A 64,913-nucleotide genomic window follows, 5' to 3' on the forward strand; every position below is an offset into this window, starting at 1 on the left:
AATGTGATGTAAGACACCTCACATGTGTAGAAATAATGACGGCAAATGCCTTAAGGAATGTGAGATAAGTGGACATCACAGCACAGATACCAGTTATTTTATTAAATTTAGTGAATCCTGAAGAGGAATATGTATATGGCCCAAATTCCATGTACTTGTATTAGTTCATTTACCTAGGAAAGTGATTTAAATGGCTAAAATATAAACTTACATAAGGCAACAAACCAAAATCTTTTGATTTTGGAAAAAGAATTGTTAAGAAAATAGGATTTTATAATAGGGATGATACTAAGGAAATTGTAGACAAAGCTACTAGGTAAGTTGCTGGGACTTCAATATAAACTGCAGAGACAAATTTTCTGTGTGGATTGAGATAGAGAACTGAGGGATTCTAGAAGAGAGGAGCCAATCTAATTGACTTAGAAAAACACTCATGTTTTTCAGAACAAAGAACTCTCTGAGAGGAATTTTACAAATTCCATTACTGTAAACAAAGTAGCATCAAGAAAAGAAATTCTCAAATTTAAAAAAAAAAATTGATAATTTATTCAATAATGTAGTTTGAGGAGTGTTTTTGAAGTTTTTTTCTATTTCAACTTTTCATTTTAAACTAATTTTAGACTTAAAGAAAAGTTACAGAAATTGGGAGTTGTCATATACCTCTTCCCCAGTTTCTCCTCAAGTGAACATCTTGCATTGTCATAGTCTAATTATGAAAACCAGGAAATTAGGGTCACCTGGATGGCTCAGTGGTTGAGCATCTGCCTTCAACTCAGGTCATGATTCCAAGTTCCCTGGATGGAGTCCTGCCTCGGGCTCCCTGAATGGAGCCTGCTTCTCCCTCTGTCTGTGTCCTGGCCTCTCTCTGTGTATCTCTCATGAATAAATAAGTAAAATCTTCAAAAAAAAAAAAAAAAAAACAACCATGTAATTAATACTGATATATTACCATCAACTAAAGTATGGAGTTTATTTTATGTTTATTTATTGTGAACCTATTTCCCCACTGATGTACTTCTTCTGCTCTAGAATTATGCTCTAGAATCATCTGCAGGATCTGATATTTTGTTTTGCTGCTATTTGCCCTTCATGTCCCCCAGTCTGCAAAGTTACACACTTTTCCCTTTGTTTAAGGACCTTCACATTTTAAAGAATGAGGTGAATTATTTTGTAGAATTTCCCTCCGTTTGGGTTTTTCTGATGCTTCCTCATGACAGAAGTTAATGTATGTATTATTTGGTAAAACTAGAATAAACATGATACTATGTGCCTCTCAGGCCATCATGTAATAGAAGTCATAATGTTACTGTTTCTCAGTACTGGTGATATTAATTTTGCTGATTTGGCTAAAGTGTTGACTGCAGGGTTTCTCCTCTAAAAAGCTACTATTTCTTTTTCCATGTAAACACTTTCTGGTGGCACCAGGGTGGCTCAGTGGTTGAGCAGCTGCCTTCGGCCCAGGGCATGATTCCAGGGTCTTGGGATCAAGTCCCACGTCGGGCACCCCATGGGGAACCTGCTTTCCCTCTGCCTTTGTCTCTGCCTCTCTCTCTCTGTGTCTCTCAAGAAATAATAAATAAATAAATAAATAAATAAATAAATAAAATCTTAAAAAAAAAAAAAACCTTCTGGAGAGATGTCCTTGGCACTATGTAAGGATACTGCTTCTCTTCAAATTTTTACCCTACACTTTTAGCATCAATAGACTGGTTTGCCACAGTCGTTGTGGTGTTTGTCTAATGGTGATTTTCTATTTTCTTCTCACCTCCTGCATTTATTAATTGAAATTCTTCTGTAAGGAAAAAATATTTCTTGTCCTCTATCTAATTATTCAATTAGTTGCTCATGTCAAAATAAACTCTTGGATATTTATTTTATTATGTGGGTTAAAAACCAATATAATTATCTTTTTTTTCTTCTCAAATTATTTCAGTTTTGGCCCTTCAAACTCCTTCCAGATGGCTCCTACATTTGTTTTAAACAAGCTCACATCTTTCATTAAGTACTTCCAAGATCTGGGTTGTAGGTGTGTTCACTGCTTGTGGGTGTCATTAATTATAGTGCTTTTGGCCACAACCAATAGAGGTAGGAATATATGTGTACACTGACATCTGTATTTCTAGATCTATCTATTTGTATAACTGTTAAAACAATGAGTTTATACTGATATCTGATTCCAGTCGAACATCTCAGTGTTTATTTAGCTTTTCCCCTTTCCTTATATTTAATATCTTTTTCCAAAGATGAGAATTCCAGCTCTCATTGCATGCAATCAATATATTTCCTTTTCATTTTTTTCTTTTAGTTCTAGTACACATGTTATATCATTACATAGTTTTGAAATTGTTAACCTATAACCTATAAAAAACACATTTACTAATTAGATAGGATCATTTGTGTAGTGCTCTTTTTTGCCTTTTTTGCCTTATGGTAAGCAATCAAAGTTACAATTATAAGTTATCAGGTTAGCTGTTTTTTCTGTACTATTTCAATATGATTATTTTATTCATTTGTAATTCAGTTTGGTTCACTTGTACATGTTTCCATGTGACATAAGTTTTCCTCACATAGTTTTTTGGGCTAAGTTTTGAGGAGATGAGATATCTATGAAGCATTACTGTACATCTAAGAATCAGAAATATACAAAAAGATATATTCAGGGTAGAGTTACTCTGTCCTTATCCCTGCTCACACTCCCTTCTCCTTTACAACCACTTCTCATCCACTTTCTAGAAATAAACCATGTCTTTACTTTTTGGTAAAAAAAGTATCATTTTTTATGTTTATTTCACACAAATGAGCAAGTATGTGTATATTTTCTCATATCCCCACATTTCTTATATGAAAGATAGTACACTATAGTTTCTTTTCTAATTTGGTTTTCTCATTTAAGAATATATCCTACAAATCACTCCATATTAATTCATACAAATCTTCCTTATTCTTTTGTGCATAGTCCTCCATTGTTTAGACCATATTTTATCTAATCTCTTTCCTGTATATGAGTATTAGTTATTTCCAATAGCTTGAAATTACAAATAATGCTGTAACGAATAACATTGTACACAAATGTATTCTTACTACTGGGGGTGTATCTTTAGTGTATGTTTTTAAATGTTTCTGGATTGAAGAGTAAGTGTGTAGGTAGTTTTGTTAAGTATTACCAGATTTTATCAAAAATGTATTTTACTAATTTTCTTTCCCATTAGCAAAATATGAGAGTTTGTTTCCCCACAGCCTCACTGAAAATTTCAATATTACGTAGTTAATTTTTGTACATTAGATACATGATAAGTAGGATCTCGGCATTTTTAAACTATTATTTCTCTAATTATGATAGAATATTTTAAGAACATTTTTTTCTATTTTTTTGTGATTCTTTTAGTTATTTCTTTTTTTTTTTCTCAGTTTCTATCAGGGTTTTGATCCTTTGTCTCTTTATTTTAAAAAGGACACTTTCCTTTGGTCGGTTTTAAATGTTGCAATTTTTCTCTACAAGTTAAGTCAGTTATATTTTTAAATACTGTTTTTTTTCAACCATTTTTATTTTATGTTGTCAAATGCAACAGTCTTTTCAATTAATGCCTTTGAATTTTATATCACACTCACTATGCCTTCCCTATGCAGAAACTAAAGAGAAATTCATGAATGTTTCTTTGTAGTAGATCCATGGCTTCATTCTTTACATTTAGATACCTAATCCATCCGTAGTAATCTCTTATATGATATGAGACAAATTTAATTTTAGCTTTTTCCATATGGCTACCTAGTTGTCTTATCACTATTTATTAACGAGTCAATCTTTACCCTGGTAAACTGATTTGCCAGTTTATCATATATTAAATTTCTATATGTATTTGCATCTAGTTTTGGACTTTCTATTTTATCTATTCTATCTATTCATCTCTATTTAGTTTTAAATTTTTTTCCTCATGCTGATCTTACACATTTCTTGTGAAATTTATGTCTTTATATTTAGTCTTCTTTGTTGCAATCTTAAATGTATATATGAAGACTGTTGACTTTATATGATAATTTTATATCCTGGTCAACTTACTCAATTCATTAATAGTTGAATTAGTTTTAGTATCGATTCTCTGGCGTTTCTATGTATTTTATCATATTAACTGAACATAGAGATCATTTTACTCCTTAAATTGCCCGTTTTTACAACTCTAACTGATTTCTCTTATTTAATTGTCCTGGCTAAGAATATTTCTACTACATTGCCAAATCATAGAGATATATATGAGATATTTAGTAGAGAAATATAATCATATTAAAAGAATATCTCTCCAGTCCCATTTTCTTTATCATTTTCATCATGAATGTATATTGAATCTGTCTAGAACTTTCTCAGTATTTAAGGAGATAATCATGTGATATTGAATTGAGCTAAGATGAAGGAAGCAATGAATGTAGATTAGTGAAAAGATAGGTTATAGAGGAAAATGGAGGGAAGATTGACAAATAGAAAGTCTGATAGAAACCAGTAAACCTGTGCATTATGTAAGTATGAAATGGTTTGTATCAGCACAAAGGACCCATTCTTAATACAGATAAATCTATAAGTTTTTTTTAAATGAGGATTATTTTTCTTCTGTGAATTTCTGTAAGCATAATGAAACAATATTTTATGATGAACTAAGAACCAGTGAAGCAGAGACATTTTTATTCCTCCTGTTGCCATAGAAACAATGAATACTTAGGAATACTTAGGAACAATTACACATGATAACCAACCTGTCATATAGTTTGTGTGACATTTTAGAAGACTCACAGATGCTATAGATTCTTTACTTTCTAAAATAATATCCTACATATTGTATTATTACAAAAAGAGATGATAAATATGTTGATGTTCAGGTAATTCAAGATCTATCTAGTTTTATCTACCAAAATCTATTAATCTAATTAAATGTTAGAATAAAATGGAATTTGGTTTTAAGTACTACCTTAGGTTTTAGGAAGTTTTTTTTTTTCATTTTTGTTTAACATGTTTGATAGTCTCATTTCTTATTAATCAAAAACTTCATAATCAAGGAGAAGCATTTTAGTCTACTTTTGAGCATGTTCCTTCTAGCTGCAGGATTTAATTTTAATTTCTGCTAAATTTGTCCAATAAACCCCTTTCAAAACAGAAATATATATACTTTCAAGAATTCTAATCTAGATATGACTTTTAATAATCCAAAATAAATTAAGATGTAAAATAGCTAAGAACTAGCTCTCATTAAACTAAAATGTCTATGTTTATCTAATATTTAGTCTTGGGAGTTAAATAGTATCTTATGATAAAATCATTATTCCAGTTTAATAGATTCTGTGAAATGTCATGTATGCCTTTGGATTATAAAAAATATAAGTTCTGAAAAGTTTCTAATAGAATGCCTCAATATAGGAAACTAGAATACAAATACGAAGTAAATTTTTCAAATGGGCTGGTTTAGACCTTCAGTAATAAATCAGTTAATAGTAGTGAAGTCATGAAATATTTAAAATACACACAGGTATTGGTTAATAAGCAGGTAGACTGTAAAATGTGGAATCAAAAATGTGAAATTAAAGTTCCCTTAAAAGGCTAGCCTTCAGATACTGTAATTTTGTTTCTCCAAGAATCATAAATATTAACAACCTTGGAAATAGTATTCAGGACTATTAAAAATAATACAATAACAACCAAAAGAATAAAATGTTACTTTCCTTACCAAATAAGAGTGGTATAAATTAGCTAAAAATTTTTAATCAGCTAAAATTTTGATTAAAATATAAAAAAAAATTATAAGATCAATGACAAATCACAGACTTCAAATACTTTTCTCTTTTTTTCTTAAAGATTGTATTTATTTGAGAGAGAGAGAGAGAGAGAGACAGAGCACAAGCAGAGGGAGCAGGAGACAAAGGCAGAGAGAGAAGTAGGCTCCCCACAGAGCAGGAAGCACAATGTGGGGCTCAATTCTAGGACCCTGAAATCACAATCCGAACCTAAGGCAGACTTAGGTTCTGAGTGCCCCTTGAATAATTTTCTATTATCTCCAACATTTTCTACTTTTGAGAGCTGTAATTTCAAATTTTTAACTTCAACTCTTGGTATTATTATTATTATGTCACCAGGTCAAGATGCTGATAAATGACTAATGCCTTCTGCTGCACATGAAAAGTAATATAATGCAATGACATATCAAAGTAATTTTTTATTCCAAGCTAGAAATTTACAGTAAAAATTAAAGTTAACAATACATTAAAATGTCCAGTTCATTAGAATATATCACAGCCTCCGAATTATCTTTCTATAAAAATGTTTCAAAAAGGTACTATTACCAACCTTGTATCTTTATCTGAAATTTTAATAAAAACAACAAGAAGAAAGACAGGAGGGAAGAAAGGAAAGGAGAAGGAAGAGAAGAGACAGAGAGGAAGGAAAAGGAGAGACAGAAGGAAGGAAGGGAGGAAGGAAGGAAGGAAGGAAAGAAGGAAGGAAGGAATCTAAAGAAAGAAAGAAAAGAATGAAAGAAAGAAAGAATGAAAGAAAGAAAGAAAGAGAAAGAAAGAAAGGAAGAAAGAAGAAAGAAAGAAAGAAAGAAAGAAAGAAAGAAAGAAAGAAAGAAAGAAAAAGAAAAAGAGAAATTGTGTACTTTGACCACAAATAACTAGACCAGATGTCAGCCAGAAGTTGCTGTATCTTCAAATAAACCTAAACATTTGGATCACTTTCACAGCTGATGCAGGGTAAATTCCAGGAAACAGGCATACATCCAAAAGAGTGCTTCCCTCTACATCACACCTCATATAACATTTCAGATATCCCAAACATGGAACTATGGTAGTGGCTAACAATGCTAGAATACTTGGGTAGGAACATTTTTCACCATGATTACCATTTTTTTAGGTAGATGATTCTAAGGTAGATTATTTAGATTAGTATTTCTACTTTCTTTAACATATTCCCATGGGGAAATTAAAAAAACAATGATTCTGGTAATATGTTCACAAATACCTCTATCAGGATGTAGTTACTCTATAATTTTAAATTTTCCAAAATAAATTATGGGAGAGAAATTTCCCCGTGTCATTTCTGGCACAATAATGCATGGGAAATAATTCTGAACCTGTGACAACAGAATTTAAATCTGTGATTAATTTTGTTAATTTAAATAAGTAATAGGTAAACATAAAGTTAAGAATATTTCCATTCTTTTTTTTTCCCAGACTTTTCAATAAGTCTTCCTCTTTGGGTATCCTAAAAGAAGAAATTCAGATGTTTGCTCATTTTTTTTATTCAGAACAAACTTAGTTGGGAAATGTAAAATGTGTCTTAGCATTACAAACCAATTTGGTCACTGATTCCTCTTGAAGAGAGGGTAGGTAGTAGTGATTAAGAATGTGAGCACTGGAATGAGGATGTCTTAACTACTAGCTTGACTCTGCTTGACTCTTAATGAAGTTCATCAAACATCTATTTGAATAGTTCCCCTATTTCTATGATTGGATTATTGGTGTCCAAGGACTACAATGGGTGTAAGATCTGGAATCAGACTGTCCAGCTCTACACTGACCAGTTGTGTAACTTTGAGCAGTCTATGTGTTACATCCTTCATCAGTTAAAAAAAAAAAAAAAAAAAAAAAGGAAAGAGAAAGAGAAAGAAAGAGAAAAAAAGAAAAGAAAGAAAGAAAGAAAGAAAGAAAGAAAGAAAGAAAGAAAGAAAAAAAATGTGTTTTATGTATGTACCTATCTTATAGGACTATTATGAAGACTGAATGAGATAATGTATGTAAATTTAGCACAGTACCTGGCATACTACAGGTATTTGCAACAAATAATTAATTTTATTACTGTTTGTCAAACTGACAATGAAAGATAGCTTTAATAGAAAGCCAAGTTAAGCTGTTAAAGTACTTTATGTAAGGTTGAAATTTAAAACTGCTCACAGAGAAGCTCTAGAAACTTTGGAAAACTCACAAAATAAAGAACCATCTTTATGATCCAGCCTATTTTGATTGAATTATTATTCCCATTGGAAGCCACTAATATCCACCAATGTCTTTGCAAAGTAGAGTAGCAATGGACAATAGTATATGGGCATCTGGCATTGCTCACCCACAGTCTCTAAGGTGGAAAACATTATGAAAAACTGAACTACTACAATAGGTACCTGCTCTGTTATGTGCTTACATTCTTTCTCATCACCACACCTGTATGGCTCTAACTCTATGGAATGGAAAGTTGTTGCCACCAGCATGAACCTTGAGCAGGGTTTTATGTTGCCACCTGACAGCTCCTGGAAATTCATGGGTGAAACTTGCCTTGGGTGAGAGCTTGTATGGTCTTATTAGGATTGTTTCTTTCTTTCTTTCTTTTCTTTTCTTTTTTTTTTTTTTTTTTAGATTTTATTTATTTATGCATGAGAGACACAGAAAGAGAGGCAGAGACCCAGGCAGAGAGAGAAGCAGGCTCCGATGTAGGACTTGTGTAGGACTTGATCCCCAGTCTCCAGGATCAGGCCTGGAGCCTAACGCAGACGCTCAACTGCTGAGCCACCCAGGTGTCCCAAGGATTATGTTTCTTTACAGACAGTCAAAACAAATTCTGCCTTTGTAAGCTAGTCATTGTGTCTGCTCCCCTTTGTCTACTGATTTGGTTGTTTTTCTATTATATATGTGAATGATGCATATATTTTAAGAAGGTATGTTTTTGTGTATTTGATACATGTTTTTTCAAATCTTTTCTTTGATGCCTTCTAATTATTTTTTTTTGTTTTCAACCTCTCATTTTAATATATTCCTCATGATTATTATGATAATTAAAAGAAATAATATATATTATAAATGTAGGAATTATCACATAGAGAGAACTGTCATGTAGGTTGTAATTTTTACAAGAAAAATGAATATACTTGAATATATTAAAATTGCTAACTTATATGTAATTATCAAGTATTTTTATTTGACTAGTGATTATTTGATTATTAGGAATTCTTTGTATATTTAAAAATAGAGGCACATTTATATGCATACGTATTTATGTAGTTAAAGACATAAATTTGGTATATACAAATCTTTGTGTGTATATAAATATTCAAGTTCTCATGTACAGATATATTTTTCATTTTTATATTAGTAATTTTTCACATTCTTTAAAAAAAATTTAAGAGATTTACTTATTTATTTTAGAGAGGAGAGGAAGAGAGACCATGAGCAGGGGGAGGAGCTGAGGGAGAAAGAGAGAGAAAATCCACAAGCAGACTTCCCACTGAGTGTACAGTCCAACACAGGGCTTTATTCCAAGATCCTAAAGTCATGACCTATAGCTGAAATCAGGAGTGAACCACTTAACTGACTGAGCCACTTAACTGAGCCACTTAGGCACCCTGATTTTTCACATGCTTTCTACTGAAGAATAGAAATTTAGAAGTAAAATTTAATATCATGTGTATTTAATCAAGAACCAATATCATATCTATTTAATCAAATTATCCAAATTTGGATACTTTGTTCCTGCTAAATGTTCATATTTAAGTAAAAATGTCTATTAACAGATCATTTCTTCAAAGCAATTATTTCCAACAATAACTTGTTTTTACCCAAACATGTTCAATATAAATGGAGAAATGTAAGAAAGTAATATATGAAGTTTTAGAAACAGAAGCCCATTGACGTTTAATACCATTGCAAAACATTTAAATCCATTATTTAAAGTACTCAAATGTTTTCAGGACTTTAGTGTATTTAGAGAATGAAGGTAAGAATTTTCCCATTGTAACAAGACAATATTATCCCTGTTAAATCATAATAATATATAATTCTGTAAACACCACTAATGAATCAAATATATCAGACAAATAATTTTAATTAATGCATATAAAAAAGCCAGCAACGTTATATACCAACAACCCTAATTCATGTATCTAATCACTTTCATATTGCATTATTAAACCACTACCTATCACATAATGTTTAAGAAGCCAAGTAATATCAATAATTGATTATAACTTTTAAATTACTCTGCTTTTAAAATTATCCATAGAATGGAGGTCAAGTTGAAATTGCTCTTATCCATCACTGGGTGTTGATGGATGCAAAATCTCCATTATATGTAAATTGAACCTAATGGGGCTAGAAGCAAACCTTTGGGTTCTGTTATATCTTGTGCAGGTAGAAATACAGTTGAACTACTTCAAAAAAATCTTAATTTCCTTTAGAGGATAAAATAGAAAACATTTCAAATTTTTTCTGGACAATTATTTCAAAGGGTTTTTAAGTATATATTCTCCCTTGAATATTTTTTCTTTATTTTTTAAAATAGTTTTAGGTTTAAAATAAAATTGGGAAGGAAGTACAGAGATTTCTGTACAGTCTCTGCCCCACATATTCAGAGCTTCCCTGATAGATCATCCCCACTCACAAGAATGGTGCATTTTAACCAACAATGAGCCTACACTAACACATCATAATCATCCAAAGTCCGTGGCTTACCTTAAAGTTCACTCTTAATATATATTCAATGGGTTTGGAAAGATATATAATGACATTTTTCCATCATTGCAATCACTGCCATAAAAATTCTCTCTGCCCTGCTTATTCATCTCTCCCCCAAACACACACCTTGGGCAACCACTAATCTTTTTGTTTCCATAATGTCACCTTTTCCAAAATGTCACATAGTTGGAATCATACAGCATGTAGCCATGACAGATTGGCTTTTCTCACTTAGTAATATACACTTAAGGTTCTCCATGTCTTTTATGCCTTGATAGCTCATTTCTTTTTAGCACTCAGTAATATCACACTGTTGGAATGCACCAGCTTATTTATTCAGTCATCTGCATTTTGGTTGCTTTCAAATTTTGAAAATTACAGATAAAAATGCTATAAACATCCATGTGCAGATATTTTTATGGACAAAATTTTCAACTTTTCTGGGTAAATACCAAGGAGCAAGATTACAGGGTCATATAGTAAGTTCAAACAAGAAATCATCACACTGTTTTCCAAGGTGGCTATATTATTAACATCCCCACCAGTAATTTATGAGAATTCTTGATTCTCCACATCCTCGCCAGTGTTGTCAGTGTTCTGGATTTTGGCCATTCAAATAGATGTGTAATAGTATCTCAGTGTTTTTTTTTTTCTTTAATTTGCAATTCCCTAATAACACACGATATGAAGCATTTTTCCAGATACTTACTTGCCATTACTACTTTTTGTTGTTGCTGTTGTTGCTAAAGTGTCTGTTAAAGTCTTAGGCCATTTTTTAATTGGAATACTTGCTTTCTTATTGTGAGTTTTAAGTGCTTTTCATATATTTTGGGCAATAATTCTTTATTGCATGTGTCTTTTGCAAATATTTTCTCCCAGTCTGTGGTTTGTCTTCTCATTCTCTTGACATTGTCTTTAGCAGATCAGAGGTTTTGATTTAAATAAGTCAAGCTTATCTATTATTTTTTTCATGAACTGTGCCCTTGTTATTATCCACAAAAAGTCATTACCATACCCAATGTCATTTAAGTTTTCTCCTGTGTTATATTTTGGTAGCCTTATAGTTTTACATTTCATATTTCAGTGTGTGATACGTTTTGATTTAACATTTGTGAAGGATGCATGGTATGCAGGTAGATTATTATTATTATTTTGCATCTGGATGTCCAGTTTTCCAGTACTACTATTAAGAAAACTGTCTTTGTTCTATCTTATGACCCTTGCTCCTTTGTCAAAGATTAGTTGACTACATGTACATGGATATACTTCTGGGCTCCCTGTTGTGTTCCATTCACCTTTTTATCTGTTTTTTTTTTTTTTTTTCTCACCAGTACAGTACTGTTTTGATTACTGTGGCTTTATAGTAAATTTTGAAGTCAACTAACATCAGTTCTCCAATTTTGTTCTTGTCTTTCAATATTGTATTGACTCTTCTGGGTCTGAATATTTTTCATAATAATTTCTCACTGTCACTATCTTCCCTGTAAAGTTCTTCACATTTTAAAGTCCTCCTTTTCCTTATTCACTTTCAGGTAAAAGAATAATTGATTTTTAAATATTCTACAGAATCTACCCATGATTCACATTCTAGTTATAAATTAAAATCAATTCTGACAAATAGCTCTGCAAGATCTCATTTCTCCTTAATTTATTTTGAAATGTCAGAGGTTTAATTGATCGACATATTCTACAACACTTTAAGGCTATAATTGTTAACTTTTCATAAGTTATTGTTCTTTTAAAAACTAAACTTTAAGACACCCCAAAAAAGTATACATGTTGACTAATGTCCTGAGAAGAAGCATAATAGAGTTTACAAAACTGAGACATAAGAATTGTTCCTTACTGTATAACAGTTTCTGGCTGGTATTAGTTTCACATACTAAGTAGCACATGACTGAAGTATGTAAGTACAAACATCATTTATAAGACTATATTAATTTCCAGGGCCCCTGTGTTTCAGTTGGTTAAAAGTCCAACCCTTGGTTTCAGCTTAGGTCTTGATCTTGGGTCCTGCGATTGAGCCCCTGTGATGGGCTCTGCACTCAGCATGGAGCCTGCTTGTCCCTCTCCCACTGTTCTCCCTATGTTTTCTCTCTCTCTCAACTAAATAAAGTAATTAAGTTTTTACACACAAAAAAAGGTCTATATTAGTTTCCTGTTGCTTCAGTAACAAATTACCACAAGCCTAGTGGCTTGAAACAACACAAGGAAGTCCAAAATGTGTCTCACTGAGCTAAAATCAAGGTATTGGCAGGATTGTGTTCCTTGTGAGACTTCAAAGAAACTTTACCTCATTGCCTTTTCCCAGCTTCTAAAGGCCCTCCATACTCCTTGGCTCAGGTCCCTTGCTTCATCTTCAAAGTACTCCACTCCAAGCTTTGCCTCTGTCATCCCATCATCTGTCTCTGATTTTGACACCTTTGCCTTCCTTATATCAGGAATCATGATTACAATGGGCACACCGGATAACCCAGAATGATCTCCCTTTCTCAAAATCCTTAACTTAGTCACAAATGTAAACTCTTTTTTTTTTTTTTGTCAAAATAAGGCAATATATTCATAAGTTTTGGGAATTCCTATCTTTTTTTTTTTTTTTTTTTTGTCTTCACAGTGACCATGGGATATATGTACTTGGAGCTAAAAAAATAAAATCTAGGGTTGTTAACACTTTGAAGTTCTTAGTCTGTATGGTCAATCATTAAAGCTATCTTGATGGAGACATAGGGTGAGAAGTAGGGGGAATTTCAGCTTATAAGGTCTGGCAGAGGAGGAAGATCTGATGGAAGACCCAGTCAAAAGACTAGAATAGCATGATCTCAAAAGTCAACCAGATTTCTGGTTTTCCAACAGCCCCACGTGAGACACTGGGCAAGGTACTTAACCTTTCCAGTCATGAATTTCCTCATTCACGTCTTCTCCACAGAGTTGTTGTGAAGACTTCGATGGTATAATGCTGTAGAGCCTTTAGCTCAGTTCCTCAGTGCCTGCTGTCATGGTCATGGTCATTGTCACCACCTCCACGGTCATCCTTAGGGATAAAGTAGGATGCAGTCTTGGAAGTGTGGTTGCAGCACTCAGATCTCTGGCTTTCTTGTGAGGGGAAGAAATTCTCTTTTGCTGCCCAGGCCGTTTGCCCCCCCCCCCCCCCCCCCCCCCCCGTGTCCTTCCTTAGATTACAGGAACTTCTTGTGGGGGAATGATCGGGTATCCTGATTCCAGCTCAGCACCGTATTTATCAGTGACAAAGAGTACGAGAAAACTTCTTGCAATATGTACAAACTCAAAGCTACTTAAATAGCCATGTGGCCAAGTCAAGACTACTGTGTACACAATAATATAAAGATAAGAGATCTGCTCGATATAATTTTTAAACTTTATCTTCCTGTACTTTCCATATGAGTTTCTACTCCAAAAATAATGAGATATAGGGAATGTCCAGTACCAAATAAAAAGATTATGAAGACCACAGAGATGTATTTACCTTCCCTTTTATATGTAACTAATCCATTCAATTGTATGCTTTGAAAGGAGTAAACTGCCTAAAACAATTTATGTCAAAACCAATTTGGATGAAACAACATAAAAACAGAGGCAAATTTTTTCTTTAAAGGTCAGAATGTTTCTGTATTCCTATTCATAAGTATCCTTGATTTGTTGCTAAAAAACCAAAAATTGATAAATGTAGTGATGTAAGATGGATGTATCTTTCTTATGCAAGAAAGATAATAGCAAAGAGGCCAACAAATCAAGCCCTTGACTGAATCAACAGAGGCAAGTTAGCATACATATACACACTTCAATTTTATGAAAAATTATGAAAAAAATGTGCTTTCTACTTTAATTAGATTTTTAAATTAACCGATGACTTTTCTAGCCTGATCTTGTCAAATAATTTGGTCTCTAGGACTCATTACTGGCAAAACTGTAGTGAGGCAGGCAGGCTCATATACTAGTGAGAGAGTATAAACTGAGGAAAGATTTGTAGAAAACAAATTAACCTTTAAAATGTCAGTACATTTTAAACACTTCTAGGAATCTCTTCTAAGGAAATAATTCATTAAAATTTTGGGGAAAAATCTTTATGTAATAATGTTTAAAACTAATATTTTATATATAAAATACTGGAATAAATGATTATGGTGGAGGTCACACACACACACACACAATTATACAGCCACATGACAAAATTTTATGCACCTGTTGAATGTGTAATGGAATAGAAAAAAACTGTCTCTGGGATCCCTGGGTGGCGCAGCGGTTTAGCGCCTGCCTTTGGCCCAGGGCGCGATCCTGGAGACCCGGGATCGAATCCCACATCGGGCTCCCGGTGCATGGAGCCTGCTTCTCCCTCTGCCTGTGTCTCTGCCTCTCTCTCTCACTGTGTGCCTATCATAAATAAATAAAAAAAAATTAAAAAAAAAAAAAAAAAAAAAAAGAAAAAAACTGTCTCAAACAATGTTAAAATGATAGAATAGATCACAACTCTGTATGTACAAAATTATTTCAATAGTGCTTGCTTCTCATATGTCTGGGTGGCTCAGTCAGGTGTCAAACTCTTGGTTTCAGCTCAGGTCATGATCTCAGGGTCATAAGATTAAGCCCCACGTTGGGCTCTGTGCTCAGAGAGAGATTCTCTCTCCCTCTCCCTCCTTGTCAGCCCCTCCCCTCGTTCATGCTCTCTCTCTCTCTCTCTCAAATAAATAAATAAAATCTTTAATAGTGCTCACTTTAGCAACACATAGTAAAATTGGAACAATACAAAGGAGATTAGCATAAACTCTGTGCAAGAATGACGCCCAAATTCATGAAGCATTCCAATTAAAAAAAAAAAGAAAAGAAAATTATTTCAACAAACATAAGAATAAATAGGAAAAACTGCATCAAAATGTAGTATTGGATATCTGATTATTTTCTCCTACTTCTCTTCATAAGTTTTTTGTCTTTTGCAACTTTTATATGTATATATCTTTGAATTAGAAAAGAATTAAAATTTAACAATTGTTTCATAATAAAAAACTGAAAAACATTTATATCTTTATTGAAATGAATAATTAGATATTTTCCTTTTTTTTTCTTTTGAGACAGAGAGAGAACATAACACACAAGGAGAGAAGGGACAGAGTGTGGGAGAGAGAAAATCTTAAGCATACTCCACGCCTAGTGTGGAGCCCAAAGCAGGGCTCTATCTCAGGATCCTGAGGTCATAACCTGAGCTGAAATCATGAGTCAGAAAATTAACCAGCTGAGCCACCCAGCTGCCCCTAATTAGCTATTTCTCTAAATTATAATTTTACATTGAGAAGTTTGGGAGGGAGGCAGAGTTTCTGAAAAGTTATTCTGATTCTCTGTGGGACCTTGTCTTTATAAGCACAGTTAACATGTTCTAGAACAAAAAGAATGTATGTCAAAATATTGTGCCAAGGACAAGTAGTAAAAGTTAAGAACAGAAAAGTAGAATTAAGAGATATTCTAAGAGTTATACTTTCAATAATGAATACCTCAGTGTTCTCTTTTGTAAGATTAGAGATTTTGACTGATTAACCTCTGTGTTCTTTCAGTACCAACAGATTATGCTTTTATAATTTTCTCTCCAAAAATAATAATTTGCATCCAGATTTACCTTTGCACAAATATATCTCCCTTTATTGCTGGGGAGGATGTAAAATTTATATATATATGCATATATATTATATATATAAAGTATATATATATAAAATGATGATCTAATGAACTAATGGATGGATAATATATATATATATACAGGATATATATCCTAATGGATATATATATATATATATATATATATATATATATATATTCTCAGGACCATAACCTATTGCCCTGCCATCCACAGTTTGCTTGCAGATTTCTTGTTCTCAGCTTTCACAGGTTCTCAGTTTTATGGAAAGTGGAATTATTCTTTACAAATCACTTGTTTAGGCTTTGAAAACTTATCCTCTTGACTTCAAACCACATAATCTTATTCTTGCTGTTTTATTTTGTTTTGTTTTCTCTTAGACACTGGAGCATGTTTCCCTCCTTGTTTAAATTGCTTTGCATTAGGGTCATTAATTGGTGAATGTTGAGGGCTCAACATATGCTTCCCATAAAGTTGCCAGCTTCCTCCGGTGTTATATGACAGCCTTCTTGAAAGTTGAAGGACAAGGTGCTTGCATTTCATCTAAAAAAAAGACATAATTTGAACTAATGTAAATTTATAGTAGCCGAGATTACATTATAATAGAGAAGTCTGCAATGGTGGATGTAGGAAGAGTCATAAAGGACAAGTTGCAAGGGTGAAATATATTAATGTCGGTAACAGGATGTGAGAGCACACCATGTATACATCTGGGAAGCTTCAGAAGCCAGGGAGGGAAACCATCAGGAAACAGAGGCTGGTTAAATATCACATTGGTCTCAATAGGCAAATCAGATTAAAAACAATCTTGAAGTTTTGAGTAAAGTAAATAAAATCACACTCTGTAAAGCAAGAAGTGATTTTGTAACTGAGAGAAGCTTCCTGTAACTGCAAGTTTTATGTGAGGTCCCTCAATACTCTTTAGACAATTTTTTTTTCTGGACTTTTTATCAAGGTCTTTTCGGTTTTTGTTTTGTTTTGTTGTGTTTGTTTTGTTTTTTGTTGTTGTTGCTGTTGTTTTAGTAAGCACATGAACCCCAAAGATAGGATTCACAGGGAAGGTTGCAAACAGAAGCGAGGTTTTTTTGTTTTGTTTTGTTTTTTGGGGGTTTATTTATTTATTTATTTATTTATTCATGAGAGCCTCAGAGAGGGGGCAGAGATATACACAGAGAGAGAAGCAGGCTTCATGTAGGGATCTCAATGTGGGACTTGATTCTAGGACCCCAGGGTCACACCCTGGGGCTAAGGCAGACTTTCAACCGCTGAGCCATCCAGGCATCCCAGAAGAGAGGTTTAAAATAAAAGTTACATATACTTAAAAATGAAGTGCCTTTACCTCCTTTCCTTGTTTCTATTAAAACAAAATTTTTCAATGAAAGAATGAAAGCTTGGAAGAGAAAGAAAATAGAACTGCATATGGGCAGGAAGAGATAAATCAAAGATGAAAAGTTAAAGAAGACATCAGGATAAAGAGATGGATATTCCATAGTAAAAGAAATCTGAGGGCTCATCTGGGAAATAATAAAGGGTCCCTGACTACACATAATAATGTTGCTGATTTTTTTCTACTAAATCCAAGAGAGTAGTAGCATAAATATCTATAAAAATAATTTCCATTGCCTAGCTTGTTCAAAAACTTTCATTTCCAAAGAAAAAGAAACAATTTATAGAGTTTGAATATAAGACATAATGAGCTTTTGCAATATATATTTATGTTTTTGTGTTGATGAAGATGATGAAGATATAGTCTTGCAACCCTGTATTAACATACACTACACATATAGGAAGAGTTAAGAACTACACTTTCTGATGGCATCATACAGGATGTTTGTTCAATGTAACAGTTATACTTGAGTAAATTTCAAAGCAAATTAATGATATCACATTTTTAAGCATCATGCAGGAACAATGGTCATTAATAATAAACAATCAAGTGCAAATACAAAATTAACAAATATTCTCCAATGAGGTCAGAAGAACCCACTATTGCATTTGGAAATTAAAATATAATGGGCTTGCCAGTCATAAAGTTCTAGGTTTGGTGAGGAGAGAAAAGTTCTCTTACTAATGAGCTATATGATTTCACAATGGAATATCAGGCAGTAGCTTGGATATGTGGCTAGGTATAGATAAATAGAATTTCCACATTTTTCTTGAGTAACTTGTAAAACTTTCAAAATAGTTGATATTGGCTTTTAGGTGAAAGGCCATTTTATTGATAGATGGTCTGATAATACTGGCAATTAAAATATTTGGGAACTACATAAAAATCCTTTACAAACATCTTTTGGCAACACAAACTACCTTACATATAGCTCTCAAAAATGAAAATGTTCCAATCCAAGGAGAAGATAATTTAAAAAGTCTGGAATACTGAGAAAATGTAAGTTATTGTAACTTTCTTTGTTTTAAAAGATTTTATTTATTTATTCATGAGGACACAGAGAGAGAGGCAGAGACACAGGCAGAGGGAGAAGCAGGCTCCATGCAGGGAGCCCAATGTGGGACTCGATCCCAGGCCTCCAGGATCATGCCCTGAGCTGATGGCAGACTCTCAACCTCTGAGCCACCCAGGAGTCCCAATAAATTACTGTAATTTTCCATCTCAAGTTCCTACTAAGAGATTTATGTAATATAAAGCTTTTTTGGTTCTTTCTTTAATTATAACAATTGCATATCAGTCACATCATTTTATTTGTGATTTGGCAATACGTGCTACTTTTTATTTGCCATGTTATGGCTTTACAAATTTCTTGCAAAATTTTATCTCATTTACTAGAGAAAATGAATCATGGTGTGGAGTAAAGATACCCAATTCATTTGTTAATGAATGAATGAATGGTGAATACATTCATTTTAAAAAATCAAGGAAGAAAAGAAAAGAGGAAGAAAGAAACAGAGAAATGGAGGAAGAAAGAAAGGGATGGGGAAAGGAAGTAAGGAAGGGAGGAAGAGAAAAGAAGAGTTGGCAAACAGAAAGAACAATAAAGAGCAAAGACTGAAGATTCCTGAAGAAGAATTTCTCCTTAAGACTGCAACATTACCTAAATTTCCAGCTTGTTGGCCTGCCCAGATTTTGGATTGTCAGAACCCATATCACATAAGTCAGTTCCTTAAAACAAATCTTTGTCTCTGCATGTGTAAGTGATAATAGATGATAGATAGATATAAAGGTAAGAAAAAAGAAGAGATAACAAATAGATATATAGATATGAATAAATAGAAATAAAAAGAAAGAAGAAAGATGATAGATGATAGATCAATTGATTGATCTCCCATTGATTCTATTATTCTTGAGATCTTGACAATACATATTTTATATTTAAAATAATAATTTAATAGTTTCCATTGAACTGCATATTATAAACTCAAAACTCTTAGAGGAGTCTTAAACCAATCAAGGTTGTTCTGATAACATTGGCCTTTTAATCCTGTTTTAGTGGGTTATACAGACGAACTCCCACCACCAAAATGTTTATTTCTAGGGATCTTCAGGTACCATAAAACTATAAGGATTGTGTGGGTAGAAAGAATGATCAAGTTAATCAGCTATAAGTAAGAAAAAATCAGAAAAACATAGGAGAATATAGAAGAATATCTTTTTATTATAAGTAATCAAATTAGTTTCCTCATTTGTAGCTAACAATCTCAGAGATCTTTGTAAAGAAGGATCTGTTTTAAAATAAGAACTATGGACAAGGTTAGCACCCTTTCAAAATGATCTTGTCTAAGAAAGAAATTTCTTTTATTAGTGTAATTATACCTAGCGAAAAAAGTCTTCTTAATTCCTTAATATTACATCATTGTAATCCTACAAGAGCCTTATAAGTCCTAAAATCTCTCATGAATTTTCCACACCAGTAATTTTTAATATTGGCAATGGCATGTTCCTCATCATAAATTCCCCTGTAGATTAGCTAAAATATTAGAAAATTATTCTTGTTGTAAGGTAATGTTAAAATATGTTTATATCAGAAACAATATAATGGTAATTTGCACATTAAGTGAAAAGTTTGTGTATAGGCATTTAAGTTTCCTGGAAGTCTCATCCTGAAGATCACTGAACTCTTCTATAACCACTAAATGAGCAATGTTCAAATATTTATAGCTATAATCCTAACTTCAGTACCCCAAACAATAGAAAACTAGACTAATCTAAACTCACAGGACTGCCACTGTCTAGTATGGGAAGGATTTTGAATTGGAAGAATGAAAACTTTTGAATCAACTCTATGATTTTGAGTTACCGTCCCAAACTAGCTTTTTCAGCAATGAACATGAAGAGGGCATCTGTGGTTTGAATATTTCCCCCAGGTAATCTGTGATCCAATATATTTGTGAACCGCTAGACTTGAAGCAGAAAGAGTACTCAGAAATATTGCAATAGTCTAAATGAAAAGTGCGAGGCTGAAATAAGTCCTATGGCAACAGGAATATACAAAAATTAGACATGATGGACAATAAAGCTAAGAGAGTGAGGGATACAAGATAGTAAATAATTAAATTTGGAGACAGAGAAATGGGAGGCATCTGGATGATTGTAGAAAGATTAACAAAAATAGGGAAAACAGAAGGTGGAGAAAGTAAACATGGAAAGGTAGTATATTCAGCTTTTATTGCTCATCAAGGAATCTGTGAATGATTAGAGTAAGCTGTATATTAAAGCAGCCAGAAAGATAGGTTAGGAATGCAGAAGAGAGATCTAAACCTGAAATACAGATGAGGGTTACCATTCTAAAGGTAGTGGAAGGAGGAGGAGGAGGAGGAGGAAGAAGTAGCAATAAAGGGAACTTGTAGAAAATATGTAGTCTTGTTTTCAATGGGTATGTTTATTTTTATATAAATATTATTATAATAAATTTATTAGTATGCAATCTGGTCTTTTTCCACTCAGCAAAAGGTTTTGGAGATTGTTCCATGTTGGTACATATATACTGACTTCAACATGAGTAAATATTTAAATGATAATGAAATTTCCAGAAGGATATACAACAAACTGAAAATGATGATTACCTCTAGGTAAGGGAGGTGATTAAGATTACGCATTGCGGTCAAAGAGACATTTAAATATTCTTGTAAATTTTATTTATTTAATATGGAGACTGAATTTGTGTATTGCCAATAAAATCAAGAATTCAGTTTTTTTTTTAAGTGAGGTTAGACTATTTCATTCAGATTTGTCATTCTCTGCTTGCATAATTCGTTGAATTCTCATGATGCTTTGGAAAATTAAATTATGTGCTGAAGTCTCTTGGAAGTCCAAGAAAATGCCAATGTTTTGTCCTAAAATAGCAATTTAATAAGATACATTTATTTCTACTGAATTGGTACTGAAACTGCTAGTGCATATGTATCAAAACCTTAAGTAAGTAATGCAGCTGCAAATGTCTACATTTGTAGATCATCTATCATCTTTATCAGGATATTTCTATCAGTCATTCTGACAAAAACAGCGTGCATTTTTAAAATAGCAAATCATTTAAAATATGTGAAAGTGCTTTCTCGAAATTCACTATCAGAGTACTTGTGAATTCTCTCAACAAAGTGAAAAAAATGAAACGATTATGATACATTTTCCTCCTTTTATCTTGAAGATTGACTCGTTTGTTCTCTACATTTTCCTTTTGGTAATATCCAGACAAACTCCCTCCAACATGTCAGAAGCCCTTTTCTCTCCTTTGTCCATATAACACTTGCAGAGAATTAACTCATTCCCATGACATTAACTTCTTTCCATTAAATGAATGCCACTCAGGTGTGATATCTCAAGTACAAGTGCAGCTGTCATCTCTCTCTCATACTTGACACATTGTAACCTCCCATAAACACCCCAAACACATTTCTTTATCTTTCCTTCCTCCCCCATCTTGCAAATCAGGGTCACTTCCAAAAGGACTTTCTCTTTGGCATCCTTATTTATTGATAGTTCCCCAAGGTCATTAAAGGTAGGAATGTTGAAGCAGAAGCTCCAAATTCAAATATCTGCCATAGCTAGACAGGAAACAGGAAGAAGACTGGATTCAGGCAACATAGAGTGATATTGACCAGTTATTTAAGGGTACACAGCCCAGTAGAGGCAGGAGCCTCTTCTTAAACTAGCATAGCCTATTGCCAACTTAGGGTTACAAATACCTAGTCCTGCCAATTAAAAAAAAATGGGCTCCTGGATGGCTCAGCCTGACTTTTGATTTTTGCTCAAATCATGATCTCAGGGTCCTGAGATTGAGCCCTGCTTCTGGATCTGTAATGGGTGTGAAGCCTGCTTAAGATTCTGTCTCTCCAAAAAAAAAAAAAAAAAAAAAAAGATTCTGTCTCTCCCTCTCTTTCTGTCCCTCCCCCATTCTCACAGGTGCGCACCCATGCTCTCTCTCTCTCAAATAAATATGTCTTTAAAAATCTTATATTAAATGCTGGTAACAAATTTTATACTAAAACGACGGCAAAATAACAACAACAGTAATAAATCCAGAACAGTTGACAGCCTTTTATTATAGAGGATTTTGTCTGATATCTAAGGAAGCAAAGCTGTGCTTCCATTCTTATTAATTGGCTTCTGAGAGCCAGGAATTAGAGCACACACACACACACACACACACACACACGAACAAACAAAAGAACAAAAAACAGGTTCTATCTTGCTTTAGTCTCTGAAGCAAGTGAAATCTTGAATATTACCTGTAAGTCACTGATTCCCTAAAAACAAACAACTCTATCACTGATTTTTACAGTACTGATATCTGAAAATATATCAAAGCCTTTTTGATACCTGAAAGGTCATCTGAGAAAATTGCTGTTTTCCCACCTAGAATAGAAAAACTGTAAGGTCAGTAATTCTGGTAATTGGGTATGCGAGAGTGTGTGTGTGTGTGTGTGTGTGTGTGTGTGTTGTATTTTTTATCTGATAACCCCGTGCTGCTAACACTTGGACTCCTTTATAAATGTTCTATCTGGGACACCCAGGTGGCTCAGTGGTTAAGCATCTGCCTTTAGCTCAGGTTGTAATCCAGGGGTCCTGGGATTAAGTCCTACATCAGGCTCCCAGCGTGGAGCCTGCTTCTCCCTTTGCCTGTGTCTCTGCTTCTCTCTCTCTGTGTTTCTCATGAATAAATAAATAAAGTTCTGAGTAAACTTTACTCTTTTCTAAGTGGCATTATTTCCAACCTAACCTTAACACTTAAGTCGCTATTCCTGCATCTACAATTTGATGTTTCTTCCCTCAAATTGTTTCTTGAACCAGTTTCAATCTTTAATTGTGGCAACTATTTTTACAACTCAGGCTTTAAGCCTCTTGCACTGCATGCACAGTTTCTAATGTTGGGCAAATCCTTTCAACACATCATACATGCAAAGTATAATCAAGTTATAATCAAGTTTATTTCCCTAATAAATTCCTTTCAATAAATCCCACACCAAAAAAAATCAGTTTCAAATTCCTTAGATGGATATTCAGAGATTTCTAAAAACAGGTATCTCTTTACTATCTCAAGTGGAGTAGTTTACAACACAGACTACCTTTTTAAGCCCAACCAGCTCTTCTTTCTCCTTCTCCACAGCAAAAAGTTCTCTCTCAGCTCCTTTGCTCATACTCCTTAGTTTCTTGAATAAGCTTTGCTCTGCACTCCCTTCCTCTGTGCCTTTGCATTTTTAATAAATTATAATTTTTGTTTTCAAATAGTATATATTGGCATGGGAAAAAGCACATGGCATATTGTCAAGTAAAAAATTATGAAGCATTATAAATAATTGGATATTATTTCTTAATGACAGAAGATGGCAAGAGAACAAGAGCACAGGGAGACTGTTTTTCAGATCCTCAAATATTTAGGCAAATTACATTTTATTTTCATTGTTCTTTTTTATTTATTGTAATTTTTGCTTTTTACATTAGTTATTTTATACCCAGAAAAAATAACCATATGCGCTTATATATGGTACCCAACCTTTAGGACCCAGCTCTAATAAATACTTTGCTTTGTCATCTCAGAATTCATCCATCCTCAGAGATTTCTCTTGGAATTCTTCATAGCATTTTCCATAAGAAACATTGATTCATCTTGTTGATAATGCATTAAAACTCAATTTTTTCAGTTCTTTGACCACTAAATTCCAATCCTCCTCCTCCAACTCACCTTTATTTGGACCCAGGATTAAGCGTTCCTTACCCAGAAAAGACTAGGGTATCTTACCCATATCTAATTTAAAATGAACATAATTAATAATAAAACAAAATTTCCAAGCAAATTAGGATTTTATTAGTCTTTTGAAATAAATATTTAAAATATAAAATTATTTCAAATTTAATTATTTGTTAGCTTGCACATTCTTGCCCATAAGTGAATAAGTGGTTGCATGTGGTGTACATATACACATGCTAAGCATGTTTTTAAACTATTGGATAATTCAGTACCAGCTTCCAGCACATATTCTCTTGGTCAGATCCATGACATTGTTATAGCCGTGATTCCTCAGCCACCATCCCAATTTCAAGCATATTTCTCATCCACCATTACTTTAGTTTTTCAATTTAAGTATTCTATCATCCCCACATCAACAATTCTTCAACCAAATTGAGCACTCCAAGCTATTATCCTTATAGTGTTTTCACTAGCCATCACCTACTTCACCACTTTTATTCCTTAACCAGTGCAAATTCCATGGTGTCTCAGGAAGTAGGAAGGCCCGAGGACAGGAACAGAGATGAAGGAACAGCCAGTCAGTGGAGGAGTCAGAACACACACCACATTTATTGATTCAGTTTGTTGTCTTATAAGGGCGTGTTTTATGGTGCGCTAAAACAGTTACAGTAGTGACAACAATGGTTACTGATCACACATTATGATAAGAAGCATTACAATAGTGAAAATACTTGAGATGCTGCAAGAATTACCTAAACTTGACATAAAGACACGAGGTCAGCAAATACTGTTGGAAAAATGGCACCAATAGACCTGCTCAACAGGAGTTGCCACAAATCTTCAATATATAAAAAATTGCAGTACGTGGGAAGCACAATAAAGCAAAGCACCATAACATGAGGTATACCCGTAATCCAGTGCCAGGAATGGATGAGAAAATAAATAGTAACCAAGTAAAATACTAATGTTTCCTATTACTTTGTTTTATTCTTTCAGTTACACGCATGTATAGCTTATCACTTTAGGGGATTTCTTCTTCTCATTAATTTATTCATTCATTCAACAAATATTTAGTAAGAACATATTTTTGTCTCAGAATGTCATTGGATTTTTGTAATACAAAGACAATTAAAACAATTTCTTTGCTCAGTGAACTAATGTAAACTACCCTAAATTTACTAGTGGATTTAATGAAGCCTTGTATACATGGCTGCATATCCAATAATATTTATATTAATTATTCAATTAAAAAGTGAAGAAAATCTTTCATAAGCCTCTAAGTAGATAATTGCGTATGGGGACGTCAGGCGCACGTCACGCACGCACGTCACGCACGCTGGCCGCACGCAGCGCCCCTCCTCGGCGGTGTCCTAGACGTGAGCCGCCGCCTGTCCTGGGTCTCGTCCACACACGAGACGCTCCTGGCGGTCCGGGGGAGAGCGCCCGGGTCTGGGCCGTGGGCCGAAGACGCCAGATCTGGCGGGTCCTCGCGGCGTGTGCGTTCTCCTCAGGGAGGCCGCGCTGCTTGCGTGGGGAGGCCTGGGCAGGCAGAGCACGTGCACCTGCCGGCCGGCTCCATGGCACAGGATGACGGGGCGGGTCCTGGATGTGGGGAGCCTCCTCCAGGGCTTCCAGCCAGATCTCCAGGGGCACCTCCCTGCCGTGACAGGACCGGCTCCCTCCATTGTCCAGGGATGCGCTGCACTGTGGGGTGACTGGGCCCCTAGTCAGACCCTCGACCAGTTGGGGCTGCCTGCCCAGATGCTTGGCCTCCACGACACGTTGGACAACTGACTCCCCGTCGAGCTTCCTCAGCTGGGGATGGGAGTGCTCCAAGGCGGCCGTCTTCACCGGGAACTAGTCAGCTCCCTCCAGGCCTACTACGTTTCTGCAAGGTACGTTCTCAAAGGATCATCATAAGGATGATTCCCGGGCTTGCTTCAGGGGCAGGTTCTCTTCCTTGGCAGGAGTGCGGTCAGGAGTCTGCATCATGATCATTTCATGATATATACAAATATTGAATCATTATGTGTGCACCTGAAAGCAACATGACGTTACATGTCATGGATACCTAAACAAAAAGTGATTTTTTACAAACAAACAAAAAAACCCCCACAAAACAGAGAGAAGGATACAGTAAGGTTTATTACTCACATAATGAAGCCTTCTTAAAAAAAAAAAAACTGTTATCTCACGAGCAGGTCCAAAAGCAGAGCCTGGAGATAACAGATAAAAGAGACCAGTTAGGCTTTTCTTGAAATTAGGGGATCTGCTTGAGTGAATGTTCCCTTGAATGTTCCTGGGATTTGCATGGTTGGAGTTTCCTACTCCTGCCAAAGGAGGGAGCACCCAGCCTTTCTTATCAGCTTAGCCAGTTGTGGGGCAGAAGACACAGGGCTTGAAAACTTTCAGCAGTTAAATGTCAAAGATGAAGTCAGAGTTTGTTAAGATGCCAGAAGAGAATGGCCCTTAAGGGCCTTTGCAACCACTGCTTTCTCTCCGATGAATCATCTTTGATCCAGTGTAACAAAATGTGGGTGGTTTCTTGTATTCTGGACTTATGGTGTAAGCTGACGGGACCTTGTTTTAAGTACTTAACATTCTAAATTCAGAGAACCACCGGAAATTGGAATTGTTGAGAGGTGCCGGTTAGAGAAAGGACACACGTTAACCCTGCTCATTCATCCCTACCAATTACTATAGAATGAACATTGGAAAATAATACTATGGTTGACATGTTGCAGAGATTGCTGTTCATGGAAAGCCTCCCCACTTTGGGGACATGGAAGGGGGCTCTATGAATTTTATTTTGAAAGTTTGGTAAAGGCTTCAAGAAGAGGAAACAGTTTTCATTCTTTGTTTATACATGTGCTTGGAACAAGGATTCCTGAAAATCTCCTGTGCTAAATGAACAGAAGGAAGGAGAATTGGAAAGAGAAATGAAGAGAGGGGGGAGAGAATGTGTGTATCTGTGCGTATGGGTAAGCTGCAGACACGAGAAGGAGCAGAAACACCTTCTCCAAGGATACAGGGGGAGCATTCTGCAGGGTCCCACGGGACCTCGAAGGGCAAATACAATTGGGGGATATAGCCTTGCCATGACACCTACAGATTTGAGGAGTGAAGGGGCAAAAGGGACATTAAACATTAAAGGAATTCATCAGCTAAGGGTCAGCTGAGAGATGGGGCCAAACCCACAAATGTAAAAATGCCTAGGGGAGCTACACACAAATACTTTGTCATGGTTTGTTGGAGCTCATAGACAAGGGATATAATAATTATATCAAGCAAAGAAAAGACTACAATCCCACGCTAGTGAGTAAGAAAATATTGGAGTTCCCTTTCTTAACTCATGCCTCAGTACACAAAAGGAGGGAAGGGAAGTTTGGGAAAGACAGACCATAATTTTCTCTGCTTAACTCCATCTTTCATTAGCTCAAGGTAAGACTAATCTGTGCTACACAGTTGGGAAGGTGAGAGAGGAAATGTTACTGTTGAGTTTGAGAGTAAAGTTTTAAATTGTAGCAAGTCAGCCTTAAATGGGAAAGTGAGGTCCTTCCAGAAACCAAGGGAGATCAGAGAAGCTTTTGAATCTGGTTTCTCATTTTGTTTTGTTTTGTTTTAATGAACCTTTAGCAGGAAATTTTATCAACATAGTACCACATGAAGATAGTTACTAAAAAATAGAACTTCAAGAAATTATTCCAGATACAGTCACATAACTGAATCATTCTGGAGCTTTCGACCTCAGTATAGGTGTTCTATCCCTGTGGGGCTACCTCTGACCATCATTGGTATGTGTTTTGTACCCTTCACTGTGGATGGTTGAGAAAGTACAGTAAACAAGTGGAATTTGAAGGTCACTGTCCTCTGTTGTGTATGTGTGTGCATGTCATTCACATACAGAATTATCCAAATATGTTTATTATGGGAAATATGATCACCCTCCACCATGGGGTGGTTTATACTAAGAATAGTAGGCTATAGAATAAAAATTAAGAACATCAATATTTGTTAAAGAACTGTTCACACAGAAGTGAGAGGAAGCACATTTAAAAGTCGCAGGTGTGACCAGAATAACATGGAGACAAACTCAGAGGAGAAAGGGAAGAGTAAAGAGTGTAAAACCTACCAAAAAAGATTACCCTAAGATAAATACTAAGATGTTGCACTGATGGTAGCATTTCAGATATCCGAGTGTCTTAAGCTATTTCTGTGACATTTATGGAGAAGGAGTTTGAATAATAAATGGCTGTGGAGAAAAGTTGTTGAACACTAGCCATAGGAAAGTGGAAATCCCTATATATATATATATATCCTTTGCAATTGTCTTATAAACATTAACAGAAAACTAAACAAGTGGAAAATATTTCAACTACCTAATTTTAAAAATTATCTCAGCCGGAAAAATGGAAAAAAATGGCTATCTATATAAAAGATAGTTCCTACCTGTTTTGCAATTTATGACATCATTTCATTATGACAACTGTGAGAGCAATAATGCAATGCTATCGGAGCCATTTTCCAGATTTGGGACCTGGGTGACTGACTGTACAACCTATGGAAGACATTTCTCTTTTCTAGATCTTAGTTTATGAATCTAGTCAATTTTGACTAAAGCTCTAGACTTTACACATTTTTATTTTACTCACATGTCCACAAATAATTTCTATTCACACGCAGTGTAGGAAAAATAAACCACCTGTGTTTCCAACACTCTTGTCCCACGTAAAAGCTGTGTAACTTTGGACAATTGACATATGCTCTCAGTGTCTCAGTTTCCTTGTTAAGTAAGTCAAAGTAATAATAATAGTCACTCTGTAATGTAATGAGGACAAATAAGATATTATATACAAAAACTTTCACAGAGTGTCTGGTAAAAGGTGATTTCTTAGTAAATGCTATCCATTATTATAATTGCTTGTAATTCTAAAATGGCCTATGTTACATTTGTGTAAATGTATGTCTATATGAGTTTATATGTGATAGGCATATAGTGTATAAAGAGAGATAAATATATCTATAGTCCTTTTTTAGAGTGTAGGAGCATATATTTCTTTTAATATATTTAACAACTTTGAACTTTATAAAATCATTTCCACAAAATCCATATGCGTAGGGATGAAACTTAAAACATAGAATTTCTAGCTCTCGAGGATTCCCACAAGAGGGGAAAAAGATTCTCTTCATGACTGGAAAAATAGAAGCACTTTGAGACAAACATGTGCTTCAGACTATAATCCACTTTCCTTTCCTACCATGGCACAGACAGCATTATGAACCAGAAAATTGTTTGAGCAGCCACAGATAAGGAATTACAAATCTGGAGGTTCAAGAGTTGTATAAAGCAGATGTAAGGTTAATTTGCATGGTTTAGTTCCCTCCCAGATTTTTTCAATATATTTCAATGGCTTAAAACTCTGAAAAACTGATAGGAAATAAAAAGGTTTCTATAGGCTCTCTGATTTCTTGCTGACTCAGCTGTCTGGAGGCAAAGCCAGTTACTATGGCTTGCATTTTCTTGTGCAGAAACCAGAACATACTCATAGTTAAATAGAGTCATTAAATATTTAGGGGAGGGAGAAAAGTTTTATGAATTGAGATGATGACAACAAAAAACTATGTATGGGTATTTTCCTCTTAAACAACAAGAAAACACTTTTCTGAGAGTAACTTGAAAATCTCAAGCATGAAATATGATTTGATTTAATATCCATTTAATGATTTTTTTATATTTTATTTTTTTATTTTATTTTATTTTATTTTTAATTTTTTTAATTTTTATTTATTTATGATAGTCACAGAGAGAGAGAGAGAGAGAGAGAGAGAGAGGCAGAGACACAGGCAGAGGGAGAAGCAGGCTCCATGCACTGGGAGCCTGATGTGGGATTCGATCCCAGGTCTCCAGGATTGGGCCCTGGGCCAAAGGCAGGCACCAAACCACTGCGCCACGCAGGGATCCCCATTTAATGATTTTTTTAAATGTTGATTTTTTGGTTGGCATGTAAGAAGAAATATCCTCTGATATAAAGCTAAATTTTATCCTTGGCGTAATAAAAAAACCAATATGGTCTTCTGAACAAAGAACTAGCTGAACAATTGGGATTCTATTATTGGCCTCACCAGTGACTTACTTGCTCAGTGACCTCAGACATATGGCTTAAATGGCTTTGTGCCTCAAGGTTCCCAGCTGTAATATAGAGATTATAATGCCTGCACCTACTTCATGGGACTGTAGAACTATTTCAGTTGAGTTTGTTTAAAACCCCAAAGGTTTTTGAAACTATCAGAAATAACAGTTACATTCAAACAAGGTTGTATTTCATTAATTTCTTTTTACTGTTTGATTTGGCTTTCTTGTAGTCTTATATAATCCTTTTTGTACTAAAATAAGTCACTAGGATGAAATTAATAGGTAAAGATTTTCATGGGATATTAAGGAACAATTTTAACAGTGAAGGGAAATTAAGAATACACTTCTGAGATCCACTGATATAACTTCTACTCCTTGGCATATTTAACTCATGATTCAAAAGAGAATTGTAATATGATCATGTAACTTGAAACTTCTCACTAAATCTATAATTGGCAATTTTCTTTTTTTTAATATTTTATTTATTTATTCATGAGAGACACAGAGAGAGAGAGAGAGAGAGAGGCAGAGACACAGGCAGAGGGAGAAGCAGGCTCCCTGCAGGGAGCCCAAGGTGGGACTGGATCCTGGGACTCCAGGACCACGCCCTGGGCCAAAGGCAGGTCCTAAACCAATGAGCCACCCAGGGATCCCCTCAATCGAGATTTTCTCATACTGTCTCTATAAATGCACTGATAATGCATCTTCATTTCTCCAAATCCAGAAGACCTATTAAAGCCCTATTCAAATGCCATGTCCTTCTAGATTCCTTCCCTCTTTGTAACACTATGTGTCATCCTATAAGGAGTTCTGAATAGTAGGAGGACTTGAGTAAGAGAGATAGCTCATTTTTTATATTCCTGACATTTCATGATTTCTTACAATTATAAATACATTTGCATACAAATATATATGTATACATTTATTATTTATTCAAAATTATTCTTGAAAAGAACTTTGAAAAGTTCTTCTCGAACTCCAAACTAGAACTCACTACTCCAACCACAGAAATATCTTATTTGCTCTGTTCTCACAACACTTCTTAGAGTCTTAGACTTTTGCATTTTTACGAAAACTTAGAATCAAGGTACGGTCGACATTTCTCACCTGTAAGTGAAATAGTCTCAACTTAATAATCCTTCCTCCTGCCATATCCCTTAGTCTATTTGGTGTCATACTTTGGTTTTTATTCTTTGTTTTGTTTTTACATATTTAAGCTTTTTATCATTGATTTAGCTTCTTTTGGTCTCCAATATCATGCTGAAGTGCTGTCTAGTGTTCCTATGTGCAAAAGTGTACAATGTGTCTTACAAAGAAAATACATGTGGTAAGCTGCATTCAGACAAGAGTTATAGTGCTATTTGCCATTAATTCAAAGTTAATCAATCAACAATATATATTAAAGAAAGTATTTTTAAAGAGAAACATAAAACAAAGTTATATATTGATCAGTTGATAAAGATGTTGTGATCAGTTCTCAGGAATATATCCCTGCATTATCCTTAGGAAAAGTGGTTCTGTATTTGCTATTTTGGCATGTGTGGTCACTTTATAGAACATAACTACCCACCAATAATAAGAAATGGCTGTGCCTATTTTGTTTGTGTACAAACACTGCCTTCAGCAATATTTTAAAATCTCCCTTCTAATTCCACAGTAGTGCCTGTCTTGTGCACATTTCCAATTTTATGGTCATTTCAATTATAAACAAAAATTTGGCCAACTTTAAAGCTTCAGTTTCATATTCGTTTTAATGCTTGCCTCCTTCTTTCCCACAAAACTAGCCAGATAGCTATCCCAAGAATGAAACTGAGGCATACATCTTTTACTTTTTGTTATCTTGATATTCTGAGCCGCCTTCCGTGCCAAAATGGAATAGGACATGTAGTTACTCATATGAATATTGCTGTAGTTTTCTTTTCTTCACCCTGCTGCTCTTGTTAAGACTAACTGGTCATTGATACTGTTTCTGTGCAGCATCCAAATGCTGGCTCTCTTTTCACATCCAATATTGCACTCTGCACTCTGCATGTGATTATATCATTGTACACCAAAACAAATAGCCACATGTCTTTCTTCCTCAAATCATGTCATTCTTTAGATCTGGTATATGTGATATTCTATTATTTCTTCTTTTAATAGCTACCGTAGTAATCATTAATGTTATTGTAGATTTTTGCTTTCCCTCTTTTTGGGAAAATGATAGTATTATTCTTTGCCACTCCACACATTATATGAAGTCATGTGCTTCTTAGAGTAGAAACCTCTAAGAAGTAGGACATAATTTGCAATGTCCCCTTTCACTACCACAGCAATCTACATCTCACTGCAGACAGTAGAATCGTCACCAAATTATATTCTTGATGGAGTATAATGTTGAGACAAACCTCCCAGTTGATAGTATCAAAAGTAAAGTGGTGCCTTAAAAAATAAAGTATGTGGCATTGGCTTATAAATTCTCCAGATTGTAAAAGACAACGTTAATCAGAAGTTAAAGACTGCATTGGTGAAATATTTGATAAAATTGTTTTTTGAAGTAATTTACAAGGAAGACTGGATAACTAAGAAATGTTTAGATCTAAAGATTGGCATTGGTAGTATGTTTCAGTTTGGGGTGATTTCTTTAAGAAACGTATTTTGAAAAAAAGAGGCAAACTGAAAAAAAGTGGCCAGTTTGCAAGTAGGAATAAAAAATAAAATAGAGATTTCAGAAACTCAGTGATTTCAAATGTTGAAAAAATTTACCGAATTAAGACCCCAATACAAAGAGATAACACTGAGAAAACATTTTGACTCAGAAAGGCAGATCAGTGTTCAGCCCTGGTAATTTTGGTCTAGCAACGACGATGTGATTTAGCTGAATGTGAAGTTCGTAAAAGATACACATGATTGGCTCCTCCAAGTCAATAAGAGCTGGCTCTAGCATCCCCCCTGTCTCTCATCTTCCAATAAGCTATCTTTGGCTTTCTCTCATAGTCATAGAAGGAGTTCCAGAAAATAGGCAGAAGTATTCAATAACACTTGAGGCCTAAATGCATAACTGATCCACTGTGATTTCCCTTATATTTTATTGCGCAGAGCGCATCACAAGGATGTGAAAAATCATGAATGTGGAAAATGATTCCAAATCATAAATGTGGAAAGTGATTCCAAACCATGATACGAGTTTCCATAAAGTCCTATTACAATGCATACACATTTGCTAAATCTAATAAATGTTACTTAAGGCTACTAATAGGAGAGAGAATTAAGAAAGAAATATTAAATGGTAATAGTTCTAGTTTTTATTTTTTGTGATATTTCAATTACAACAATATATATTCCATCTAAGCTGTGAAAGATGAAGAAATTTACAAAATTTCATTTTACCCATTAATCATCTGCCAACCATTAAACTTAGTCTTGTAAAAGTTGTTACATTTTTATTTTTAAAGACTGTTTTTAGATAGATTTGCTTTGGTAACAAATAGCCCCCAAACTTCAGTGGCATAAAACATTACTTTTAGTAATTTTAAGCACATTTACTTTTAATCAGGAGCTATATGTGTGTATGCTTTATATGCCTTTCCATTACGGACTGTGATTAAAGGAACAATCTCTGCTTGGGACATCTCTGTTGGCAAAAAGACAAAGCAAGATAGCTGGTAGAAACTTAGAGTTACCTTTTCTACTCAAGTGTGTTAAGTCATATCTGCTCCCGATTAAATTGACAGCTTGTTCTTGAAAATAGTAACAGTGACAATAATAATACAATAAAAAATGAACTTATTTCCTTAAACTAAAATATTATGGTGAATTTATATCAGATAGTCATAATAAGTAAGTATTTTAGGGAAGAGTAAGAGTGATAAGCTTATAGCAGACAATGGCTCATAGAAATCCTGAAATATTTCTGGAAAACATAAGGGAGGGAATCAATATTGGGGTAGGCCATTTTTTCCTCCTTAGAAATAGCTCTCAGATCTTTTCTTCTTTATCCTTGTCTCCAGTCTCTCGAAAGTCCTTCTTTTTGTACAGTAACCCTAGACGTATCTTAAAAGGACAACAGAAAGCAAGGACCCCGAGTTTACATCCACATAAACCTAAAACTCTTCATACATTTTTCAAACACCATGACACTATATAATCTCACATTACCTAAACTTCATCACTAGGAAATAAGGATTCCATTAATTTGCTATTCTAATTTGTGAAAGAAACATATTCATTCCAACAGGTCTACAACTGAAGTTCCAAATTCAGCTGCAACCTTATGCATCTAAAGACTAAGGGAAGTTTTATTAGTTTCTTAGGGCCACTGTAACAAACTACTAAAAATTGGGTAGCTTAAAACAACAAAAATTTATTTTCTCCTAATTCAGAAGATTGGAAGTTCAAATTAAAGTGTTGACAAGATTGGTGGTGACTGGAGGTTCTCTCCTTGTTCCTGGTGGTTGCTGGCCATTCTTGAAATTACTTGACTTGTAGATATATCACTCCACTCTCTGCCTTTGTCTTTACATGGTGCTCTCCTTTTGGATTTGTTTATGAATCTCTTTCTTCTTATGAGAACACCAGTCATATTGGATTTAAGCTCCACCTTAATCCACTATGTTTTCATCTTAACTTGATTGTATCTACAAAGACACCACTTTCAAATAAAGTCACCTGCATGGGTTCTGAGTGGATATATATTTTGGGAGATTACTATTCAAGCCAGTATAGGAGGCTCAACCAAATCTATTCAGGATAAACTCAAAGACCCACATCAAGACCCATTTTAATCAAACTGCCAAAAGCCAAAACCAGAGAATCTTGTAGGTAACAAAAGAAAAATGACTTATCATATATAAGGGATCTTCACTAAAATTATAAGCAGATTTCTCACCAGAAATTTTGGAGGCCATAAGAAAGTGAGCTGATATATTCCAAGTTCTAAAAGAAGAAAAAGTATAAACCAAGAATAATATATCCAGCAAAATTGTACTTCAAAAATATCATAAATTAAGATTTTTGTCTTATAAAAATCTGAGGGAATTTGTTACCACTACACATGCTCTGCAAGAAATACTAGAGTCTTGAATGTCAAAAGGAAAATATAATAGATGGTAACTGAAAGATGTATGAAGAAACAAGGATTTCAGGAAATATAAATATATAAGCAATTACAAAAGCTATTATTACTGTAACAATAGTTGGTAACTTTACTTTCTGTTTTTTGTAGGAATAAGAAATGAAAACTTTTTAAAATACTATTATTAGTCTAAAAGTATCATTGGAAGTTTGGTTTGTAATTCCACATTTTGTTTTCTACATAATTTAAAAAAACTGGTGAATTAAAAAAATATCAACTTACGGTTTTGGATATACAGCATATAAAGATGTAATTTTGTGACATCAGCACCTGAAAGGAATAGGGATAGAGCTATAAAGGAGCAGAGCTTTCATATAGTATTGACAAATTCAAATTAGCATATTATTATAGTTTCAGGTATAATTTTAAATATAATCCTCATAGTATTCACAAAGAAAATAGCTTTAGAATACACACAAGAGGGGGTTAGACAGGACTTTAAATGTTTCACTAAAAGAATCAACTAAACATGAAAGAATATGGTAATGCAAGAAATTAGGGACAAAAAAGCTATAAGACATATTTGATGTAAATCAAATAGCAAAATGACAGAAGTCTTTATCAGTAATTACATTAAATATAAATTGATTAAATTCTCCAATCCAAACATAGAGAATGGCTGAATGGGTTAAAACATGGTTAAACTATCTGCTGTCTATAAGAGACTCACTTTAGATCCAAGACACGAACGTGTGGAAAGTGAAAAGATGGAAAAAACCCTTGCAAATAGTAACCAAAAGAGGAGAGGGTGGCTATAGTAACACTAGAAAAAATAAACTTTAAATGAAAAAAAGGTAATAAAAGTTAAGGGACATTATATATTAATGTTCATACGGCATGATACAAAATTATAAACATTTATATACCTAATAACAATCAAAATATATAAAGCAAGGTTGTCTTCCCTTGGTAATCTAATCTTTCTTCTTGGAAGAAGCCTTAAAGAAATAGTTTTGCAATAATAGTTTGATGCTTTAATACTTCACTCTCAATAATGATTAGAAAAATCAGAAGAGATTTCTCTGGAGAGGGAAGAAGGAAATAGAGGACTTGAACCACACAACTAAACCAGTTACATCTAACAAACATATATATAGAGTTCTCTACCCAACAACAATCATTCTTTTCAACTGTACATGGGATATTTTCCAGGAAATTGGAACCCTTGTGCACTGTTGATCAGAATGCAAATTTGCACAGCCATTGTAGATAAACAGGGAGGTGTGTGTGTGTGTGTGTATGTGTGTGTGTTTTAAGATTTTATTTATTTATTCATGACAGACACAGAGAGAGAGAGAGTGAGAGAGAGAGAGGCAGAGACACAGGCAGAGGGAGACGCAGGCTCCTTGCAGGGAGCCCGATGCAGGACTTGATCCCAGGACTCCGAGATCTTGCCCTGGACCGAAGGCAGGTACTAAACCACTGAGACACCCAGGGATCCCCTCAAGATGGTCAATTTTAATATATCATGTATATTTTACCACAATTTTAAACTGGAAAAAATGATTATTTACCGTTAAAGCAAAAATAATAACAATGTGGTGTGGAGTTTATAACATATGGGGAAATAAATGTGTGACAACAATAACAAATGGCCATGAGGATAGAAATGGAAGTATACTATTATAAGGTTCTCACACTTCACATGAAATGGTTTAATATTACTTGAAGTGTTGAAAAGTTAAACATATATACCATCAACCTGCAATCACTAAAATAAGTATTTATAGTTAATTGGTGAACAAAAGTGATATGTGAATTCATAAAAATATCCAATTAGTATAAATTAAAGAGAAGAAAAAGGCAACAAAGAACACATGGAAAAATGGAAACAAAAATAGTAAGATTTCAACCTTGAATGGTTAAACATAACACTCCTGTGTTATCTGAGACATATACCTGAGAGGAAAAAAAAAGGCAATACCTATACGAAGATTTATATGCAAATTGTTCATAGTTTTATTCATAATATTCATAATATTATTATTCATAATATCTTAAAACTGAGGGGCACTTGGGTGGCTCAGCGGTTGAGCATCTGTCTTTGGGTGAGGTCATGATCCTGGGTTCTTGGGATCAAGTCCCACATCAGGGTCCCCCCAGGGAATCTGCTTCTCCCTCTGCTCATGTCTCTGCCTCTCTCTCTGTGTGTGTGTCTCTCATGAATAAATAAAATCTTAAAAAAAATAAGACACACACAAAAAAGCATATACTATAGGATCTAACTAAAGAAAATTTTAGAAAATTCAAACCAATAAAAGATGTCAGAAATAAAATCAGTTATTGCCTAGGAAAGGTTGGAGGTAGCTTGGTTGGGAACTGTGATTACCAAGGGAAGACACAAATTTTTGTAGTTTATGGAGATGGGTTCAATATCCTGATTGTATTAATTGTTTCACAGGTTTATATATTGTCACAACTTACCAAATTCTAACTATAAATTAGACTTTATTGTAGTTAATTACATCTCAAAAAATAAAACTAGCATAAAGGCTGAAACAGAGACATTAGCAATCCCATTTTAAACAACAAATATAAAGATTAAAAAATTACCTTTTATTATAAGACATAGTTTACATATGTTTTCTCTAACTAGAATTCCTATATGCAACATTCCAGAGAAGCTGTGTTAAAAGACACTGTGTTAAGAAGTAATGTCTAAAAATTTGTCAGTCTATACCATCTGTACCCATTGTATAAACATCTTTCTGTTAGATAACTTGAAGATTTATTATGGAAGCAGCAAATATAGTGCATGTTCACCAAAAATGTATCACATACTGTAGGAGAAGACACAGGCCATTGTATATCAACTAATTGGTCATGGAAAAACTATATATATTAAAAACAAAAAACTTCAACACATTAAGTCAATCATACTTTTGGAACAAGACACATTATTGGTTTCATTTTAAAATTTAGGAGATCCGTGGGTGTAAAATTCATACAATAGTGTTTCTTGTGATTCCTTTTAAAAATGCAAATATCTCCTAGGCCTGCAAATTTCCTGAAATTCAACACCTTCTGCTCTGTTGAAATACACAGATATGTTCATCTTTAATTAATAGCTCACTACAGACTGAAATTTAGTACCCTTCAATTATTATGGTTTGATTTAGAGAAACAATACTTCATTTATTTTTTTATAGTCAAACTTATGGGCACCTGGGTGGCTCAGTCAGTTAAGCGACCTACTTTTGATCTCAGTTTAGGTTTTGATCTCAGGGTTGTGAGTTCCAGCCCTGTGTTGGGCTCCATGCTGGGTGTGGAGCCTACTTAAAAAGAAATAAAATAAAACAAAAATCAATCAATCAATAAACAGTCAAATGTATTATATTAGTGGTATATGTTATTAAAACTACCTCTCAGAATGCATGGGTTGGAAAGATAATGAAAATGTTTCCCAGTTTGGGAATTACCTCCTTGTCATACGTCAAAAAGTTATTAGAATTAATTATTAATATTAATATTAATCAATTAATATTTACTTCCATCACTTTGTTCATATCTGCATAAGTCCCTATATTGCAGATACCTTATGTAGCCTTAATCTATATCTATACCTGTATGTAACCAAGTGTGCTGGAAATCTGAGACAAAAGAATAGCTTAAAATGGATGAGCATATTTTAGTCTATATGAAATTTACTATCAATTGAGACGATAGGTCTTAATTGATTTTAGTTATGTGTGTATGGGGGAGAGTGTAGGTAAAGGAAACATTAATTGTATCTTTGCCTCAAATTCTGACTCAATAGAAACTTGAATTTTTCATTTTAAATGTTATTTGTTTAACTATGTTAAGTTTATTTTTACCTGAGAAACTTAGGAATCACAGAGACACAAAGATAGTAGTGATCCCATTCTAAATAGTGTGGATATAAAATCTTTTCCTTATGGTGCTAGTTTGTACAGCTCATTTCCATGCCCGGTTACTCACTAATGCTATTATAGTTAAATTGGAATCTTTCTAGTGACAATCACACTACATGAAATGTTTCCTTGTAATTATATTAGAAGAAGATATGTTGTGAAAACTGTTAGCTTGACTAGTTAAAACTTGTAAAATGTATGTTATTCTTGCACTTAGCTACATATTTTTGGAAGAAAAAAAAGTATATACAGTGTTCCTTGGCAGTGGATAAAAATCCAGATTTTATTTTTTCACCAAAACAGATTAAATCATACCTGAAATATATAAATTATTTTCCTGAATATTCCATCCCTGGCCTTTTTTTTTTTTTTTTTTTTTGCCTTAGGACAGTAAAATACCTTCTTTATAAATAAGAAGGTGGTTTTAAAATAGTACCTCCTTTCATCTGATTGAAACAAACATTTTTTCTGACCTCCAGTTTGCATTTTGACTTTGTACTGGAGAAACATTATTCAGGCTTTCAGGAGAGCAGTACTAGTGAACTTAGAAAATATCTTGCCAAGTGGGCAAAACACAACTAGCTCTTCATTCTTCTGGAATGATTTTCAAGTATTAGAGGTCAATCAACAAATTGCAATGCAGAGTGGTCTTTTAGTCATCATTAATTTTCTGGTATTTCTAGAGAATTTCTCCCTCTATTGTTTACTTCATTTAGCAATCCTCCATAGATTTTTGCATTATTAATATTACTGTATTCTCTCATCTATATACAGTACAAAGACAATAAGCAAACAAACACACTTGGAAAAAGTGGGTAACACAAAGGTGTTTGGAGGGAAAGCACATGTTTTTCCAGCTACTAAAAACCTGATATTACATGAAAAATTAAGTTTATAATTGGTATATATTTGACAAAAAGAAGTGACTTTTAAAAACATTGTCGTTACCATTTCTGGTCATAGCATATTCTAGTTGTGTTATCCCAGCAGTGCTCCCAAAGGAAAGATTTAAGTGCAAGTAGTTTATTTGGGAAGTTATTTCAGGAAACATTGCAGGGGTTGGGGGTGGGCAGAAAATGATATAGGGAAGGGAAGGAAGTAAATAGAGCATACAGATATGAGCAGGTCATTGCTATAGGCAACTGGAGCTCAAATCCAACAGTAACTTCTGAAATATGGTGTACAACACAAATTAGGAAATTATAGCCCTCAGGTAAAACCTGCTACATCACCTATTTTGGTACCCCCTGCAGTCAGGGGCACCATTCCAGCAGTCTGGCACTGTGAGCCACAGAAACCAAGTTTAGATGCCCTCCCTATGCTCCCAGCACCTGTCACCCTGGCCAATGGCTGCACCATAGTCCTGCATGGGGTCTGTGCCAGTGGCCACCTTCACATTTGGCACTTCTCCATGTTGACAACTTTTGTTGGACACCTAGCTTTGGAATCTCAGGCTGAGTATCAGGAGCTCTGAATGTCACCTCATCTCTGTCCAACTGCCCAAATTGGGTTTGGAAAACTCTTTAGGAGAAGAGAAGGAAATGCAGGGATTCCTTGGATAGAGAATGAAACTGATGAGGAGATAGCCAGCATTTCCCACTACCAGGTACCCCTCTTGCCCAGTTCTTTTTCCAGAGAATTTTTCCACTTGAGCCAAAACAGGCCCACCATCTGGGATGACTCATCCCAGGAAAATGAGGCAGGACAAGTGTTTTCTATCTTGTTATATAAGTATCTACATAATATACTCAACCTTGCCTCTTGGCAGAAAATGCTAAAAATAATCATCACCTGGCCTATGATGGGCTGAATAATATCCTCCCCAAAGATGCATATGTCCTAATCCCCAGAAATTATGAATATGTTACCTTACCTGGCAAAAGGGGCCTTATAGATATAACTAATTTAAGGATCTTGAGATTATCCTGATTATCCTGTGTACCCAATGTAATTACAAGGGTCCTTATAAGAGAGATGCAGGAAAGTCAAATAAAAGATGGCAATGTAACAAAAGAAATTGTCAGTGAAGGAAATATAATGTCACTACACTTTTTAAAAATTAAATTCAATTAATTTAACATATGGTGTATTATTAATTTCAGATGTAGAATTTAGTGATTCATCAATTGCTCATAACATCTTGTGCTCATTGCATCACATGCCCTCCTTAATGCCCATCACCTAGTTACCCCATTCCCCATATACCTCTCCTTCTGTATCTCTCAGTTTGTTTCCTATAGTTAGGCATCTCATAGTTTGCCTTCCTCTCTGCTTTTATCTTATTTTATTTTTCCTTCCCTTTCCCTATGTTCACCTCTTTTGTTTCTTAAATTCCACATGAGTGAAATCATATGGTATTTGAAAATAGAGAAGGGGACCACATTTCAAGAAAAAACGTATAGCCTCTAAGACTAACAAAGCCAAGGAAATAGATTCTCTTGTAGAGCCTCCAGAAGGAACTAGTCCTACCAACACCTTGACTTTAGCCCAGTGAGACTGATGTTGAGCTTCTGACCTTTCGAACCATAAGATAATAAAATTTAATTGTTTTAAACCACTTTAGTTTGTGATAAATTGGCGAGGCAACATATGTTGGGAGCTGCCTGCCAGGAAGGGGTTAATGGATCGAGCAATGGCTCTCAGTTGACTCTTCCAACCACGGCCCACCTGAGCCACGTGTCAGGAAGGGGTTAATGGATCCAGCAATGGCTCTCAGTTGACTCTTCCAACCTCGGCCCACCTGTCTCACCCTTGTTGTTGAAGGCTTGTGGCTCAAGGACGCATACTGTTGCTGTCTACTGTGAAAGGACATGTCTGGAGAACTAAGCTTAAAATATCCTGCTTGTTAAACAACCCTGCTTTATAAAAGAGTGAATAATACAAATAAAGGTGGCATTGTGGCTGAATCCGGCCATATGTCCCCCTGCTCCCACTCTGTTTATGTCTCTTTTCTTTTCCTCATTCCCTTACTCTCATCCCTGGACGGTTGTCGCCCCCAGCGCGTGTGACACAGAGGGAGAAGCAGGCTCTCTGCAGAGAGCCTGATGTGGGACTCCATCCCTGGACTCCAGGATCATGCCCTGAGCTGAAGGCAGGCGCTTAACCACTGAGCTACCCAGGCATCCCGGTTTGCTTGTGTTTTTTTCTGATTTATGAATTTGTTCATTTTCATCCTTGAAAATTATTTGATCTTTGGAAAAGGTTATTTTAAAAAGGATTGTTTTTTGCCCTTATCAGAAGTCTAGGTTCAGACAAACAAAAAACAAACAAACAAAAAGTCCAGAACCACCACTTTAAAATAGTTGCAATTTTTCTTTGTTTCCCTTTAATCACCTGGTAATGTTATTTTTAATTCCATTTAGTTGTGAGAGCTAGCATGTAGTTATAAATTATCAGAGAAGAAAGTAGATTAAGCCTCCACCACATTTCTGCTCAAAATACATGAACAAAATCACAGTAAAAACTGAAGTTAATGGGTAGCATATTTAATTGTAATTCAATATTAAGTGCATTCTTGATACCACAGGTAAGTACACAGTACTTATGTCAAAACTTACATGAAAATGGGAAGCCAATGATGTAGGTGATCCCTGAAGCTATTCTTTTGTTCAACTGAGAGAGCTTTCACTTTGGTTTGCAGACTTCATTTCATGTTTCTTATAGGACACAAATAAAATGGAAGACCTGCTGACTGTTTGGATCCTCCTGGAAACAGACACGAGGATAACATAACCAACTGTGAAAGATAAATAGGGGAGAGAGTAAGGATAGGGAGAAGGAGCTTCAAACAATGATTTTTGAAAGAAAAAAGAAAGACAATGATTGGATGGGGAAGAGACTTAGGATGAAGTATAGTTCTCAGAAAGTCTTGATCAACCCTACAAAAAGCTCCAAGCAAAGATTTACTGTTAGAAGGGTCCTGCATCAACCAAAATGACTCTCCTCTTTCCTTGTGCTCCATCAACAGCTAAGAGAGCCAGTAAAAACCACAGTCTCCTATGAATGTAATGACTTAGCTGAAGGTATGGCTGCTGGAGGTTATCAAATAAACAAAATCTTCCAGCAAGTTCTTCTGAAGTTAGAGCTGAGCAGGGTTCCTTTATGGTTACTGCATCTAACCATGGTGAAGAGGCTGTGATATAATAGGAAATATATATGTAGTGTCTGTCCCTAGTTCCTGACACAGACTTCCTGAAATCCTTGTAATTTTCTGAGTAATGGGGTGATAGGAATACCTTACACAGTCCTCCTAAATCCCTTGATCTTTCCTATGTGATAAAGTATCTTTTGTTCTAGTGTGGGAACTCTTGGTGGATTCCTGGATAGTTTCAGGATGTGGGCTGGTCACCATAAAGATGAAGTAATGGTTAGAAGCATCAAACTCTCATCCCTATCCTCACATCCTCTGGGGAAGGGAAAGGGAATGGAGACTGAGTTAATGATTAATCATGCCCATGTAATGAAGCCTCCATAAAAATCCCTAAGCTATGGGATTCAGAGAGCCTTCAAAGTTAATGAACACATCCACATGCTGGGAGGGTGGTGCACCCCAGTTCTATAGGGAAAAAGCTCCTCATCTTGGGAGTCTTCTGGAGCTCCCCCTATACACTTCTTTGCTATTCATTTTTATCCTTTATAGTATATTTATAATAAACCGGTAACAGTAAATTAAGTGTTTATCTGAGCTCTGTGAGCCATTATGGTAAACTATCAAACCTGAGGAGGGATAAGAATTCCTGATTTGTAGAGGCTCCTGAGTGGCTCAGTGGGTTAAGTGACCAACTCTTGGTTTTGGCTCAGATCATGATCTCATGGTTGTGAGATGTAGTCCCCATGTCAGGCTGTGTGCTCACTGGGAATCTGCTTCAAGATCCTCTCCCTCTACACCCACCTGTGCGTATGTGTGCTCTCTCTAAAACAAACAAACAAATAAATAAATAAATAAATTATTTTTAAAAAAGAATCTCTGATTTGTAGCCAATTCCAGCAAAAATGTGGGTAACCTGGGGACCCACTACTTGTGATTGGTGTTTGAGGTGGGACAGTCTGAAGCTTTAATCATTGGGGTCTGCATACTGATCCTGGGTAGTTAGTAACGGAATTAAAATAAATTGTAGGACATGTAATTGGTATCTGCAGAAAATTGGAGAATTTCTTGGTGTAGAAAATCTACATATTTGGTGTCTAAAGTGTTGCCAAGAGAGAAACAATTTTCTTTTAAAGTCAAAATATACTCCCATAAACCTGGAATTCCCCAGAAAATACATTGTCTCTATAAGGATGAAATAGGAATTATGCCTCCCCTGCCCCACTATGGAAATGAAAAATGTCTGGATTCTTTATCATTGAGTGAGGGCAGAAAATAATTCTAAAATAAGCAGAACGCACTATATTTATAACCAAGTGCCATTTTACATATATGCAAGTTTGTTTTGGACATAGATATTATTCTTTTTTCATGATGCCATAATGAGGTCATACATTATGGTTGCATATTTGTTTAAAAAGGTTGTAAGCTTCCAGAAGGTGGGGATAGTAACGTTGAATTTCTCTCATTATCTTCCTGCTGCTGGGTCCAGAGCAAATGTGCAATAAATGACTTGGGTGAAGAACATGGATTATTTGTGCCAGAAGGAGCAGTAGTGTTTGGGGGAAAGGTCATGGCCGAATGCCCTTATGGATTTTGCTTATCTTGGGCAAGGGATGTTAGAATAATTGTAAAATATGGAGAAAATCCTTTTCACTCTGGAAATTTCGGTTATTTTGTGTGCAGAGACCGATATCCTGATGGCTGAGTTATAACTAGAAGAAAAACACTGAATGTGGTTGGGGACAGCCATTTCTCTTTCTTTTATGGGAAGAAATTATGGTTATTACCTGAGATTTCATAGCCATGAATAGAGTACTGATAGAAAGATTCTGAAGTATCTCAGATTTTTCTAGGTATTGTTCTAATCCAAAGAATCAAGGGTTCATAGGTAGTATGAATTAGGAAGCATACAGTTATAATGTTAAGGATTAAACAAACACAAAGACAATGACTCTGAATCCAGACTGCCTAGATTCATATACCAACTCAGCATTTTTTAAAGACTTTATTCATTTATTTAATTAATTATTTGACAGAGAGAGAGAGAGAGCACAAGGAGGAGGAGTGGTAGGCAGAGGCAGAAGGAGAGAGAGAGGGAGAAGCAGACTCCCTGCTGAACAAGGAGACTAATGCAGGGTTCCATCCCAACCCTGAGATCATGACCTGGGCTGAAGGCAGACGCTTAACCAGCTGAGCCACTCAGGCACCCCTAGCCACTCAGTTGCCCCCCAACTCAGCTTTAACTAGCTGTATAACTTGGAGATACTATTTCTTTGTCTGTACAATGGGGACACCCACAAATTTCACCTCATACAATCATTGACAATATAAGTGAGTTAATTTAGATAAAGTGTGTTTAGGTCATATCTTGACACAATATTACCATATTAATATTATCTCTCTGCTTTCTTACCTGGACACCAGTATGCTGAGGGGAAGGGAATATACTATTCAACTCTTCATGTTCCACAGCTCTAAAGGCTGCAACATAATAATAACAATAAAAATGATAATAAAATTTATTAACATCTTGTATATCACTGTAGTTTTATATTTATTTCTTTCCCTTATTACAATGAGGATAGTAACATCAATATGTCCATCTTACAAAGAAACTTATCATTAAAGAAACTTATTACCTTGCTTAAAATCAAACAAATAATAAGCAATGATGTTAAATTCTGGCTTAGTCTAACTTCTGAATACTCTTTTATTTATTTTTTAATTTTTTTAAATTTTCATTTATTTATGATAGTCACAGAGAGAGAGAGAGAGAGAGAGAGGGGCAGAGACATAGGCAGAGGGAGAAGCAGCAGGCTCCATGCACCGGGAGCCCAACGTGGGATTCGATCCTGGATCTCCAGGATTGCGCCCTGGGCCAAAGGCAGGCGCCAAACCACTGCGCCACCCAGGGATCCCCTGAGTACTCTTTTAAAACCAGTTATGCCATCTTAAAAGGAGTAGAATTTGATAAAACATGCATTGAATAGATGAAAGAACAAATGAATTTCAAAAAAAAAAAAAAACCATCATCCCTTTTCACAATAAATTTACTTTATGGATATGTTTAGTAATGATAATGACTTCACATTCATTTCAGCACTGGTAAATGTGTTTTTTTCAGTATCTTTTACAGGTACTACAGCAAAGTGGTCTCCATAAGGCAAAATAAAATGTGGTGCCCTGGTATCTGTTTCTTTAATTGAGCTTTTAAAATATATATCATTTGAATGAAATTATAATGATTTCATTAACCTATTTTGCCCTTTCTCAAATATACTGACTATAAATGTGATAGGAAATTACAACTGCCCATTGCTGGAAGAAAGCAATCAAGCTAGATTGACCAATATGATTATTACATGCCTGTCTGGCAACTTCTTCCCCCTAGATACTGAAGCTGAAGTTGGCAGATCATATAAATATCTATTTGTCTATTTATGAAAAAATTAAATCAGGAAAACTCAGGATCAAAATTTTATTAATCAGTTTTTTTTTTTTTTATTAATCAGTTTTACAGAAGGAAGTCTCAAATTTTTAATTCTTAGGGATTTCCATTTTAATAGTAATTATAAAACATTCTGGCTTAGTTTGTTATACAGAGGTGATGGATATACATTCAGTGATTTTCAATGGGAAGCTTAAAATGCATTCCCAAATACCAAAATGTTTTACTGTGAAATAATTTTAAAATTTAGGAGAAAAAGACACTATTAAGCTCTTAAAGGTGTTTAGGTTCATTTGCTAGATACCATATAAGCCAGATGCTATATGAGATATAAGGACTTGCGGATTTAGTAATTTTCTCATCTTTCAAATGTGAAGAAGTGTTGTTAGATATGCCGACATATAGATACCCAGAGGAAAAAAAGAAACAAAAAGCGATGTGGTACTGGAGAGGAGGAAAATAAAATAGCAATCAAATAAAGAACAAAGATGCACTGCATTGTATAGGGGAATGCAACAAAATATTTTCTCTTTCTCCTTCCACCCCTTCTCACTCTCACTCTCTCTCTCTCTCTCTCTCTTTATCTCTGTTTCTGTCTCTGTCATCTCTCTCTCTCTCTCTCTCACACACACACACACACACACACACACAGACACACACATTCACACTTACACTCTGGATTGTGACCTGTAGTTTAAAAAAAAAAAAGAAATCTAAAGTGTTTGGCTGCTGGCACAGAAGCCCCATTTACAGGTGTAGTCTTTTTAGGAATAGAGATTACAGAGAATCATACATCAGAAAATGAAAAATTTTCTTTCCAAAAAATCATTGATCATTTTATTATATATATATATAACTATTTAATTCACCCTACAGGCCATTTTTTCAAATAATTGCTACTTTTGCCCTTGCTTTCCAACATTATTCACTCATTTTATCCGTTTGAGAAAAATCCTCCCCTTAATGAAATATATCTCAAAACAGCTAGCATAAAAGACAAAAGAGTAGTTAGAATATTGAGATTGGCTTATTTTTGTGGGTTGAAAGGATTTTCAACCCACAAAAAAGGGCTTGTTTTCAAATAGGTAGTCTCTACATACATACCTGTGAACAGGATCTAAATACCTCCTATTTAAATAATTTATTATTTGGTTAATGACTGAAAAAGAAATTACTTGTCTTCGTCCAGTAAAAAGTTATGCTCTGAATTAGTATGATGTCTTCTTGTTCAAACCACACATAAATACACAGAGACCTTGATTTTTGCTGAAGATGTGTCCTGAGATTTGATGTATAAACCAATAGTTTGCCCCCCTTTTGGTCTTTCCTGGCACTTGGAGTCCCCATCATATTTTAATATGCTTTATATTCCAATTAGCAGTCCGCTTAAAAATCAGGTTGAAAATTTCTTGTTTATGGGAAGGGACTTTTGTTTTCTCTGTAACACCATTAAGAATTACAACTGCTGTTTGAAATAGCAGGAATAGACAAAAAAATCCATTGATATAATATTGGACGACGTCTTTCCATAGAATGCTTATTACAAATGATAGAGAAACAGGCCTTACCAGGAAGTCCAGGTCATTTAACTTTCTCAAATTATAATTATAATTACCTGTATTTTGAGTGACAGGACCAGGTATCTAGAACCTCAGAGAAGGTGCTGTTTTCTTTCTCTCTCTCTATTTTTTTTTTCCCATACCAACAAATTTAGGGGCAGTTTTGAAATAAGACATGTTAATTCTGGAAACGACAATATCACTCTCCAATTTTCTTACAATGCTGGTGCTTTCCTTCCCAGTGTCCAGTAAATTTCCTCAGATCCCTACACTGGGAATAATTAGAATACATATCTCTGTAATCCACATTCCAAGAAGCAAACTCAGAGCAAATCACAATTTTTCTTTTTGCAGAGTAACTTAGTTTATGTTTGTCAGGGGAAAAAAACAATAAGCATAAACTTACCTGTATCAACACATGATTGATTAATAACCTCAAACTCTTTCTGTTTATTTGTATTGGAAAATTGGGTACACGCTAACCATAATAATTTTTTTCTTGGTGAAATTCCAAACACTACTTTGAGTTATAAATAATTTTATGCAAGCAGATGTAGAACTTTTTTTCTTTCTTTCTTTAGTTAACTCTGAGTCTGGGGAGTTCTGCTCAGGAGTGAATTAGCAATTTTGCTTCCATCAGAACCACTTCTCTGCAGAGGTTTATTCTCCAAATAAACCTTTTTTTCCACTAAAAGGCTCCCTAGCAGCCACAAACCCTGTGGTTTCCCAATTTTGCACCTTCTAAGATTTTTCCACCAGCCTTCCTTTCCACTCTCATCTTCATCCCCCACCTTTCTTTCATGAAATACCTTCCACTTAATTCACCAGACAATTGTAGAAAAGTTTGGTGACCCGGAGTCACTGAAAGCCCAGAAACCAATATGTGGAACAGAGGAACCTAGGACTTCAGAGTAAGGAGCTTAGGTGTTCATCAATGAGGAATAGTGATATAAGAATACATATTAAATATACAGAGACAAAGATAAAAATAGAGGGCAGCCTGGGTGGCTCAGCGGTTTAGCGCCTCCTTCAGCCCAGGGTGTGATCCTGGAGACCCGGGAGGGAGTCGGTGTCAGGCTCCCTGCCTGGAGCCTGCTTCTCCCTCTGCCTGTGTCTCTGCCTCTCTCTCTCTCTCTGTGTGTGTCTCTCATAAATAAATAAATAAAATATTTATTTATTTATTATTTTTTTTTAATCCCCCCCCCCATAAATAAAATATTTAAAAGAGAGAGAGAGAGAATAGAGATATACTATAGAGATTCATGTACTATATATAAAGAAAAAGATATATGTGCCAGTAGGAATTTGTTTGAAAAGTGTAAATGGAAAAAAAAAAAAAAGAAAAGTGTAAATGGGCAAACTCTCCCTTAGTTTTTAAATTTTGTTTTGTTGTTGTTTAAAACAGTTTTAATTGTGCCCATTGTTCACAAGCGCGTGAAGAAATTGACACTCATGTTTAACAGCTGGTTTGAAAAAAAAGTTCAAATTTTTCTGTAGTGTGATTTAGGAATATAAATACCAATGTATATTAGAAACCAGAAAACTGTGCAAAATATCATATGTAACAATTAGACTTCTAGGGACTCCTCACAAGAAGAATTTACAGATATGTTCATGTTCACCTCAAGTATGCTTAATACAACATTTTTATAGTAGTGAAATGTTGACAGTGATGTAAATACCCAACACAGAGAAATTATTAAATTAATAGTACACATGTACACATATACACACATGTACTGGAAAAATATATAGCTATTAAAATGGCATTATAGAAGACTATTAAATGATTAAGAAACTGTTCATGATCTATAAGATGACAAAGGGTCCTTAAATTATATATATATATATATATATATATATATATATATAACCAGATATACACATGTGTGCATATGAACATATGTATATATACAAAATTAAAACTGGATGGAAGCCCACAAAAATGTTAATAATTTATCCCTGAGGTACGATAGTTTGTTTTATTTTGTTTTTGGTGAGAATATTTAAATTCTAATGTCTTAGCAATTTTCAGTTATGTAACAGTGTTGTTGTCTATAGTTACCATGTTTCACATTAGATGCTCAGACTTCTTTTATCTTGTAGCTGAAAGTTTGTACCCTTTAACTAAGTTCTCCCTCTTTTCCCTCTTACCAGAGATGGATCCATCTCTGGCAACTGGTTTTCTACTCTCTGTTTCTATGAGTTTTGTGTTTCTGTGTTTTGGATTTTTTGTTTGTTTTTCTTTTTAGATTTCACACATACATAATATCATGCAGTATTTGTTTTTTTCTGTCTGGCTTATTTCAGTTAGCATAAGCCCTCAAAATCCATATTGTCTTCAATGCCAGAATTTCCTTCTTTCCCATGGCAGAATAATATTTCATCATGTGTTTATATATATATCACATCTTTTTTTTTTTATCCATTTGTCCATTAAGTGACACTTATATTGTTTCCATATCTTGCCTGTTGTAAATAATGCTATTTTCATTTCCTTTGGATATGTACCCCAAAGTAGGATTGCTGGATCATATGATAGTTCTATTTTTAACTTATTATGGAAAGTCCATACTGGTTTCCTTAGTGGCTATAGATAATTGTGTAGATAAATATATAAATTCTTTGTTGAGTGAATGAACGAATACAAAACTAATGGAATAATTTAATGAAAAGTAAATGTTCAGGGTTAATTATAGTTATATTCCCTGATCTGTGCATACCACCCTCTCCCCTTTATTCACTCCTGAATACAAAAGTCTTCTATCACTCCATGTCTCTCATAGTGTTTAACATAATGCCAGAATGGTGTAAGGTGGAAAATCGAAGCCTATTTATAAGGTGGGATTCCCTCTATGTTAAGAAGTTCTGTGTATATGATACCTATGTGTTTTACACCAACAAACATGTTAAAAAGTAACATCTATTATCATAAATTGAATTCACTGCAGTTTTTACCACTTTTCCCTTAATACTCTTCTAATTATTATTTTTTATTTTTATGTTATAATTTCTCTGGTTAGCCCTTCTAGTGAATGATTTTGTCTTCTAGCACAGTATTTTTCTACCTAGTGGTGGTAAAGAAAGTTTTATTTCCTGATTTATCTTCAAATGCAGACCAATAATTACATAAAATACAATAAGAATTTTTAGAAAGAAATGTTAAAAAAAGACATGCCAAATAAAAACCCAAGCTTTTATATTTCATCCTAAATATAGGTATCCACTTCCATAAATAAGGAGTCCATAGGCAAAAGTGATGATAAGGGAGATTAATAACTTTTTTTTCATGGAAATCTTGATAGATCTCTTTGAAACTCAGTGTTTTCACCTGCAACATGGGAATTAAGATAACTAGACTGAAGGATTATTAAAAACATCAAACAACTCACGTAAAATATCATGTAAGCAGGTTATCATGTATGCATGTTTGTGTATGTGACATCATTACGATTATTTATTTTCATTACTTGAGCCGTCTGATTCTCAAGCACTTCATAGTGTGTGTTCCCTGGTCTCCTCCACTCCTGGTTCCCTCAGGCAGAACATTATATATATTTTAACCAGAAGTTTCTTTTCCTTCCAAAAAGACCACTTTATTTTGACTCTGTTCTACTACTTCCTTTAGATGTTTGAAAACTGTTTTTAATATCTTCATCCTCAAGCTCATCAATTTCTGTTTTATACAGAGAGATTTCCTTTGTTATTTCTAAGTAGGATACTTTCCTGGTTTTGCTTTTTTAAGTGGCTTTTTATACTCCTATGCTGTCATATAGAGTACTTCACCATATCCTTTTCAAGATTTCCCTTTTTCTTCCTTCAAAAATTTATCTTCCGGAAAGCATTCCTATCTGCTCATGCTTTCACATGAGTTAGTGAAATGTGAAATTTGTTCCCCAAAGTAATGTTCCAGTTCACTTTGACACAGGAAAATACAACAATAAACTGTAATTGTTCTCCTGTAAACAGGTACGTAACCCTCTGTTAAGCTGCTCCTGTGTGTGCAATGGAACTTGAAGAAGCGTGAGTAACCTGCTTGTGAGGAGACCACATAGAACTAAGACACACACACACAAATGATCCCTGGAAGCTCTTTGTTCAGCCTTGCTCTACTTTCTAATAGTGGATTTTGCCTTCATTTCATTTGCTTTTCTTTTCCATGTTTTGTTTTGCACCACAGTCCTCTCTACAGAGTGCAAGCCAATAGTTCTCCTTGAGTCAGTCTCTCTGCATGGTCACATTCCACAGTGCCACTTTTGCATCTGGTAGCACATTTATGGTTTTGCTAATTGATCTGCTTAATTGTACTTCCTACTGTTCTCTAGAGAACTCTCTTCATATCTGTCTACAACCTGTGCTCCTCCTGTAAAAAGCAATGTCAGCTGCATTAAATAAAATTCATTTTTGAGTGTATATTAGAGTCCCAGTTTCACTTGTGTATTTTACTTTCCTGGAAGTACCTGAGAATCTCCTTGTAAAAGAGTCTCCAGGCCATACAGACAGACAGAAGCTATAAAAGCAGGCTTGTCTCATTTCTCTGGCACCTTGCACTATACACCCTTCACACACAATCCCCCACCACTGCGTATGGGCTGCTGATGGGGTTGCTGGGAAATGTCTTCACATATTTCATCAGTGTTCAGACAGATGGTCTTAAACAGAAACTGTTTGTGTTGTTGTTTTCCTGATCAAATATTTGCTTCATAGAAATAAAATTAATATTCTTCCCACTTTCCTCTTAAAGCATGGTATCTCTTCAAATTCCTCAACCCAATAGCTTTTCTCCTTGCTACCGTTGTGCCTATCATATGTTTTATTTATTTATTTTTTTATCATATGTTTTATGCTATGCTTAGAAAATTCTTGAAATCAAGGTCCAGTTTCATTGTCTACAACTTTTAGTCTTTCAATATTCAAAAATTACCAAGTCGAGATTCTGTTTGCATTTACTATTTTTAAATATTGTAGTAAATCATATGTAAGATGTGCTTAAATATGTAAAACATTTCTTTAGAGTACTTACTTCCTTGAACTTAGTTCTTGAACTGATCATTTCCAATAAATAAGCAAGTGCTTATTATTTTGTTGCCAGCTTGCATCAGCTCAGACTCCTTCTTTCCTATTTCTGAAGTTCCTTTATAAATATCGCTACCATCATTTAGGGAGCACAAGTATCACCATTGTTTTTCTTTAGTGCCAACTTAAACTGCAACTTTTTTTTTCCTTTTACTCTCCATACTCTATCTCTGCACAACCTCAGATGTCTGTAGGAAGTGTCTTTGTTCTTGTCTGTTTTTCTCTTCTCTCACCATCCTATCTTTACAGACCTGTTATTTCCATTTGGATTACTGATTCCATGTCCTCACCCTGACTTTCTCAGTCTATGTACTCCTTTAAAGATTTCTGCAGCTATTTTACTCTTTAAAGCTGTTGGCTTGATTCCTTCCCTGGGGAATTTTCTTTATATCATTTTTAAAAATATGAGCCACCACTTTGTGACAGCTGGAAAGGTGAACAGGAATTCTCTATTCTTGATTATTCCTCTTATATTTTTAAAAATTTCTTCTTGTTCTCATAGGGACATTCTCAGCCTCCAAATACCTCTGCCAAATTTCTCAGCTGTTGAGAGATTAATTTCAGCTATTACCATAGCAGGATCAGAAAAACTAACATCTTTCACATTGCATTATAGAACCTCTATTTTCCCTTGTGTGTGTGTGTATGTGTATATATATATATTTTTTTTTAAAAAAATCTATCAGCTCCTCTCATTTTTCCAGGGATCTTTTTGGTAATACAACTATAAGTGTGTGTATGTAAGTTAGCATCATTTGATCTCATATTGAAGATTGGCTTACACTTTGATTTTATTGCCAAGTATTTTGGAGTCAGAAAAACCTCAAACACTAGCCCCTTATGAACTGCAAGATTCCTTGACTCAATTTTATCTTGGAGAAATGGAGATTTTATTAAGTGTAGTTTTTGTTTACTGTTGTGACTTGTACTGAAGTATTTTTACATGTGAAATTCTTGGCATGATACTTAAACCCCTGACCTTCAATTTCCTTATCTTGAAAATGAAAATAATGCATCATTTGCAGAAATGGGTTATATATTAGCAATAATGATTGTAAAGTACCTGATACTCAATAATTGCCAGTAATGGTGATGATTGCTATTATCATAATTCACTTTTTAAAGTTTATCTGTCCCTATAACATTATTTTCTAAGATAGTTAAAATTATCTCCAAGTATCTGTTCTTTTTTTAACATGGTGAGTTAATAATAATGTGGCTTAAAAATATTTGTATTTGTTTCAAATGGGAGGTAAAGTTACTTTAATTTATAATGTTTATTTTTCTCTCTCCATTCCTCATTTCCAATCATACATTCCACAGTTTGAAGGTCATGTCTGGTATATTTGTAATATCCACTTCAACATGGACAGACCAGGGCACAGAACCCTGAATAGAGACGCTTAACCTTCTATGCATCCACCTTCATAAATGCGATGGTGAATTTTTGGACTAATATATACAGTTTTTTTTTAAATTCCAATTTCCACAACTTTTTTCTTGTTTTATGTGACATTTACTGAATGCCCTAAGCATGGCAGGCAATATGCTAACCCTGGGGAATACAAAGTTGAAGATAATATCCTTACTCACATGATTTCATAAACCCGTGGAAGGGTACACCCACGTGAAACACATCATTACAGTACAAAGTGATTTTATTGTATTTTTTGAGAATCTCTTTGATCTCCTACTTTTCATTGTACTTTTAGTTCTTCTCAAGTCTATCTTTTAACTCCTTTTCAAATCTGATGTTTTTACTTTTTTCTAAGATTGTATTAAAATTAAAAGGAGCCTTAATTTCCTCCTCCCCTGCTCTGCTTTAATTTATAACAGAAATCTTTACTTTTTACCCAGTAGATGATCTTTTTTTTTTTTTTTAATTTTTTTTTTTTTAATTTTTATTTATTTATGATAGTCACAGAGAGAGAGAGAGGCAGAGACACAGGCAGAGGGAGAAACAGGCTCCATGCACCAGGAGCCTGACGTGGGATTCGATCCCGGGTCTCCAGGATCGCGCCCTGGGTCAAAGGCAGGCGCCAAACCGCTGCGCCACCCAGGGATCCCCCCAGTAGATGATCTTTAAAAGTACTATAAACTTTTCAAAAAAAGATATGCAGAGTATGATTCAAAAACTCTCATATATGCACAAAATAAAGCTAATATTTATAATAATTTAGATATGCTTCATTAATCCATATCCTAAATATAAAAACAGTTTACCTTTAAGTAAATTTTTTGGTTTTTCCAATAAAAAGTATATTTTCAAAACCCTAGTCCCATTACCCACCTAAAAAGTTAACAACTGTTAATCATTCCAGTCATATACTCTTTGTTAAAAAATCCTTTCTTTGATGTATTATTGGTAGAAAACAACAGCCAAGTTATTATGTTCATGCATTTCTGGATCAAGAAATTGAGCAGTGCTTAGCTAAGTGATTCTTTTGCTCCATGTGATTACTCAGCGCTAAGCCTACCCATATCGGGGGAGGGGACATACACCCTAATTCTCAATGGGAAGAATTTCCAATAAACTTGAGGACATGTTTTGAAACCACAATAGTCTTTAGTATTATATATAACACTAGTTCCATATTTCAAATTTTCTCAATTGTCTAAAAAGTGTCTTTTTACACTCAATGTTCAAATCAGGCTGCTTATATCTGTATCACATTTGGTTATTATTTTCTTTAATATCTTTTATTTTTTTAAAAAAGGCTTTTTTATAGTGTTGACCTGACAAGACCAGATCAATTATTTTATAAAATTACCTACCTTACTTCTTTGTGGAGTCACTTAATTTTATTGCTCCAACTCCTATATCTCCTGAAAACTAGAAATGAAATCTGAAGGTATATTAAATTTACATTCAGCATTTTGTCAGGGTGTCTACTGCATCCTATCTAGACAAACATAATGTCTGGTCAGCCATTATTAGTGGTTGATAAATTGCTTCAGGAAGTGACAATTTGTTCTCTCCTTTGCAAATTTATGATTTTTTTTTCATCTTGAAATCAACAAATAACACTTGGGGTGATGATTTTAACTTTAGGAATAACTTTAGGAATAAATACACCTATCAAGCTCTCACAAGATGTTTTTTAAATACATTGATAATTCTTGCTTGATATAATCATTAGAGTATTAGAGTAGTGGTTGCAAGGTGATGAATTTCTAATTCTATCTATCCTTTATATATATATAGTTTTATATATATATATATAACTATATATATATAACTATATAACTATATATAACTATATATAACTATATATAACTATATATATATAGCTATTCTAATAACTATTTTAATAATATATTCTATTAACTAGAATTCATACGTAAATATTTTTCTTATCAATTAAGATTATTTAGTATATCAAGTACATTCTCTAAAGAAAGGAAAATATTTTTTCTTTATTTTTACTGATTTTTTAGATAAATTATTGATGCACTCATTATCCTCAATAATGAAAAAGGTTTTTTTTCTTGTTTTGGCTTCCTAGCTTTTTGAAAAGCATTTTTAACACTATGAGTATAAAATATATATTTAATGTTTTAAATTAATTGTGTTATTATTTCTCTGGTCTTTAAATTGCCCCCTCTTTTACAGTGCGATCTTCTTAAGGTTGTCAACTCTGACTTTTGGGAATGACTACATTGCTCTTTGATAGCTTTCTTGATTTCTAGCATAGCAAACTATTATATGTTAGTTTTGTACATTTTCTTCTGTAAACCTAAAAAAAAGCTATTTTTTCTAAGCAGCTCTAACTTAGTTGCCATGCTATGTACATAAGGTGTTCAGAGCCATTGAGTCGATGTAGCTTCTAGGCCTTTTCAGTGGACAGACCTAGGAATTTTTTTTTTAACAAAAATACTATAAATTCATACTTTACACCAAATTTAATACTATGTATTTTTTAACTTTATGAAATTTTATATTTATATCCTCCTCTCTTACACTGAAAATTCTAAAATTACCTTTTCATTTGCTTTATCCTATAATATACATAATGCAAATTTTAAGTAACCATACTGATATTCTAACTAGAGCCATACAAGTGAAAAAAGTTAAAGTACTTTAGGTTTTCTTTGTGTGTAAACATTTCCTTTAAGAATATATGGCCAAAATACAATGTTTTGAACCTTATTGAAATGATTTGTTTTGTCTGTGTGATTATATCACTGGTATATGTCCATTCTTTTAGTTTGTCTTCAATTTTTCAGACCTGCATTTTTATGTACATTTATTTGTGACATATAATAAGTTTGTACGTTTTAAGTCAGAATTAATAACAATATTCCCTCAGAAAATCTTTCATTATAATTCCCTCCCTCTGTTCTCTGTCTTCCTACATAAATATTATTAGTTTTTATTTTGACTTTTCACTATTTTGTTTGTTTGGTTTTTTGGTTTTTGTTTTTGTTTTTTACAAATAAAAATATACGTATTATATGCAATATTTTGCTTGTTTCCCCCTTGTAGAATTAAGACAAAGCTGTACATTTATTCATTCAGGAAATCTTTGTTAAAGACTTAAAACTATTCACTTTCCAGAGAAACAAAGTACACAAATACATAATGGTTAATATAATCATGAATTTAATAAGTTCAAGACAGAAATCACTTGAGGTTGTAACTGAGAAGAATGGATGGTGGGAAAATTAAATAGGATGTTCTAAGAAACTATCCATAGCCATGTGACGTTAATCTTGTAAGCTGAAGAATGAGAAGAATCCAATTGTGTAAGAACCAGAAAATAGGATGAGTGTGGTACATGCTAGAAATTAAAACCAGGCCAGGGAATTTGGAAATTAGTAGCATTAGAAATGAGTTTAAGTTGGAGGTTGGAAAAATATGAAGAGAGCTTGCATGCCAAGAAAATGAACCTTTATTTTATTTAAAATACAACAGAAAGCCACAGAATGGTTAGGGCAGAGAAGTGACATGATCTCATTGATATTTTAAAATAATCACTTCCAGGATGCCTTGGTGGCTCAGCTGATTAAGCATCCAACTCTTGGTTTCAGCTCATGTCATAATCTCCAAGTTCTGAAATGAGCACTTTGTAGGACTCCATGCTCATTGTGGAGTCTGCTTGAGATTCTCCCTCTTTCTGTCCTTCCCCCTCTGCCCATTCTCCTGCTCATATGTTCTCTCTCTCTCTCTCTCTCTCAAATAAATAGATAGATGATACATAGATAGATAGATAGATAGATAGATAGATAGATAGATAGAGGATAGATAGATGATAGAAAGATAAAAGCTTAAAACATATTTGGAGATGCATTTTGGAGAATGAATTAGAAGAAAGCAAAAATTAAAACTGCGTTCTATTATTACCGGTTTCAACCTCCCTTTTACCCATGACTTGCTAATTTCTGTATTCTTCCTATTTTGATTTGCCAGAATATTTCTTACAAAGTGCATTTGTCCTCTGAATGCTTCAACCTCTTTGAAATTTTTCTGATGTAAAGGCATAGACACTCCCTTCTTTGATGTGTCTCTATATTATTTACCATTATTACAGCATCTACCCTTTCTTTTTGTATTATGTGTTTATATAGCAGTTTTCCTATGAATCTATAAGTTATCTGAGGGGATGATATAGTATTATCTTTGAATCCAAAATGGCTAACAAAAGTATAACACATCCGGAAATTTTTGAAATAAATAAATAAATGGAGATGTTAAAATGAATCTCCACAGACATTCAGGTTTTTAATTTTTTTATTTTTTCAAAGATTCTATTTATTTGAGAGAGAGCAAGAGTGGCAGAGGAAGAGGGAGAAGCAGACCCCTTGCTGAGCAGAGAGCCCAATGTTGGGCTCAATCTCAAGACCTTGGGATCATGACCTGAGCCAAAGGCAGATACTTAACAGAACGCACCCCTCGGGAGCCTCGACATTTTTAAATTGTATTTTAAAAATTGTATTCCCATAAAAATTTTTACTGGGAAGTAAATCAGTTCTTTTGGATGCTATACTCTGTTTTTCTCACCAAATTCTAATTAATTTTCATATTTTTTTATCCACCCACCTTCATGAAATCATTCTGAAAGCCATTATCCCTTTGGCTTCTATAACACTTTTGAGAATAATCCTTATTCCATTTTGCCTTACTGTAAAGTTATTAGTGTGTGTGAGTGTGTGTGTATCATATTCCTACTAGTAAGTAAACTCCCTGAAGATAAGAACTGGTTCTCTTTTATCCTATTATATTTTACTACGCATGATAATGAGTCTGTTCTTCTCTTTAGCTCTTATATCACTTTCCTTGTTTTCTTCTATTATGTCCATATTAATTGAACAAATCCTATTATCTGATCAAGATAGCCTTAGTGTGCTTCTTAGCTTGCCTGAACTTTTGACATATTTCTTCCTGGTTTCAGACATTGGATCTCCCTTTTCTTAGAGCATTTACTTGATAAAACTTTCGACTGAAAATTGTACCTGTGCCCCTTTAAGATGTAAATATTTTCTCAGCCTCATGCTAGGTTTATTTGGTAAAACCCAGAAATGTCTTTCTCGAGGATCTAGGAGCCATCCTTTTAAAATGTAATCATCAAGAAAGATTGCACTCCAAATCCCCCCTTTGCTGTGGGTGGGTAGGAGCTTAACCTTACTTAGCAAACACAGTATAGCTTTGCATTGACCAGTGTCCCTCTTAAAATCCTTCAGTACTCATTCACTAAATCACATCAACGCTTAAATTTAACCTCCCGTCTTTTGTTTCAATAGAGTTGAATTCAGGCTATCTCTCTATTTACAATAGTTTTGAATAAAGTCTTCCTTGCCTATTTATCTCTGATGCAATTATCTTTTGACATATTCCTCTTTCAATTGTTCACTTGCAGATGACTATCTTCTTCTTGGTGACTGATGCTGGGATAGGCAGACACAGTGTGCAAAATTGAATCAAGTGCATTCAAACTCCCCAAAGTCTCCAATTGTTTTTTTAGTTTATCAAGTTTTTACGATCAAGCCGATTTTGAATAATTTTACCTATACTATGGGTATAATGGTTCCTTTTTCTCTCCCATGTATGCTTTTGACAGATTTACTGAAGTTTACTTGGTCACCAAGTTTTGCCAAAAAATTTGCTCTACATCATTTGTAGAATGGTGTTTCTTTCAACTCCTACACTTGTGTATTTAACACCATGAATTTGGGTCATCTAATATAGTAAAGTAGACACTTCTGGTGGCCGTATGGACTCCATTCTGGATGTACCACATACTTCTTTGAGAATTTTACATAATGTTAAGATGGAGATGTCAAACTTTATATCTTTATTTATTTTAAAGAGTTTATTTATTTATTCATGAAAGACACAGAAAGAGAGGCAGAGACATAGGCAGAGGGAGAAGCAGGCTCCATGCAGGGAGCCTGACATGGGACTCGATCCCAGGTCTCTAGGATCACGCCCTAGGCCAAAGGCAACACTAAACTGCTGAGCCACTTGGGCTGCCCTATATCTTTATTTAGTAAATGAATATGCAATAAAGATAACCTACGTAAATGACTTGGCCAAAGTAGAACTAGGATTAATCTTGTGTGTTCCATTATATATCTTTCAACCGTAGTAATTCCCTGTATCTTCTCATAGATTCATGACTGACAACACAGCTTCCTATAGCCCAACATGATTTCAGGAAAAAATTTTTTCAAACCTCCTTCAGGAAAAACACATTTCTAAGGCTAAAAACACTGTAATGATATTTAATGACATTGATGCAAATAATTGATTTAAAAAAATCTAATATATGTGCTTTAAAATACTGAAAATCAAGATACCTTTGAAATAAATCTAGCATTTACTTAATCCTTAATAAAGATTAATAAGAACACAGTGGAAGAAAAATAACACAAAATTGCCTGAAAACTGCAGGGTGCCTCCATTGTTCTCACTTTGTTTTGTTTTTAAAGATTTTATTTATTTATTCATAAAGACACAGATTGAGAGAGGAGAGGCAGAGACACAGGCAGAGGGAGAAGCAGGCTCCATGCAGGGAGCCTGACGTGGGACTGGATCCTGAGACTCCAGGATCATGGCCTGGGCCAAAGGCAGGCACTAAACTGCTGAGCCACCCGGGCTGCCCCTTGCTTTGTTTTTCACTGCAAACAGAATAGGAGCAAAAAATGCATATTTGAGCAACAGAATAATGTCCAACCATAGCAACACAAAATAAATAAACACCCCCCACACATACACACACAAACAAGCTGGAAACTATTTTAATAATAAATTATATGCTAAAAAACAATAACAAAAATTATTCTGTAAGTGTGTATTATTGAAAGTAAATTGCCTATGTAAGATTAGAGTAAGAGATCAGTGGGTCTTCAACGTTAAAACATCCTCTTTTAAAATTTCCTCCTTAGGTCATCTTAGCTACTTAGATAATCTCCATATATGATGAGCTTTTCAAATGAAGTGCTTTTGCCATCTCTGGAAAAACTATATAAGCAAATGCTTATTCTGAAACTTGTACCGTTAGGGATATTTCTCTGCTGTGGTTGGACTAAAGGCACACATTTTTTCTACTATTTTTTGCTTTGTTTTCTTCTTGTTTCTGAGTATATATACATATGTATTTAAAATAGGTAATCCATTCATAGACATAGTAAATGATGTAATTTTAAGGCTATAACAATTCCTTTTACCACCTACATGGAAGTGGGAGTATACTTCTTTCCACTAGTACTGGTTTTGACCATGGTCAGTGGACTGTATTTCTTTTCTCTAGATTTTGGCTTGGCCATATCACATGCTTTGGCCAGTGAAATATTAACTGGTGTAACATAAGCAAAAACTGAAAACACACATGCATGGGAAAGTACTCATTTTTCTAGGTCTGGTATCATCATGGACAACAAATGTTTTGTATGACCCGCTAATCCAAGGATAAGAAATAGATGAAACATGCCTGAACCCAATATGTAGCTTAGACTCAAGTCCAGCTTAGCTCAATCTAGATTAATTGAATTTCAACCAATCCAGTACCTGAAATAGAAAAAAATGATCATCATTTAAAGCTGTTAGGTTTTGGGGTTGTTTATATGCAGGTGACTAATACAAAATTGTACAAAAATCAAATGCTACAATGAAAAGTAATTCTCCTCCCTACTCCATTTACTAATCACCCAAGTCCTTGCCCAATTGTTTATATATCCTTCAGATATCCTACACATAATTAGCAACAATATGTTTTTATAGACACATATTTCAAAAAAATCCATTTTTACACTCACTATTCTATATCTTGACTTTTTAAACTAAGTAAACCTTTAGGACTTCATCAATGATAATAATTAATTGCCATTTGTGAAGTGCCTAGTAAATGCCAAGAAATTTTTATGGACTATTTAATTATTATTAATAGTACTTTTGAGATTTTTTTTTATTACTCTGATTTTACAATTAACAAAATGAGATTCAGAAACAATTTTTATATTTTCCAAGCTTGCTCAATGACAGAACCAAAAATAGAACACTAATCTGGATGATCTCAAATCTTTGTATGTAATCACATATATACTAGTTCTATAACGAAGTACAAAATGCAATGACAAAAATTCCTAAGTGAAACATGAGGATCCCTCCATTTTTGTTTTCTTTATATAGAAGGTAGGTTATTTAGGTGTCCTGCTTTTTGGCCTATGAAGTAATGTGACCCTATGTGTGTCAATATGATGGAGTAGGATGTGTTTAAGGAGGATGACTCTTTTCTCTGACTATTTAAAATTGTTTTTTATGGGGCACCTGCGTGGCTCAGTTGGTTAAGCATTCAACTCTTGTTTTTGGCTCAGGTCATGATCTCAGGGTCACAGGATCAGGCCTCACATGGGGCTCCATGCTAAGCATGGAGTCTGCTTGTCCCTCTCCCTCTGCTCCTTCCCCTGTTCACCTTCTCTCAAATAAATAAAATCATTTAAAAAATAAAATAAAATTGTTTTTATGGAGCTGAAGGAAACCCCAACTCCCCCTATTTTTTTTTGCCACCACACTTAGATGATTAACCAAATACCATTGCATAAAACATTGATATACTGATATAATGTATTTGTAATCAAGCACAAAGACACATGCACACACAAATTTACAATACTCAGGTGTTTCAGAGTCTAAGATTGCTACCCAGTTAGATATAATAAAATAAAAAATACAATATTTATGCTCAAAACTTTAACAGCAGGAAACATAAAAATATCTCAGTTACTAGTCAAGAACGATAGGAGTCTTCTTATCTTATAAAATAAAGAAGTTTAAAAATTTTTCTAAATCTTTTTATTTTCCAAATAAACAACTTCTGTTTGCTTTCAAATTTTAATTATTGCCAAGTCAAATTAAATGGGAGAAGATTTAAATTCAAACACGTTTACATGATCTTTGCATAAATAATTAACAAAATGGAAGATAAGCTAACAAACACAAAGGATGGATATAATGTGCCGACACCAAGGAATAAAATGATATTTAAAAACAATACAGTTTGGAGGTATTCTAAAATATGTGTGAATATATTAGGCTAAGCAAACTTAGAACAAAATTAAAAATCTTTCTAAAAAAAAAAAAAAATCTTTCTAAATCTACTTCCCCCAGAATGGAGATTTTATAACAACTGCTTAATTACATACATGTTCACAGCTTGTTAATATTATTAAATATTTAAAAAGCATATGATTTTTAACACCTGAAAAGTCTTTTTTTATTTTTAAGAGCATACTTCCACTTTTAAGAATACTTAATCAATAGTTTGATTTTTTAAATACAGTGTAATAATTAATTTTAAGTGTAAAACACTTAAGAGTTTAAAGGTCATGAAAGAATGGGTAGGGAAATTTTCTAGGAAGTAAATATTTGACAATTACGCATTTAATTCATTAAAGTGTCACATTATTATGGGGTTTATTTCTTTATGACACTATGATTTAATGCTGATATCAAATTATTTTTCTTAGGAAGACAGTATTGAGATTTCATAAAAATTAAAAATATTATACAGTAATTTATGTTTGGCTATATATCAAAAGGAAATGAAATCACTATCTTGAAAACATACCTGTACTCCTATGTTCACTGAAGCATTATTTACAATAGTCAAGACATAGAAACAAGCTAAGTGCCCATCAATGGATGAATGAAGAAAGTGTAGTGTACTTAAGAATATGAAATATTCTTAAGCGGTAAAAAAAGGAGATTCTACCATTTGCAACAACATTGATGGACCTGCTTAGGAAAACATTACTCTGAGTGAAATAAGTCAGACAAAGACAATCTCAGCTGTATGTGGATTCTAAAACAAACAAAAAGCATAGAAACAGAAGCTAGATTAGTGACTGCCCAGTGGTGGAGAGTGGTAG

At 34.3% G+C, this 64,913-nt stretch overlaps 1 long non-coding RNA gene and 1 other non-coding gene across 4 annotated transcripts; one reads left to right on the forward strand and one right to left on the reverse strand.

Annotated features, from left to right (window-relative positions):
* Nucleotides 1-15,198: 15,198 nt before the first annotated feature.
* LOC140596718 (U6 spliceosomal RNA) lies at nt 15,199-15,303 on the forward strand. The gene has a single exon (XR_011998621.1). It is a non-coding gene; the product is annotated as a U6 spliceosomal RNA (small nuclear RNA).
* Nucleotides 15,304-26,059: 10,756 nt separating this feature from the next.
* Nucleotides 26,060-43,065, reverse strand: LOC140596717 (uncharacterized). Of its 3 annotated transcripts, XR_011998619.1 has the most exons (4): nt 35,724-36,713; nt 35,256-35,302; nt 26,410-26,471; nt 26,060-26,292 (listed from the first exon to the last, which is right to left on the reverse strand). It is a non-coding gene; the product is annotated as an uncharacterized lncRNA (long non-coding RNA). The 3 variants fall into 3 exon arrangements; XR_011998620.1 differs by lacking the exons at nt 26,060-26,292; nt 26,410-26,471 and adding an exon at nt 42,931-43,065 and having other exon boundaries at nt 34,715-35,302; nt 35,724-35,771; XR_011998618.1 differs by lacking the exons at nt 26,060-26,292; nt 26,410-26,471 and having other exon boundaries at nt 34,715-35,302.
* Nucleotides 43,066-64,913: the final 21,848 nt, after the last annotated feature.

The sequence above is a fragment of the Vulpes vulpes genome, unplaced genomic scaffold, assembly GCF_048418805.1.
Source record: "Vulpes vulpes isolate BD-2025 unplaced genomic scaffold, VulVul3 Bu000000747, whole genome shotgun sequence".
Classification (NCBI taxonomy): domain Eukaryota; kingdom Metazoa; phylum Chordata; class Mammalia; order Carnivora; family Canidae; genus Vulpes; species Vulpes vulpes.